The sequence below is a fragment of the Choloepus didactylus genome, chromosome 6 (assembly GCF_015220235.1).
Source record: "Choloepus didactylus isolate mChoDid1 chromosome 6, mChoDid1.pri, whole genome shotgun sequence".
Taxonomy (NCBI): Eukaryota; Metazoa; Chordata; class Mammalia; order Pilosa; family Megalonychidae; genus Choloepus; species Choloepus didactylus.
In genome coordinates this window covers 102180139-102252227 of record NC_051312.1, presented here as the reverse complement: position 1 = coordinate 102252227, position 72089 = coordinate 102180139, and the positions used below count along the sequence as shown (strand labels likewise).

The 72089-nt window shown below is 41.2% G+C and overlaps 1 protein-coding gene across 2 annotated transcripts; it reads right to left on the bottom strand.

Annotated features, from left to right (window-relative positions):
- Positions 1-26898: 26898 nt before the first annotated feature.
- Positions 26899-44327, bottom strand: PRSS23 (serine protease 23). Of its 2 annotated transcripts, XM_037840995.1 has the most exons (3): positions 42448-42462; positions 40545-40665; positions 26899-36539 (listed from the first exon to the last, which is right to left on the bottom strand). In XM_037840995.1, the coding sequence occupies exon 3, from the start codon at positions 36524-36526 to the stop codon at positions 35372-35374; it is 1155 nt and encodes a 384-aa protein (XP_037696923.1). In that variant the 5' UTR covers positions 36527-36539; positions 40545-40665; positions 42448-42462; the 3' UTR covers positions 26899-35371. The 2 variants fall into 2 exon arrangements, with proteins under 2 accessions (XP_037696923.1, XP_037696924.1); XM_037840996.1 differs by lacking the exons at positions 40545-40665; positions 42448-42462 and adding an exon at positions 44169-44327.
- Between the last annotated feature and the right edge of the window lie 27762 nt (positions 44328-72089).

The window sequence follows — 72089 nt, the reverse complement described above, 5'->3', positions numbered from 1 at the left end:
CCAAGATGAATAGAGTTTCTCACAGAGAAGGTGTGGGGAAGGGCATTCCTGACGGTAAGAATGAAGTAATCAAAGGCACAGGAACTGGTTAGTGCACATGAAAACATTTCTGTTCTGGAAGGAGGGCAGAATTAAATACCCTGACTCTGTATCTGCCAAACCTCTGGTGTGATTCTCTAGGGCACCAAAAACCACGGGTGTCTTGCTCACCCCTAAATGAGCAGAACCCAGTGCAATGCCTGGCATATAGCAGGTGCTCAATAAACATTGAGTTGAAGGGTACATTAATGAATGCATAGATGGATGGATTTTAAATACATTAATTTATTTAAACATTAATAAATTTAAACATTATTAAATTTTAACTATTAATAAATTTAATTGTTACAAAATAAAAAATTAAGGCATCGCTTAACTGGGCAGGGAGTCCTTTCTGCAGTTACAAGAGACTGATTTCTCCTAATCTCATCCCATCCCTATATTCACTCATTTTAGCTCCAGGAGGCCATGTAAGAGGTGAGAAAGAAGACTTCTCTCCTGTTCTAACAATATAGAACATGACTCCCAGACTTTCCCATCTATAAAATGGGAAGAAGTGATGATTGGTGACTAATTCCCTAGGCACCACTATAGTTATTCAATACCATGGGAAAAGTACTTGAATTTCTGTGGGAAGCATTTGTGACTTCAATTCAGAGAACTGTGTGTAAGCGGTTGGCTTTTCTCATTTGTTCCAGTGCATGGAAAATGAATTTGCAATCAGCCATCCTCTTGGCCTGACCCTATTGTTTGCACTGCTCATGAGGACACCTTGGCAGCATCAGGTGGGTAGGAGGAGGCATCAGAGCTGGCAGGACTGTCCATTGGAGCTCTCAGTGGGACCAGAGCCTGGAATTGGCCTGAGTAGAAACTGCCAGTATGTGTTTAGACCTGCTAACAGATGACCAGAGACAGTCTGACTGTGGCCTGAGCTTTGCAAAACGGTTCACCTCCTCCCTCCTGCTGTCCACCCACCTGTCCTCTGGCAAGACAGGCTGTAGCTGGCATTCCCACGGAGGCCCAAGCAGGCAGGGTCTCAAAGCATTTGGAATTAGCATTTCCATTACTACACTCACCAAATTTGCTTAAGGAACATCAAAATGACAATGATGATAGCTCCTCATTTGTTATGTGCCAGGCATTTTGTGTTTATCTCCAGGCCACAGAATAACCCTAAAGTAATAAAGTAATTCCCATAAGAGAGCACTGAAACTCAGGGAAGTTAAGTAGTTAAGTAACTTGCACAAGACCACAGATAATGGTGGGGCTCGGAATTGACTCTCACATCTGTCTGGCTCCAAAGCCTGTGGCCTCTCCAGGCTCCATTTGATGCCTCCTTAGAGCAGCAGGGTCAGCTCTAGGATAAATCACTCACTGAGCTCCTACTATGTACCCTCTGTAGTGGACAGAATAACGTTCCCCCAAAGATATCCATGTCCTAATTCCTGGAACTTGTAAATATGTTACCTACACGGCAAAGGGGATTTTGCAGATGTGGTTAAGTTAAGGATCTTGAGATGGGGAGATTATCCCAGATTATGTGGTTGGGTCCAATGTAATCACTAGGGTCATTACAAGAGGGAGGTTAGCAGGTCACAGCAAGAGAAGGTGATGTGACAGTGGGACCAGAGTAGTAAGAGAGGTTGGAAGATGCTACACTTCTGAATTTGAAGTTGGAAGACAGGGTTATGAGCCAAGGAATGTGGCAAGCCTTCAGAAGCTGGGAGAGGCAAGAAAATAGATTCTCTTCTAGAGCTCCAGAAGGAATGCAGCTCTGGCAACACCTTGATTTTTATCCTGTAACACCCAATTTTGGACTTCTGACCTCCAGAATGGTAAGATAATAAATTAACATTGTTTTAAGCCACTAAGTTTGTGGCAATTGTTATAGCAGCTGTTCTGGTTTGCTAATACTGCGTTATGCAAAATACCAGAAATGGATTGGCTTTTATAAACGGGGGTTATTTGGTTGTAATTTACAGTCTTAAGGCCATAAAAGTGTCCAAACTAAGGCATCAAAAAGAAGATACCTTCACTGAAGAGTGGCCAGTGGTGTCTGGAACACCTCTGTCAGCTGGAAGGCACATGGCTGGCATCTGCTGTTCCTCGGTTGCATTTCAAAATGGCCTTCTTCAAAATGTCTTTGGGCTTGTCTCTCTTAGCCTCTTCAGCTCCTGTGCATCTAACTGTCTGGAGGTTCTCTCTTAGTTTCTCTGGAGCAAACTCTGGGTTAGCATTTCAAAATGTCTTTCTGTCCTCATCTCCAAGCATCAGCTTTCAACAGCCTTCTCCAGAATGCCTCTCTTAGCTATTCTTGGGGTGTTTTGTCCTCGCTTAGCTTCTCTGGAGCAAACTCCGGGTCAGCATCTCAAAGAGTCAGCAAGCATCTCAGTCCACTCCTTTTAAAGGAATCCAGGGGAGGCGGGGCAAGATGGCAGACTGGTGAGCTGTAAGTTTTAGTTACTCCTCCAGGAAAGTAGGTAAAAAGCCAGGAACTGCGTGGACTGGACACCACAGAGCAATCTGTCTTTGGGCATACTTCATACAACACTCATGAAAATGTCGAACTGCTGAGATCAGCGAAATCTAAGCCCAATACAGAAAGCTTCAAAGAATTGCAATTTGGGCACGTCAAGTCAAGAGCAGAACTAAGAGAGCTCTGAGACAAAAGGCAATAATCCAGTGGCTGAGAAAATTCACGAAACACCACAACTTCCCAAGAAAAGGGGGGTGTCTGCTCACAGCCATCATCCTGGCGGACAGGAAACACTCCTGCCCATCACCAGCCCCATAGCCCAGAGCTGCCCCAGACAACCCAGTGTGACGGAAGTGCTTCAAATAACAGGCACACACCACAAAACTGGGCATGGACATTAGCCTTCCCTGCAACCTCAGCTGATTGTCCCAGAGCAGGGAAGGTGGAGCAGTGTGAATTAACAAAGCCCCATTCAGCCATCATTTGAGCAGACTGGGAGCCTCCCTACACAGCCCAGCAGCCCAGAACTGCCCTGGGGGGACGGCACTCACCTGTGACATAGCACAGTCATCCCTCAACAGAGGACCCGGGGTGCACAGCCTGGAAGAGGGGCCCACTTGCAAGTCTCAGGAGCCATACGCCAATACCAAAGACTTGTGGGTCAGTGGCAGAGACAAACTGTGGCAGGACTGAACTGAAGGATTAGACTATTGCAGCAGCTTTAAAACTCTAGGATCATCAGGGAGATTTGATTGTTAGGGCCACTCCCCCTCCCCGACTGCCCAGAAACACGCCCCACATACAGGGCAGGCAACACCAACTACACACGCAAGCTTGGTACACCAATTGGGCCCCACAAGACTCACTCCCCCACTCACCAAAAAGGCTAAGCAGGGGAGAACTGGCTTGTGGAGAACAGGTGGCTCGTGGACGCCACCTGCTGGTTAGTTAGAGAAAGTGTACTCCACGAAGCTGTAGATCTGATAAATTAGAGATAAGGACTTCAATAGGTCTGCAAACCCTAAAAGAACCCTATCAAGTTCAGCAAATGCCACGAGGCCAAAAACAACAGAAAATTATAAAGCATATGAAAAAACCAGACGATATGGGTAACCCAAGCCCAAGCACCCAAATCAAAATACCAGAAGAGACACAGCACCTAGAGCAGCTACTCAAAGAACTAAAGATGAACAATGAGACCATAGTACGGGATATGAAGGAAATCAAGAAGACTCTAGAAGAGCATAAAGAAGACACTGCAAGACTAAATAAAAAAATGGATGATCTTATGGAAATTAAAGAAACTGTTGACCAAATTAAAAAGATTCTGGACACTCATAGTACAAGACTAGAGGAAGTTGAACAACGAATCAGTGACCTGGAAGATGACAGAATGGAAAATGAAAGCATAAAAAAAAGAATGGGGAAAAAAATTGAAAAAATCGAAATGGACCTCAGGGATATGATAGATAATATGAAACGTCCAAATATAAGACTCATTGGTGTCCCAGAAGGGGAAGAAAAGGGTAAAGGTCTAGGAAGAGTATTCAAAGAAATTGTTGGGGAAAACTTCCCAAATCTTCAAAACAACATAAATACACAAATCATAAATGCTCAGCGAACCCCAAATAGAATAAATCCAAATAAACCCACTCCGAGACATATTCTGATCACACTGTCAAACACGGAAGAGAAGGAGCAAGTTCTGAAAGCAGCAAGAGAAAAGCAATTCACCACATACAAAGGAAACAGCATAAGACGAAGTAGTGACTACTCAGCAGCCACCATGGAGGCAAGAAGGCAGTGGCACGATATATTTAAAATTCTGAGTGAGAAAAATTTCCAGCCAAGAATACTTTATCCAGCAAAGCTCTCCTTCAAATTTGAGGGAGAGCTTAAATTTTTCACAGACAAACAAATGCTGAGAGAATTTGCTAACAAGAGACCTGCCCTACTGGAGATACTAAAGGGAGCCCTACAGACAGAGAAACAAAGACAGGACAGAGAGACTTGGAGAAAGGTTCAGTACTAAAGAGATTCGGTATGGGTACAATAAAGGATATTAATAGAGAGAGGGGAAAAATATGACAAACATAAACCAAAGGATAAGATGGCTGATTCAAGAAATGCCTTCACGGTTATAATGTTGAATGTAAATGGATTAAACTCCCCAATTAAAAGATATAGATTCGCAGAATGGATCAAAAAAATGAACCATCAATATGTTGCATACAAGAGACTCATCTTAGACACAGGGACACAAAGAAACTGAAAGTGAAAGGATGGAAAAAAATATTTCATGCAAGCTACAGCCAAAAGAAAGCAGGTGTAGCAATATTAATCTCAGATAAAATAGACTTCAAATGCAGGGATGTTTTGAGAGACAAAGAAGGCCACTACATACTAATAAAAGGGGCAATTCAGCAAGAAGAAATAACAATCGTAAATGTCTATGCACCCAATCAAGGTGCCACAAAATACATGAGAGAAACACTGGCAAAACTAAAGGAAGCAATTGATGTTTCCACAATAATTGTGGGAGACTTCAACACATCACTCTCTCCTATAGATAGATCAACCAGACAGAAGACCAATAAGGAAATTGAAAACCTAAATAATCTGATAAATGAATTAGATTTAACAGACATCTACAGGACATTACATCCCAAATCACCAGGATACACATACTTTTCTAGTGCTCATGGAACTTTCTCCAGAATAGATCATATGCTGGGACATAAAACAAGCCTCAATAAATTTAAAAAGATTGAAATTATTCAAAGCACATTCTCTGACCACAATGGAATACAATTAGAAGTCAATAACCATCAGAGACTTAGAAAATTCACAAATACCTGGAGGTTAAACAACACACTCCTAAACAATCAGTGGGTTAAAGAAGAAATAGCAAGGGAAATTGCTAAATATATAGAGACGAATGAAAATGAGAACACAACATACCAAAACCTATGGAATGCAGCAAAAGCAGTGCTAAGGGGGAGATTTATAGCACTAAACGCATATATTAAAAAGGAAGAAAGAGCCAAAATCAAAGAACTAATGGATCAACTGAAGAAGCTAGAAAATGAACAGCAAACCAATCCTAAACCAAGTAGAAGAAAAGAAATAACAAGGATTAAAGCAGAAATAAATGACATAGAGAACAAAAAAACAATAGAGAGGATAAATATCACCCAAAGTTGGTTCTTTGAGAAGATCAACAAGATTGACAAGCCCCTAGCTAGACTGACAAAATAAAAAAGAGAGAAGACCCATATAAACAAAATAATGAATGAAAAAGGTGACATAACTGCAGAACCTGAAGAAATTAAAAAAATTATAAGAGGATATTATGAACAACTGTATGGCAACAAACTGGATAATGTAGAAGAAATGGACAATTTCCTGGAAACATATGAACAACCTAGACTGACCAGAGAAGAAATAGAAGACCTCAACCAACCCATCACAAGCAAAGAGATCCAATCAGTCATCAAAAATCTTCCCACAAATGCATGCCCAGGGCCAGATGGCTTCACAGGGGAATTCTACCAAACTTTCCAGAAAGAACTGACACCAATCTTACTCAAACTCTTTCAAAACATTGAAAAAAATGGAACACTACCTAACTCATTTTATGAAGCTAACATCAATCTAATACCAAAACCAGGCAAAGATGCTACAAAAAAGGAAAACTACCGGCCAGTCTCCCTAATGAATATAGATGCAAAAATCCTCAACAAAATACTTGCAAATCGAATCCAAAGACACATTAAAAAAATCATACACCATGACCAAGTGGGGTTCATTCCAGGCATGCAGGGATGGTTCTACATAAGAAAAACAATCAATGTATTACAACACATTAACAAGTCAAAAGGGAAAAATCAATTGATCATCTCAATAGATGCTGAAAAAGTATTTGACAAAATCCAACATCCCTTTTTGATAAAAACACTTCAAAAGGTAGGAGTTGAAGGAAACTTCCTCAACATGATAAAGAGCATATATGAAAAACCCACAGCCAGCATAGTACTCAATGGTGAGAGACTGAAAGCCTTCCCTCTAAGATCAGGAACAAGACAAGGATGCCCGCTGTCACCACTGTTATTCAACATTGTGCTGGAAGTGCTAGCCAGGGCAATCTGGCAAGACAAAGAAATAAAAGGCATCCAAATTGGAAAAGAAGAAGTAAAACTGTCATTGTTTGCAGATGATATGATCTTATATCTGGAAAACCCTGAGAAATCGATGATACAGCTACTAGAGCTAATAAACAAATTTAGCAAAGTAGCGGGATACAAGATTAATGCACATAAGTCAGTAATGTTTCTATATGCTAGAAATGAACAAACTGAAGAGACACTCAAGAAAAAGATACCATTTTCAATAGCAACTAAAAAAATCAAGTACCTAGGAATCAACTTAACCAAAGATGTAAAAGACCTATACAAAGAAAACTACATAACTCTACTAAAAGAAATAGAAGGGGACCTTAAAAGATGGAAAAATATTCCATGTTCATGGATAGGAAGGCTAAATGTCATTAAGATGTCAATTCTACCCAAACTCATCTACAGATTCAATGCAATCCCAATCAAAATTCCAACAACCTACTTTGCAGACTTGGAAAAGCTAGTTATCAAATTTATTTGGAAAGGGAAGATGCCTCGAATTGCTAAAGACACTCTAAAAAAGAAAAACCAAGTGGGAGGACTTACACTCCCTGACTTTGAAGCTTATTATAAAGCCACAGTTGCCAAAACAGCATGGTACTGGCACAAAGATAGACATATAGATCAATGGAATCGAATTGAGAATTCAGAGATAGACCCTCAGATCTATGGCCGACTGATCTTTGATAAGGCCCCCAAAGTCACTGAACTGAGCCATAATGGTCTTTTCAACAAATGGGGCTGGGAGAGTTGGATATCCATATCCAAAAGAATGAAAGAGGACCCCTACCTCACCCCCTACACAAAAATTAACTCAAAATGGACCAAAGATCTCAATATAAAAGAAAGTACCATAAAACTCCTAGAAGATAATGTAGGAAAACATCTTCAAGACCTTGTATTAGGCGGCCACTTCCTAGACTTTACACCCAAAGCACAAGCAACAAAAGAGAAAATAGATAAATGGGAACTCCTCAAGCTTAGAAGTTTCTGCACCTCAAAGGAATTTCTCAAAAAGGTAAAGAGGCAGCCAACTCAATGGGAAAAAATTTTTGGAAACCATGTATCTGACAAAAGACTGATATCTTGCATATACAAAGAAATCCTACAACTCAATAACAATAGTACAGTCGGCCCAATTATAAAATGGGCAAAAGATATGAAAAGACAGTTCTCTGAAGAGGAAATACAAATGGCCAAGAAACACATGAAAAAATGTTCAGCTTCACTAGCTATTAGAGAGATGCAAATTAAGACCACAATGAGATACCATCTAACACCGGTTAGAATGGCTGCCATTAAACAAACAGGAAACTACAAATGCTGGAGGGGATGTGGAGAAATTGGAACTCTTATTCACTGTTGGTGGGACTGTATAATGGTTCAGCCACTCTGGAAGTCAGTCTGGCAGTTCCTTAGAAAACTAGATATAGAGCTACCATTCGATCCAGCGATTGCACTTCTCGGTATATACCTGGAAGATCGGAAAGCAGTGACACGAACAGATATCTGCACGCCAATGTTCATAGCAGCATTATTCACAATTGCCAAGAGATGGAAACAACCCAAATGTCCTTCAACAGATGAGTTGATAAATAAAATGTGGTATATACACACGATGGAATACTACGTGGCAGTAAGAAGGAACGATCTGGTGAAACATATGACAACATGGATGAACCTTGAAGACATAATGCTGAGCGAAATAAGCCAGGCACAAAAAGAGAAATATTATATGCTACCACTAATGTGAACTTTGAAAAATGTAAAACAAATGGTTTATAATGTAGAACGTAGGGGAACTAGCAGTAGAGAGCAATTAAGGAAGGGGGAACAATAATCCAAGAAGAACAGATAAGCTATTTAACGTTCTGGGGATGCCCAGAAATGACTATGGTCTGTTAATTTCTGATGGATATAGTAGGAACAAGTTCACAGAAATGTTGCTATATTATGTAACTTTCTTGGGGTAAAGTAGGAACAAAGGATAAAAAAAAAAAAAAAAAAGGATTCCAGGAAACTAATGAAGACCCACATTGAATGGGTAGGGTCAAATCTCCATGGAAACCTTCAATCAAAAAGTCACATCCTAATCAGAAAGATTAATAACTCTGCCCCCACAAGATTGCATTACAGAGTATGGCTTTTTGGGGGAAATAATATATCCAAACCAGCACAGCAGGAATAGGAAACTAATACATCTAGAAAATATTACTAATTTCCAGGTGGCAAGAGGTGTCTCTAAGAGCATTACTGGGCAGAAGTCACCATGGGAGCTCCAGAGAGACTGATGTCATTGGCTGGAGTTGGTGGCTCCATCTGTCATGCTTCCCAGGCCTGGCTGCATGGCACTTCTCTGCATTATGGCTTCGGCCCCTCCACTACTTAGCTTTCAGTAACCTCCAAGTGATACAGTTGGCTCCCTCCCATGACTTTGGTTCTCCTATCAGGGAGTGAACCTATTGCAACTGCTGATTTCCAGCACTGGTCCTGCTACTCCCTCCTTTTTCATCTTTGCTAGGTTCCATGACAGGCCAGGAACACCGGTCTTTGGAGAAAATAATCAAGTTAAAATATTCACCCCCACAGGCCATCAGAATATGTAATGGCTATGACCGCAGACATAATGCTGGGTTCATGTCAGCCTTGGTGACCCCAACTATGCAATGAGCATATGAACACAGACCTCATGTGCAGAGAAACATTAGATGATTTCTGCAAAATGCACTACACAGTGTGAGGCATAAAGCAAATTTCCAAAAAATGGCAGCTATTAATGTGGCAATTACACATTTTAGACATGAGTCATGTGCATGAACTCCCAAGTGATCTCAGTTTAATAGCCATCCAGGTATCTGGAAGGCAGACAGTTCCTTTTTGTCAGGCATTATACTGCAACACAGAATTTCAGTGCATTAAACTCTACAATGCAGAGTGTAATTTGGATTTGAATCATTTTACTCAAGGCTTGTGACATTATCTTTCTTCTAAATGTTAAGCATTAGGAAGTCAATTTAAAAAAAAATATTTTGGAGGACTGCTAAAGCACTTGAAGTTGATGAAGGGACTTTGTTGGAAACAAAACAGTTCTAGGAAAATCTGGTAAGGGAAGAATAAAGAGAGAATGGATGTAGCATTGCAGGGCATTTGAGCTGCAGTGAGAGTCTAAATTCTGAAAGTGAAGATTCTGGGTAACGTGAAATGTCTCTGGGACATCGAATAGTCAAAGCTCCCCAGGGCTTCCCTTTCTGAGGCAGTGTGTGCAGTGAGCTGTCTCGACTCCCTGGCCCCTCACCCTGACTCCAGGCTAAATGATCAGGGAAGCCACCTCTGGGCACTCGAGTGCCTGGGCACCTCTTGTAATTCTGCTGGGTGCTGTCAGAGAGGTGTATGTTTGAAGCTGAGGTTCTCTCCTCAAGCAGCTCCTAATCTAGGGAGAAGGTAGGAGAATTAAATTGCAGCAAAAGAGATGTCACAAGGTAGAAATTGTTCTCTTAGCCATATTTACTGGAGCCTACTCTGGGGACTGACATATATTAAACATTCACTATGTGCCAGGCATTTTTTTTTAATTCAGTTTTATTGAAATATATTCACATACCATACGATCATCCATGGTGTACAATCAACTGTTCACAGTAGGATCATATAGTTATACATTCATCACCTCAATCTATTTCTGAACATTTTCCTTTCATCAGAAAGAATGAGAATAAGAGTAAAAAATAAAAGTAAAAAAAAGAACACCCAAACCATCCCCACATCCCACCCTGTTTGTCATTTAGTTTTTGTCCCCACTTTTCTACCCATCCATCCACACACTAGACAAAAGGAGTGTGATCCATAAGGCCTTCACAATCACACTGTCACCCTTTGTAATCTACATTATCATACAATCATCTTCAGGAGTCCAGACTACTGGGTTGGAGTTTGGTAGTTTCAGGTATTTACTTCTAGCTATTCCAATACGTTAACACCTAAGAGGTGTTATCTATATAGTGCAAAAGAATGTCCACCAGAGTGACCTCTCAACTCCACTTGAAATCTCTCAGCCACTGAAAATATTTCATCTCATTTCACATCCCCCTTTTGGTCAAGAAGATATTCTCAATCCCACGATGCTGGGTCAAGATTCATCCCTGGGAGTCATATCCTGCATTGCCAGGGAGATTTACACCCCTGGGAGTCGGGTCCCACGTAGGGGGGAGGGCAGTGAGTTCACCTGCCGAGGTGGCTCAGTTAGAGAGAGAGAGAGAGGGCCACATCTGAGCAACAAAGAGGTACTCAGGAGGAGACTCTTGGGCACAATTATATGCAAGTTTAGCCTCTCCTTTGCAGTAATGAGCCCCACAAGGGCAAGTCCCATGTTAGAGGGCTCGTGTGCCAGGCATTTTACCTGCATGATCTGTTTAGCTCATATATTCGCCCCCTGCCCATATCCCAGAACCAGGAAGTGATAGAGCCAGGATCCAGAACCAGGTTGTTTCATTTCAGTGTCTATGCTCGTATCATATGCCACCCTCTATTTGGTGCTGAATAAATGCAGCAAGATATGCAAGATAAATACAACTTCCTCTGGAAGTTCAGAGGAGGTAGAGGTAGCTGTGGACTAGGGAGAGCAGTGAAGGCTTCATGGAGGACATAGCTTTTAGCTGAGCCTGGAAAGTTTGCTAGAATTTGGAATGATGGAGAGGAGGGAGATTAGAAAAGAATTCTAGGTGGGGTGAATAGCAGGAACAACAAATATTCAACAAACCTTAACTGAGCACTGGTATATTCTTGGCACTGTTTTAGGTGCTTGAACAGATCAATGAAAAAAAACAGATATATGTAGAACTTACATTCTAGACAGACAAGAAATGAAAACCATAAGTAAGTTAAATGGCATAATGTCATAAGTGCATTAGGGGAAAAAAGAGAGAGAGAGAGAGAGAGAGAGAGAGAGAGAGAGAGAAAGAGAAAGAGAGAGAGAGAGAGAGAGAGAGAGAGAGAGAGAGAGAAAGAGAGAGAGAGAGAGAGAGGCATATATTAGTTACCTAGGGCTGTGGTAACAAATTACCGTAAACTTGGTAGCTTAAAACAACACACATGGATGTCAGAAGTCCAACATCAGTTTCACTGGGCTGAAGCCATTGTGTTGGCAGGGCCAGTTCCTTCTGGAGACTCTGAGGCTAGAATTTGTTTTGTTGCCTTTTTCAGCTTCCAGTGGCTGCCTATATTTGTTGGCTTGACACCCTTTCCCCTTTCCTCCACCTGCAAAATGCACCACTTCAGTCTCTGCTTCCATTTTCACACACACACACACACCCTCCCGCCTTCTGATTTCCCGCCTCCCTTTTATAAGGACCCTTGGGATTACGTTGGGCCCACATGGATAATCCAGGATATGCTCATCTCAAAACCCTTAACTCAATTGCATCTGCACAGTTCCTTTTGCCATAAAAGGTAACATTCATCGATTCTGGGGATTGTGATGGAGCCATGTTGGGGGCCATTTTTCAGCTTTCCGTAAGGAGGAAGGAAAATTAAGAAGGAAAGAGGGACGGGGTTGGTCAGAATAGGTGTTTTAGGTCAGAATCCCTAGAAACAGCTGAGACAAGAATTCAGGCGCAGCCCATGTTGTATTTCAGGAGAATTCTGTAAAGGAGAGAGTACAGAAGGACAGGAAGAGGAAAGCCAAACAAGGATGTGGTTGCAGGATACAGTCTTGGCTTGATCTGCAGAGGGTTCTCTGGAGCATAAACTGCACAGGTTTGTTCCTTTCTTGAGACAAGAGGGCCTGCCTTTTTTATTTTTAACTTTTTGTTTGGGAATAATTTCAAGCCAACAGAAAAGTTGCAAGAGTAGTACAGAGAACCCCACATATTCTTTAATCAAATTCACCAATTTAAAATCTGTGACATTTTTTAACATTCTCTCTCCTGTTTCTATACACACACACTTTATTTTTTTCAGAACCGCTGAAAGAAGTTGTTATATCATGTTCTGCTCAATATTTAACTTTGTACTTTCTGAGAACAATTATATTCTCTTACATAACCACAGTACAGTTATCCTATTCAGGAAGTTTAACATTTATATAATACTTTCTGAAGTTAATATTCCACTTATATAATATAATCTACAGATGATATTCCAGTTTTGTCAATTGCCCCAATAGTATCATGTATAACATTTGCCCACCTCTAGTCCAGCATCCAGTATTACATTTCACTGTCATGTCTCTTTGGTATCCTTTACTTGTTCCTAAGCCTCTCTTTGCTTCTTATGATAGTGAAATTTTTAAAGAATTCCGTCCAGGTTTTTGTTTTAGAATGTTTCAAACGTAGAGTTTGTCTAAAGTTTTCTCAAGGTTAGATTCAGGTTGCAAGGTTAGATTCTCAGGCAATGTTGTGTCCCTCTCAGGGCATCATATCTGAAGGCACATATTCTGTCTACCCCTCACTGGTGATGTCAATTTTGATGACATGTTCAAGATGTTCAGTTTTTCCACTGTATGGTTATTATTTTTCCCCTAGCAACTAATAAGCAATCTGTGGCCGCTGTCTAATCATGCAAATATTCTGTTCTTCATGAACCTTTTCAAATAGATTTAACATCCATTGATGATTCTTGCCTGAATTAAACTTTACTATAATGTAATATAATTTACTATAATGTATATATATATCATTGTAAAATGGTGATTTTTTTTTCCAACTCCACCACTCCTTCTATATTTATCAGTTGCCACTTGGCTTATACTGTAAGCCTATTATTAATTAGCTGATTTGTTTGTTTGTTATCTATTTTTATCAGCATGAACGCATGGATTTCTATTTTATTCAATAGGCTATAATCCTTTCCTGTCCTTATTTATTATGATCCTTAAACTGTTACGGATTTGGCCCACAGGAGCTCCTTCAAGCTGATTTCTGTGCCTTTTAAATCCATCTCCATTATTAATTTTTTGAGTGCATCATTTCTTTCTGGCCCAATAAAATGTTCCAGGCTCATCTTGTAACTTCCCTATCCCAGCTCTGAAATCAGATATTTCTCCACGGACTCCAGGTTGCTTTTATTGGAGGAAAGCCCAAGATATGGGCACTAGGTGTGTTCATTGTTTTGGGGATATTATTGCTTCCAGGTCCTTTTAGCAGACCATCCCAGATAAGCCTTCATGGGAAACACAACCAGGAAGAAACTTTGCATATGAACAGAATGACTTCAACCAGGCAGAGTCTCATCTTTCAGATGTGATCTTTGTGAACATATCCAGAATTCTGGCGGAGGGGAGGGGATGAAAAGAATACACATGTTCTCAGACAACTTTAATACAATTTATCTCCTTAAACCAGTCTTGGTGCAGATCTCCTATCCCTACTTGCCCTGCCCTTCCTGATTTGAAGTTGGCCTGCCCAGCATTCGTGGCCCATATCCCTGTTTCCTGATCCTGATCTGTTCTACAGGTCCCTGTTTCTCCTCTAGTTCTGTTCCCTGCCTTGCCTGACCTTTGAGGTCTCCTCTTCAAATGATGGGTTCTCTATTCAGGGCAAACACATATAAAGCACTTTTAAGATCCTTATATTTACCAACTCATTTCAACTTTATAAGAAGCTTATGGGGCAAATATTGCTATTCTCATTTTACAGATGAGGAAATGGAGGCACAGGAAGGTTAAGTAATTTGCCTAAATCACACAACCAGAAAATGGCAGAACTGGTATTCAAACCCAGGTAGTTTGGCTTCAGAATTTATGCCCTTAACCAAACTACACTGTCTCTCAGTCCCCAGAACATAATGCTAGACCCTGGGCTTCAGAGTGTGAAAGAGATGTGCTTTTACATCGTAGCTTTCTTGTTTAGTGGTTTCGTACACTTGGACAAATAATTGTCTCCCTCACCAAGCCTCAAGTTCCTCATTTATAAATTAGAGTGAGGATAATATCTTACTTAGTGTTGTAAACAGGTTTAAATGAGATAATTGTATAGAGAGAGCTCAACAAAATGCTTGGCATATAGTGCACTCCTAATAAAGAGTAGCTGTTACTTTCACTGCATCCCAGATGAACTCTTAGTCTGACTTAGTGCCTTTTTGTAATCATCCCCTCTATGCCTCCTCACCCTGTACAGGCCCCAGTTTAGGTCTTGCTACGCTCTATCTATCTCATCGCTTGGCACATAGTGGGCACTTTGTAAATGTTTGGTGAATATGTTAGTGAACAGGTGGGTGGGTGAGTTAGGTGCCATAAGTCTGGACATGTTGTAGGACTGCAGAGAGCTTTCTCATGGCTGACATCCTTGGCCCTCTGAGGTCTCTGGGGGTGGGCAGGTAGGAGAGTGAGGGATCCCGCCTTTGTGATGTACTCATTGTCTTTTACAGCAAAAGGAGTCTTCCAGCTCTTGTTTACCCTGTTGGCTTGGGCGTCCTCCAAGCAGTGACCACACAGGAGTCTCAGTCAGTGTTTGGGGTTTGTTTTCTCCCATGGGACACAATCAGTGCAGACTCAGTTTTCTGGCTTCAGTCTTCAAAATTGCAAAGGGAACCCAAGCTCTGTTTTCCTTCCAAGGATTTTCTGATTCCCTGGTATGATATTTGAAGGCCACTTCTCAAATACACATCTGGCGACTTCTTGCTTTTCACTATGCATAAAATAGTTAGAGGTATGAGTTGGACCCAGGAGTCAGACAGCTTAATTAGAACACTATACTCCCTCCACTGGCTGTGTGACCCTGGGTGAGTTACTTAATCACTCTGAGCCTCTTCTCATCTCTAAAATGGGGCTGTGAAGATTTAATGATATTATGCATGTAAAGTACTTAGCACAATGCCTTGCCATAGTGGGGACTTTTAAAATGTTGGTTGCCTTATGTCCCACTCTTTAAGCAGAGTGAGATAACAGGGATTTTTTTACCTAAGTGCTGAGAACTCTGAGTCTTCATATAGAAGGTTCTGCCTCAGTAGTCCTGTCCCACCTCCCTACTCCCAGGAAAGTCCCTGCTGCTGACAAATCATGTCTTGTTAGGGCCAATGACCTACTTTTGCTGCTGTGAATGTCTGGGTTTTTGGTCACCACTCCTCAAATTCTGGAACATTCCCACCCAATCTCCTCATTCGCAAGTCATACCAAGACAGGATTTAGGACTTGATAGGCCTTACTGTCTTATTCCTAGGAATAAGGATATTCTTTTATACAATCACTGTATAATTATCAAAATAAGGAATTTAACGTTAATACAATCATATAATCTATAGTCCTTATTCAAATTTCACCAGGTGCCCTAATAATGTTCATTATGACTTTTGTTTCCCCCAGTATTATGAACAACATTTAGATGTCACCTCTTTAGTCTCCTTTTATTTGGGAGTTCCACAGCATTCAAGCCCTTCATGACCTGACTCCAGTCAACCTTCCCAGCCTTATATAGTCCACACACTTCCCTACACCTGCATGTGAGCACTCCAAACACTCACACTTTCTGGAAAACCCTCTAAACTTTACTCATTCCATGCCCTTGCTCATGCTGTGCCCTCTGCCCGAAGGCACCATCCTCCTGCCCCCATTTCCACTTGTCACTATGCTGTGCAAGCCGGTAACACCCAGCTTGATGCCACTGGCTTCTGTGTTTTGTACCTCTATTGTGACACTTCTGCTACTTGGTCTGTTTTATAATTGGTTGTGTTCAAGTCTCTCTCTACTTCTGAACCATAAGCTCCTTGAGGGCAGGGGCTGGCCTTTTTTTGGTAGTAGGACCTTAGGTGAGCTACTTAATTTTTCTAAACCTCAGTCTCTTTATCTGTTAAATGGGATTAAAAGCATTTCATAGCATTTTAAGACTATTAAGTGAGTTGACATATGTAAAGGTCTAGCATAATGCCTAGTCCCTAGTAGACACTGAGTAAAAGTGGAGGGTAGGGTTTAAAAGAGAAGTAATTATTTTTGTGCTTATAAAGAGAAATGATGCTGGGAATGCCCATCCATTCTGTTGTCCTGTAGGGGAGAGTTCAGAAGTGTCCCCATCACTGGGCTTCTTCACTCTATCCAGGAGCACATGGTGTCACCTGCCCTTGGAGCCTCTGTGGTCCTCTTGGTCACTGTGATCCTGTCCAGTGGTGCCTGCCTGTTTCCTCAGGTATATCTGTGCTAGCTGCTGCAGCTCCGCCAAGGTGATGCTGGTCAGCAGGCTTGACACAGCCACACCTGAATAACAAGTGTAACTTCCTGGCCTCTGGGCACCAGGATGACAAAGCAAGCCCGTCCTGACAGATATGTGAAAAGCTGGGTATGGGGCAAGAAGACCACCTGTACCTCTCTACCACAGATTTTGAGGAGACACAACACAACCGTTCCCTGACTTCCATAGGTCTTCATTCTCCTGGTTTTCATCCTATCTCTGTGGCTGCTTTATCTCAGGCCCCTTTGCTGGCATTTCTTCTTCCACCCCCTGGATTCCAACTCCATTTATATCCCGCTGCCTCCCAGAGCTACATCTTCAACTCAATCCTGTATCCTCAGTTTAGTCAACTGACCATCTTTGGCTATATCCATCTGGTTTGCAAGAGGCACCTCAACTCAAGTCAACTGATCATCTTCCCTGCCCTCCAACTTGCTCTTCCTCCTGTTTTTTCTCTGTTTCAGTAAATGGGGCCATGATCTGCTTAGTTACTTAAGACTGAACTGTAGGAATAAGCTCTAATTTGCCCTCTCTTCACCCTTTCCATCCAAATCAAACACCAAGGTCTGTCATCTTTCTACTCTTACTCCCACTCCCTTGTCTAGGCCACCTTATTATTTTGCCTGGACCCTTATTGAGAACTTATTATATTCCAAAAGCTAAACTTTATTGAGAACTTAATATGTACCAGAAATTATACAAAATACTTTTGTGGATTCTTTCACTTAATGCTCAGAATAACTTTATGCTGTAAGTACATCTTTCATACCACTCAACAGAGGCAGGAAAGTGAGGTTTGGATACTTGTCTGAGGTCCCACCTGTTCTAGTTTGCTAATGTTGCCAGAATGCAAAACACCAGAGATGGATTGGCTTTTATAAAAGGGGATTATTTGGTTACACAGTTACAGTCTTAAGGCCATAAAGTGTCCAAGGTAACACATCAGCAATCTGGTACCTTCACTGGAAGATGGCCTATGGTGTCCGGAAAACCTCTGTTAGCTGGGAAGGCACGTGGCTGGTGTCTCCTCCAAAGTTCTGGTTTCAAAATGGCTTTCTCCCAGCACATTCCTCTCTAGGCTGCAGTTCCTCAAAATGTCACTCTTAGTTGCTCTTGGGTTGTTTGTCCTCTCTTAGCTTCTCCAGAGCAAGAGTCTGCTTTCAACGGCCGTTTTCAAACTGCCTCTCATCTGCAGCTCCTGTGCTTTCTTCAAAATGTCCCTCTTGGCTGTAACAGCTTGCTCCTTCTGTCTGATCTTATATAGTGCACCAGTAATTTAATTCAGACCCACCCAATGGGCGGGCCAACACCTCCATGGAAATTATCCAGTCAGAGTCATCACCCACAGCTGGGTGGGGCGCATCTTCATGGAAACACTCAAAGAATTACAATCTAATTAACACTGATAGGTCTGCCCACACAAGATTACATCAAAGATAATGGCGTCTGGGGGGACACAATACATTCAAACTGGCACACCACTCTTGGTAAGGGGGACTCTTGGGATACAAGCCCTGATCTGCTCATTCCAAAGCCCCCGCTTTAGAAAAGGTGACCTGTTATTTGGTCCAGTGGTTTCTCAGCCCCTAGTCTTGCCTCACTCTGATCTGTCCAAATCATAAACAGGATCAAGTCAGTTCCCTGCCAAGTGTCTTCAGTATAGTCCTGGTTCCTTACCGGGGGCTGCAGACCCTGCTGACCTGGCTCCTGCCTGCCTCCCCAGCCCCACCTCACATCACAACCCCCCCACCCCCTATACTCTAGTTACACTGAAACTCTCTAAGTTCCTTAAACACAACCCTCCCCCCCCACACACATACACACCTCTCAAGCTTCACATTTGCTATTTATACTATTCTCTTTGCTTAGAACACCCCCTATCTGGCTCATACCTCCTTCCTCTGGACAACTCCTACTCAGCTTTTTGGTCTCAGAGTAAACAGTATTTCCTCAGGGAGGACTACGCCAACCCCTAGACTAGACTAGGTTCCACTGCTCTAGGCCCTAGGGCAAGCACATCTTTTAACATTATTACACTCATTAGATGTTACTGAGACTGCTTGTGTGAAGTCTGTCTTTCCCACTTAACTGAGTGACATGGAGCTGTGTGCCTGCCTGTCTTGCCCACTACTGTATTTCCAGAGCCCAGAAAAGGGCCAGCCTCATATCCGTCCGTCCATCCATCCATCCATCCATCCCTTCCTCCCTCCACTCATCCATCCAATAAAATATTTATTGAGCACCTACTACCTAGTGCGGAATAACAACTAGTTATGCTAAGCCATCTTGGAGATTGGGGAGGGGAGAGGCACTTTGCAACCTAAAAAGTTTGGCACCCAAATATGTGACTTTCTTTTAATATACACTTTTTGCCTTATAAATCACAGCATTTGTTTATTATAATTCTAAAAAGTGTGAAAAAAAACTCTGAGTCTCAAGTAATATCTGTCATAGGCCAAATGTGGGGCCTTGTTGGTGTGGGTAGTGGCTAAAAAACAGAGGTTAGCATTAGGAGTGTTGGGTTCGATTCCAGGCTTAACTGCTGAGCTTAGCAACCTGGAGCAGGTGATTTAACTTCTTCAGCCTGCAGTTTTCCCACCGAAAAATGTATATAATAACCATTGCTTTATTGGCCTCACTGGGCTTTTGGAGGATTCATGAGATCATGAATATGTGTTTTATGAATCATGAAGAGCAACACATAATCATAAGGGACTATAATTATGAAGGTGAGTTCCAAGGCCTTTCCAGGAGGGAAGCAGAAGAGATGTCAGATTGTAAAGTCTTCTATAAAATCAAGACACCATATTTTAAAAAGTATGGAATAGAAAGCACAACTCTGATTATACTGAGGGCCACTGATTGTACATGTTGGATGGATCATATGGTGTGTGAATAAAACAGCTTTAAAAATTAAAATTCAAATTAAAAAAATACAAATTGTGTAACTTGTAAAGGGATTCAAATGAAGTCACCATTACTCAATAAAGTCTTAGTGTGAGTTAAAGAAAAAAAAAGTAATGAATAGACACAAGGAAAGCAAAGGCTGGAAGTAATAGTTTAAGGAATAAAGAATGATAGAGGAATAAACACCCTCCTCTATTTCAACAAACACCCTATACTTGGGAGTACAAAATCAAGACATCTTCTATGATTTTGCAGTCTTCCTAGAATTGCCTAAGCAAATATTTTGATTCCATATTCAACAATGCTATGGAACTGCTACTCCCTAGAAGAACATGGGCCACAGTCCATGGATACTGGAGAGAGGCTTGTACTTTCTCCTGTTTTGGAGACTTGTAAGTTAAGCCAATCTGTTTGTAGAGATGTCCAGTTGATGTAGCTATTTAAACCAATCGAGTCCTCCTTTATATGGCTTTCCATTCTCCTACTCTGCAAAGGCTCAGGGAGATGGATTTATTGGGTTAGTGATACTTTGTATCACAGATGGGTCAGGGAGTCATATGTAATCAAATCAGTAGCCTGGCAGGACTCGAACCCAAGTCTCTGGTTCAGTCTAGTGTTCCTACTGATCCCCCACTGTGGGCTAGGATTCAGTGTAGGAGTGGGGAGGAGAGACATGGCAAAAAAAGGTGAGATTTAAATCACAATGAAATAGATAACCCAGGCCTCTAAAAGAGAGTCAGGCAGACTAATGTGGCTCTGCCATTGCTCAGTGGGTTTTGTGGACTTAAACTCCAGAGATAGTTGTGGGTTCCACCACAATTTCAGAACTTGAAGTCTTGCCCCACTGCTCTCAAATCTCCCTCTCTTTTCGTGGGCAGGGCCCTCTTCTAGCTTTGACCTCTCTTCCCCAAAGCCCCCTACTCATAACCCTTGTGAGCTTGCTTTGCTTCATCAAAATGAATTGTGTTTGGAAGCATGAAGATATTTAAGCACCACCAAGCAGACCGTTTTGCAATTTCATGAACCTACCTCCTTTATTTTTCTGTAAACCCCATGAGGGCAGGCCACTGTCTTCTCTATCCTATTATGTCTGCCTCCTAGCCCTGTCCCAGAACCTCATAAGAATCCTGGAGGTGGCTTTTGGATTGGATTAGAAATTGTTCAGTCCACCTCTTTCATTTCACAGGCGACTGAGTTCCAGAGCAGGAGCAGAACCCAAGTGTCCCATCTCAATCCAGTGCTCACTCTACTCACTAGGGAGACATCATGGAGTCAAGAAAGAACCGAGACAGCAGGTTCAAGTCCTGGCTTCACTACTAAGTATCTGCATCGCCTTAGTAAGTTAGTTAACTTCTCAGAACTTCAGTTCCTTAACTGTAAAATGGGATTAACCATACATATTTGTCAGGGTGTTTTGCAGATTACAAATAAAAAGTAAGAGAAATAGCCACTGGATAAATTACAGGTATAATCATTATTGCCTTTTGCCTCCATGTTGGTGTCTAGTTGTCAGATATGGCCTCTGGACACTTTCTGGGACAGTAACCTGCTCCATCCCCTGATGGAGTCTCCACCACCCCCAGGATGGCCAGGTCTAGACCTGAGGTTTGTTGGTTTGGTTTTTTTTTTTTTAAATGCAATTTTATTGAAATATATTCACATACCATATAATCCATCCAAAGTATACAATCGGTAGCTCACAGTATCATCATATAGTTGTGCATTCATCACCACAATTAATTTTAGAACATTTTTCATTACTCCAAAATAAAGAAAAAAACAAAAATAAAAAAGAACACCCAAAACATCCCATACCCTTTATCCCCCCTATTATTTATATATTTTTTGTCTTTATTTTATTATTCATCTGCCCATACACTGGATAAAGGGAGTGTCAGTCACAAGATTTTCACAATTACATGGTCCCATGATAAAAGCTATATGGTTATACAATCATCATCAAGAATCAAGTCTACTGGATTACAGTTCAACTGATTCAGGTATTACCTTCTAACTATTCTAATACACTAGAACTAAAAAGGAATGTCTATATAATGCATTAGAATAACCTCCAGAATGACTTCTCAATGCTATTTGCAGAGCTGAGGTTTTTGATTCCTGAAGGCAGAAGATGACAGGAATCCATGGCTCCAGATCACCTATGGCTGGCATGGACCCTGCATTTAAACTCCCCTACCCACTTTTCTGGTCTCAGCCCTGGTTCTGGCTAATGCATCCCTATCCCAGCATCTTGGAATCAAGAGGTAGAAAGAAACATGGATATCACGTATTCCCACCTTGCCCACACTGCAGAGATCTCAGATACAAGGTCCTAAAGTCCCTACAGAGGACTTCCATTGATAGAACAATTCCCCAGCCCACCCTTCTCTTGTTTCCACAGGAAGCTCCTTCCTATTCCTGGTCAGTGCTGATTATAACCAGGGTCTTTCCTTCATTGAATAACAGATGCCTTTGAATATCCATCCATTGGTTATAGTTCTGCTTTCTATAGCCACAGAGAACCTGACAGCCCCTCTCCCATGTGACACCACAAGTCCCTAAAATAAACTGGTTATTTCTCTCCTAAATTATCTCTCTGGGATGCAGAAGGGGAAATCGTGTAAACTTCACAAGGGCTGACATCTTTTCTTTTTTGCCTGGATAGGTGCCTTGCACATAACAGGAGCTTAATAAATACTTGCTGAATGAACAAACAAATGAATGAACACTTACAATGTACTGGCAAGTAATTAGTCATTTTATGTTCACTATCTCTGATTCTCCCAGTAACCCTACTGGGAAGAAATTACCAGCCCCATTTTATAGAGATTATTTAGCATGTAAAGAAGGATCCATTTATGTCCTCTCTTCTTCACTCATCTTCAGTTCATCTGTGATATCAATCCTTCTTTTCATATTTGGATAAAAATGAGTGTTTTCTTAAAAATCTTTAAGTAAAACCATTTAACTTTCAAAAAATTTATTGCTCCTCTTGCTTATTGAATTGAGCCAATTATTGGCTTTTTGCTTATTGAAGATGGTTGTTCAGGTTAATAATTGCGTTGCACTGAGTTTCCTGGTTCTGGTCTAATTGGTGCAAGGGGCTGGGATCCTTGTTCTGCAGAAGGTCAAGTCCATGACACTGGCTTTCTGCAGAACCTTGAAGATTTCTCTGCTGTTTGGATGATGCTCAGCGAGTCACAGCCTTGGCTACTGAGAAGGAGCCACGAAGTCCGGCACTGGCTAAGACCTGTAGGTGGACAGACTCGATCATACCTGTGAGCACATGGGCCTCCTGCCCACAGTGCTCAGCATGTCTAATGGGCTTCTTCAAGGCACAGCATTGCTTGTAAGTCATCACGTTCTCAGATCGGCTGACACCACTCAAGTAGGATCTTGACAAGGGGAAGAAAATGAGAGGTCGACAAGTAAAAAACATAGTACAAAGAGAATAAGCAGGAACACAAACTTGAATGTAGGATTCCACCACCATCATTGTCAAAAAGCATGAATTGAGCACCACCAAGTGGCCATTTTGCATGCTGTTCACTTGTTCCTTTAAAGACACTGTATTTGGAGGTCCTTCTGTGCAACTGGGAGAAGGTGTGGAAAGGAAGAAACTAAAAACACAAAATCTGTTTGCATCTGAGAAATGGTTATAAGTTCAATAAACCACTAGGGCACTAGGGGGCGATCCAGGAATGAGCAAAAGTCAGACCTGTTGGCAAAGTTCACTTGGGGAAAGATTTTTTAAACCATATTTTCCAAGGCATAAATAAATCTGAGATCTTTTAGTCTGAATTTGCAGACCAAAGTGATATTTCAGACTGTCAATTTATTTCTTGAGTTTATTTCTTCACTTAGAGAGGGAAGGTCTTCCTAAATGGTCAGAAACATTCATTAAATTAGTTGATCAGAATCATGTTATGACAAACAACAGAATTAGAACAATGGTGTATCTTAAAATTTAGATCCCTCTCCAAGAGACTTAAAAACATCTGAATGTTGGCTATTCTAAGTACATTTTAATTTAAGATAAATCTGATGCCACAAGAAAGTAATGGAAGTCTGATGGTATTCATTAGCATATATAAATGAACAGATGCATGCATGGATTTATGCTATTTGTACTGATGATACAAAGTTTTCAGGTATGTAATGCTTAGGTATGTAATGCAGCTTTGCAGATGTGTGCACATATTTTTTTTTTTCTGGTGCATTTTCTTTCCAGATAACTTAGTATATGCTAACCAGCTGCTAACATGGATTAGTCAAAGCTTCATCAAGCATTAAATATCACCTGCTCTCTGCTACCTTCCCTGATGCACCTCTCCCCCAACCAGGAGTCACGGTCATTTGCTCCATTCTCAGTAGTCCCATGGCACCTTGTGTGAATGACAGCATGGACTCGCGCCAGAGCTAGGACATGAATTCCAACCCAGCACAGTGTCTTTTGGCAGGTCACTTAACTTCTATATACCTCAATTTCCCCATCACTAAAATGAAGATAAAATCAATACCTATTTCATAGGTTTGTTGGGAGAAGTAAAAGAATTAATATATATATAAAGCACTCACAACACTTCCGGCTCATAGCAGGTATTAATAGATGCTTGGTGAATGCATGAATGAATGAACTCATACTTGCCTCTGTCCCAGTGTAAATTTATTGCAAGAACAAATTCATAAAGAAACTGCAGGATCCTTGGATGGGTTTTCACTGGTCAGTAGCAAAAAGGAGGGTTGAGTAGTGATAACTTTTGCAAAAAGAAATTTTAGCTGGTGTTCAGGTCTACAAGACAAGCCTCTTTGTTTCACCTTTAGAACATGGTGACAGTGAACCAGGAATATAGGATATTTCAATAAAAGTATAGAGTTTTGTCTCAAAAGCACCAGTCAGCCACTTAGGAAAGTTCTATCTGCATTCACAGAATTTCTTGTTCTGTTTTTCATCTTCTCAATTGTAACCATCTAAAGAGTTTAAAAATAACTAAATCATTAACTTGACTCTGCAGACAAATTGATAACGTTTCAAAAGAAAAGGTTTTTAAAATGCCATCTAAAACAAATGCTATATAAAGGGACTACAGAGCTCCAGAGTTAAGGAAAACATGATCCAAGACACTTTAGAAATGAAAATTGAAAACATCTAGGGAAACAAAAGCTAACAAATAGAAAGTAATTTTAAAAAAATCAAACCAAAGACTCTTTCTCATCCCAAAGAACTATATTTTAAAGCAAAAATGGTCCATTGAAAAAATGGCCTGGAAAAAAAACTGCTCTCAAATGTTAACGTCCAGATTTATGGACTAAAGTGTGGCCATTAAATATTTTATCCTTTCATACAGGTGGGTCTTATAAATAATTGAATTTTCAAATAAAATTCTTTTTTAAAAGATGACTCTCCATAGCATTTTACCATTTTTGAGGCCATAGATGAATGGAATGAAGAGAACACGGGACATTAAACAGTTTGAAGAACCTAATGAGGCATAAAGCAGCTGCTCAATTAAAAAGCAATGAAGCCATGAACGAATTCTTCCTGGGATTTTGTTTTAGTCCGTCAACAAACACGTCTTTCCTATTAGAATGGAAACAATAAAATGGTGGATTTCTGTGGAATCTTCTAACTCTGTGTCTAGATAGTGTAGCAAACATCCTGGAGTGATAAAATGGGTCACTTTTAAAGGCCATGTCCTTATGCCCTTACAATGGCTTATCCATGGAGGATATTAGTCATGCTTGAGTTATGCTGGTTTACCAAAAAAGGCATTCTCCATCAGGGAACTGGATGTAGAGCAAGTATTAATAAATTCAAGAGAAGAAATGCACTCACCAGGCAGGATAATCTAACTCAATGATTTATAAAAGTGTGAGAGGAACCTTCACCCAGTTCAGTTGACTATATGGCAATTCCATTTCACTGAGGCCAAAATATCCCCATGTTGACGATGTTTACTCACCCTTACCTCTCTGGTACGTGGAGCAAGAGTCACGATTACAGCGACCTCAGAAGGAGAAGACGAGCATCTTGAGCACAGAGAAGTGTCTCATTCATCTCTGCAGCCCCAGCGCTAGCACAGTGATTGGTGCCGAGAGGCTAACCGGATGAACAGAACAGAGGTGGGGGAAGGGCACCAGGCAGAGAGGAGGAGAGCAGGGCAGTGACAGAGCCTTGTAAACACAGATGCTTTCCATACAACTTGTTTGGGGCCCAGGCCATATGACTGGGGAGAAAAGGAGGATAAAACCAGATCACTATACTAGATGGGCTGTGGATCTGAGGCTAAGAAAACTAAACTTTATCCTCTAGTGAGCAGAGTCGAGTCAATAGGAACCTAGGAGACTGGCACGATGAGTTCTCAACAGCTGTGGGGAAGGCTGGGAGGCTCAGAATCCAGTTAGGAGTCCGCTGCAGTAGTTTATTTATTTATTTATTTTAAAATACTTTATTAAATAAAAAAATATTTCCAAACAAAACAAAGCGAAGCAATGGGAAAAACAAAAATATCCTGAAATAACTTCATTCCTTCCAATATACTCCTACCATACCAAAAGGAAATTAACAAACCATAGTCACACCTGAGCATTCCCATATCATTAAAATCACCCTCAATATCTTGTCTGTTCTTATTAGATTATCGTCCCCCCTTCACTAGCTACTGTCTATCTCTAGGTCCCCTATATTCTATAATATAAGACACTTACTTACATTTACATGGATGAATCTTGAAGACATAAAGCTGAGTAAAATAAGCCAGACACAAAAGGAGAGATATTGTATGCTTACACTAATCTGAACTCTTGTAAAAAATGTAAAACGTTGCAGTAGTTTAAAGAATAGAGGATAAAGGCCAGAATCAGAGGCCGAGGAGCTGGAGAGTTGATGGGAAATACAGACTTCGAAGGGACTCATATATGAGATGTGGGAGAGGAAGGAGTCCCTGGGGCATAGGTTAAGTCATACCAGACATCCATTCATTTTCTCACCAGATATTCCCTGTGCTGTGTCAGACTGTGGGGCCAAGCAGCGGACAACAGAGAGAAAGATAGGAGTCAGTCCCTGCTTTTACAAAGCTCGGAGTCCAGTAGGGGAGACAGACACACAAATAATCACCACAATGTAATATGCGCTAGAACACATGAGTATATAAGACATTACAAAAATTTTATTTAGGAAAATGTTTGGACTCAAGAAATACCCAAGCCCAAGTATCTCAAGTCATGGTGTTACAGGTTATATACACCTACTGGGATCATTCATTTGAAAAGTATTTATTGGGAACCTGTATGCCAGTCAGTGTTCTAGGTGCTGGGGTGTAGAACAGTGAACATAACAGACAAACCTCCTTGCCCTCACGAAGTTACCTTCTAGTGGTGGAGAAGGACAAAAAACAATAAGATAAAAACAATATAGAGTATGTGAGATAGTGCTAACTGCCAAGCAGAAAAAAACAAAGGAGGGAACGGAATTAGAACCGTCTGCAGCAGGGACTGGGGAGAGTTGAACTTTTAGAGAAGATGGCCAGGGGAGGCCTTCCTGGGACAGCTAATTTGATGGCAAGGCTGGCCTCTGTTCCCACGGCTGCTGCTCCGTTTCCAGCCACTTGCTCTTTTTATTTGATTTCCTGACACTCTTCTTTCTCTCCCATGCAAACGCTTCAGTCTTGCTTCATAGGATTGGAACTCGATGCTTCTCAAAGCTGTCCTTGCTCTTTATGGAAGAGAGAGCCTTAGTCCTTTTAATAGTCTGGAGACAAGGGGCAGTGATAAATCAAGACTAAGAGAGTGCTCGGTATTTTTACACACTTGAGATACACACATAGAAATACCACACTCAAGAGTCATCCTGCACTTCATGCCCCTCAGAAAGCATCAGGAGAGACAGAAGGGGACCGCAGTGAGCCTCCCTGACCCCACATTTTCACAGCCTGTTGAAGCTTCTGCTTCTCCAGGGAGGGGCCTGGTACTTCCTGTGGTGCAGCCCACCAAGGCTCCACATGGAGGTTTCACGTAGCTGATTGTTAGGCACAGGCATTGATTGAACATACCCGGTGAAAAGGCCCCGTGCTGTGGTGGAAGGCAGCACAGAGAGGCAAAAGGTGATCTGCATGTCCTGGATAAAGCTGGGGCTTTGGAGGACTCCTCCCAAGTCTCCTGCCTTCACCCCACCCTGCCCACAGTAGCCAGAGGGACATTTCTAAATACAACCTAACCCAACCTGATCTTGTTTCAAACACCCCACTCCCACACCCCCACCCTCGCCCCATTCAAGCCTCTTTTCTGGGAGGCCACATTTTCCTGATTTCCCTCTGACATCACTGGCTGCTGCTTCTGCCTCCTTCTCTTCCTCCACCAAACCAATCCTCCAAGTGACAGTGGGCCAGAACTCTGTCCTCAGCCCTCTTCTCTTCTCGCACCTCATTCTCTCTCTAGGTGATATTATCTTAATCTGTGGCCTTAAATAACATCTTCCTGGTGATTCCAGATCGTTCTACACAGAGCTTCACAATCAGAGATCCTGCTGCTTACTTGACATCTCTACTTGAGTGTCTGTTAGACATAGCAAACCTAGCGTGACCAACATGAGAAGTCTTGATTTTCATTTCCCCCATCCAAACCTAACCCTCCTCCTCAGTCTGTCCCATCTCAGCAAATGGCACCTGGAATCTAGCTGGAGTCATTCTTGATTCCTCTTTTTCATCATAACCTATTCAGCTTGGCTTGGCTTTCAAATGTATACTGTCTTCCCAGTAAGCCTAATTCAGCTTCCTCTATTTCCTTCGTCGAAGTCACCATCATTCTCACCTAGATGACTGGTTTTGCTACTTCCGTCTTCTAAAATCCATTCTCCATTTAGCATCCAAGGAGAAGTTTTAACATATACATCAGCCTCAAGACAACATTATATTTTGTGGACCCTTCTTCCATAAAAAAAAAAAAAATTGTTTTATGACTGCATTGGTATAAAGATGAATATATTGACATTACATATTCAAACATTTTCTTAGACCTAAGATTTTGGGGGTTTTGTCTGATTTTAAAAGAAATTAAAACAATTTTTGTGTCCTATGGCAAGCCCCTCAAAAGATGTTCAAGTCCTAATCCCTGCAACCTGTTAAAGTTACCTTATATAGAAAAGACTTTGCAGATGTGATTCTGTTAAGGATCTTGAGATGGGGAGATTATACTGGATCATCCTGGTGGGACAGAGGGAGACTATAGACAGACAAGAAGAATCCAATGTGCTGGAAGCAGAGTAAGAGAGAGGAGATCCTGCACTGCTGGCTCTGAAGATGGAGGAGGGGGCCGTGAGTCAAGGACTTCAGCTCTGGGCACTGGAAAAGGCAAGGAAACAGATTCTCTCCCAGAAGTCTCCGGAGGGAGCATGGTGCTGCAAATCCCCTGGATTTTAGCCCCATAAGACTCATTTCAGCCTTCTGTCCTCCAGACTTTTAAGGGAATAAATTTATGTTGTTTTAAACCATGAAGTTCGTTAGTAATTTGTGACAGCAGCCATAGGTAACAAATGCAGGCCCCTAAAGGTGTGTGGGCCTTAGGCACTGTGCCTCCTGTACCTGATGGATATGTTGGCCCTGATCAGACCCCATCACTCCCCTAATTTGAATCCTTCAACTATGGCAAGTAGAATGAATGCCAAAGCCCTTGCCGGAATCCAGAATCCCAGTTTAAACCAGCCAGAGCCTACCTCTCCAACTCCCTCTTCTGTCCCTGTCTGTCTTGTTCACTATGCTCTGTCCACACAGGCCTCTGTCTCTTGAATAGACCAAATATGATCCTACTGGGGGGCCTAGATCTTCAATGGGCGGCTCAGTCAGGAGTTTCCCAGAGGACCTGCAGGCACAGAAGAGGAGAGCTGGGCTTGAGGCGTTTTGCTGGTTCTCACTTGAGAGGGCTGTCTGCTCCATAAGGGCACCCCAAGAGCAGCTCTTCCTCTGCTCCATCCTAACCCACTGGAGGAGCTGGAGCCCAGAAGGGGTTAAATTTTAAACTAAATTGCACCAAGTTTGCTTTTTCTTGTTTTTGTTTTTGTTTTAATGTTTCCTGTCTGGTTTGTTGCAGGCATACATTTATTATGCTTAACCCAATCTATAGTGTACATGCTATGAAGACCTGGATTTGGATTTTCAGGTCCAGGCATATGGACTTTCTTATAAGTAGTGGGCAACAACAATTTTATTTAACTAGGTGAGTGCCATGAACAAAGACGTAATTTAGGAATATTACTCTGGGTCAGAAAAATTATTTCACAAAAAATTACTTATGGAACACAGTTCTGTGTTTGGAATTCAAAAGAGTAATGAGAAGTGATTTTTGCTCTCAAGGAATCCAATATCTAGTAACAGACAAGACAAAGTGTAATAAATTATAAATATTAAAATGGAGTCCTGTACAAATAGGTCATATAGATTTATCTGCCCAAGAACCCAAAAATGTTTAATGACATTGCAATAGTTCATAAAAATTAGAAAATCTGTGCCATTAATTAGGAGCTGTTGGTTGGAAGCACAAAGTCAGATTCTGGCTAACTTAAGCAAAAAAGAATTTAGTTGGCAAGATACCAAGCTGAGGTTATGTGCCAAGAGCTGGTGTTGGAAAGCCTGTGATCAATTAGTCCACCAGCATCCCTTAAAGAAGGAAGGCTGGGCAGACCTCACACCCTCCCCCCTCCAAAACAAAGTCCTAACTTATCTGTTATAATACTGCTTCAATAGCTATCGATAAGAAACTGGTAAAAATTATGGTACATCTATACAATGTCTTACTAGGCAACTGTTGATAAGAATGATAGCACTGAATTGTTCACTATAAAATAATGTGACTTTTACCCCAACTAAAAGAATAATGGAGTTGTGACACAAAAATACACAAATGTTTAAAATGAAAAAGAATTAAATTGTAGTTGCAGTACAGTGAATGGTACTGTATTAGGTACCAAAAACAGTATTAGGGATTTCCTTGCCTGATATTATAAAACTAAGTGGAAAAATATTTTTTAAATCCCTTTATTCCTGCTCCATCCTTTTGTCTGGATCTTATTTATACAATGTCTGCCCTCTTTTGTGAAAGACATTATTGTCCAGTCACCCAAGACAAACCCTCTTCTCCCTTACCAGCATTCCCTGACCTCTAGTCAGAAAGTACTAACAAGATACCTTCTTAAATTTCTCTAGACCTGATCTCTTCTCCATTAGAATCCCCTTTTGCCAAGACCATTTCTTCAGAAGTCTGGTATATGAGATTTTAATCGTTCTGCCGCACTTTTCTCTTCTTCAGTCAGTGGTGACAGCTCCGGTAGTTCTTGTATCGTGGTCATAGTCTTATTCAAAGTAGCACAAATGTGGCTCTTAGTCTCTTTCTGCTCAACAGCAACTGGTTTAAAGCGTGCATGCAAAGTCTGCTATTGAAACTTTATCGCTGATAATTCTTTTAAAAGAGTAATTGGACTTTTCTCGCCTATTGAATCAGAATGATTTGTCTTGATTTCATAGTCCAGCCTGTACTGAATGTAATCCAGATCAGAGTCAGCTTTCTGGGAATCCTTCTGATGAGAAGGATCTCCTCTAAGGATCCACGGCCATCAGTTCCAGCTTATCGACCTCCACCTCCATGTTGAATAGTTGACCTGCACTGAGTTTTAATTGCCCAAAGGAAACAGTCAAATATGGAATCAGTCTGCCTGACTCCAAGGCCATCATTTTCCCACTCCAGCCTGCTGCCACAGCTCTCAGGCTTGTTTATTTTTGCCCTGGAAGTTGGTTTATTTCCTCCTCTGGGGAAATAGCAGACTAAAAACAGATGTGTCATTCATCTGCTAGAAATGGCTTACTACCTAGGGACTCTCAGCCCCACCCCCATCAAAAGGATATTTAGACGCGTTTCCTCTTTCAGAGGCCCTCAGAATGCTGATCCAGGCAACAGATACCTCCAGCAGGGACCACAAACAATGCAAACCCACAGACAGACAGACAGGGACCTGCAGCCCGCCCTTGTTCCTAGGATAACCAGGATAGCTGTTGGTTGGCATTCCATACAGTGCTTTGAATGGTTTGACAATAAGGTGAACAAACGTGCTGGTTTGCCTGGGACATACCTGGTTTATGCCTGCAGTCCCAGCCTAATTATCAATAGTCTCCTCTTTCAGTCCAAAAAGAATTACATTCTGAATGAAAAATGAAATGGTCACCCTATCAAACATCCATAGAAATCAATCAACAGAGGCAACTTCAAGGCATCCTTGAGCTGATTCATGACAAGGACAGAGAGGGCAGACACACAGCAGCAGAACCCAGATGAAGCAAGAAGGAAATCCAGACCCATGCGGGAATGTCCACTGCTCTCAGTGAGAGAGAGCAGAGGGCCACCAGAATTCCTCTGGACACCCTGCATTAGACATTACTATTATACTTTTGACAGACATTACTATTATACTTTTGACTAGACAGTAGACTAAAGAGTTGTCATTCCAGTGTGGGCTTAATTGTTCTCACCAAGTTCTAAATTGAAGACCTCTTCTAAGGGTTGTTAGAGAGATGGATTACTACCTTAAATAAGTGACCCAGGTGTCACTGGGATTCTCCCCACTCACTGAGACAGGTAGACTGAGCTACACAAAAGACGGGGAAATTAAGAGAAATGATCTTCGTGTTCCAACTTGCTTTCCACTTTTTTTTGTTTTTTTGAATTCCCTTTCTGGTGCAAAAAAAGTAAAGAAAGAATAGGAATGCAACTCTGTCACTAATGACCCTGATTTCTTTACTTCTTTAGCCCTGTTTTTCACTGTTTTGGACTAACTCCCTTCTGAAATGCAAAATTCTGAATAAAGTCTATTTAAAATGAGTGTCCCACATTCTGCCACAGCCTTCTGATTGTCAGTGATAAAGAATTTTTAAGTTTTTCCTTTCCCATTTTTTGCTGTGAACATTTCCAAGTCCTGGTTACAGTATTCTGGTTAAACCAAAGGCACCTCCACCTGCACTACTTGGGGCTCATCATACTTTGTGCATCATCACCTCGACCAAAAGGCTGTTACAGTGATTCCCAAAATGTATTCATTAGAACATGAGATTGCTCATAAGCATGATATGAGAAAGAAAAGGCTCTGTGATCAAAATGTTTATTGAAATACTGAATTAAAAATGCTAATGTTTCTTTAGCATAGGATTTAGAGCTTCTAATGTGCTAACAAGCATATGAATCCCTAATGAAGAGAGGGAGTCTGCAGAGGCATCTCCCACCTACCTGATAATGGTACTCCCCACCCCCCCTTTTTTGGTAGAAAATCTGGAGGGACCAGTGTTTAAGGAGCACATTTTGGGAAATGTTCTATTAGCTTTACTAGCAATCTATCTTTATAAGGCATTTAACTCATACATGTAAAGTACTAATTATATTAATAATATCTTGAGTTCTTTTTTTAATGTCAATTAATATGATAGTTTTATACCTGTTTTCTTTTATTGGAAACAAGTCCAATTATTTTACAGTTTTCTTTTATAGTTCTATAAGCTATGCTATATACATAGCTTGAGGGCACTATTCTTTAGTAAATTACATCCACTTGTGAAGTAAACATAGATATTGTTTTGATTTGTGCCGTAACCTATCCTTGCTGAGGGAAGTTTCAGCTTTGCGGAAAAATCAAAATCGAGAAACCAAGGTGCTTCATATGAGGAGCATCTATTTTTTTAAAAAAGCAACACAACAGTTCTGGCCCAGTGAACTTTTTGCACAAAGTAAAAGCAAAAAAACACAAACAAACAAACAAAAAAACAACCAACCAACCAAACAGAACAAAAAACAAACAAAAAAACCCAACAACAAAAAAAACCACCCAAACCCAAACCAAATACCAGACAGAGATGGAAACCTCTCTTCTTCCTCAGGCTAGATTCCTGCTAGATTCCAAAGCAAAATGAGCTAGAACGCAGAAGATTCCTGGAGGGCCTGCAGCTCTTTGCTATGCATAATATTTCTTATATGATTTGAAGAAAGCACTGTGACTGTACATTTCTTGAGTGCCTTATCAGGAATATCTTTCAGAAAAGCTCAAGAAACACAAGAAAAAAAGCCACCCAGAGAATTTTTATGCACCAGTGCTGTATTTGAATGTCCTCACAAACAAACAGCCATAACTCAGGTTGAAATCACACAGGGTGCAAGCACAGCAAACATCTGCCTTGGAGTCCATGTGCTTTTTCTCTCCACTTAAAACATTTAGAAAGAAATGCTTAGGTTGAGAGCCCTGAAATGAAAACATAAAATAATTGTCTTTTCTTTATATGCTGTTTTTATCATATTGATAAAACATTAGTAAGGTGTTTATTGGGGTGCATGAGTCTCACCCATTCTGCATTTTTCCCATTTTCATTTTTACTATTTGTACATGGTTACATGTGCCTGTAGCCTAGAGCATTCCACCAAAATAGCCCCCTTTAAAACAGTGAAAAAAAAGTCATACTGGTTTTTTTAAAGCACCCTTCACTTATTTTCACTATAAAATAAGTAAAGTGAGAGGGAAAAGTTTCCAAATTGAACAAGTACACAGCTCCCCTAAAGTACACAGAAAACTATGCAGAATAATTTTTGATTAGGCTGATGACTGTGCCAGGCTCCAAACAAGTGGGTTATTCTGTTGTGACATCTGCCAAGCAATGCATCCATTGTTCTCTGGAATTTAATTCATTTTAAATTACTCCATCCAAATGATAAAACATGAGATGTGCTACACTCTAGAGGTAAAAAGCTATGATTGTTTTTAGTGTGACCACAACTCTCAGCTGGGAAGCAATAGAGTCGGTTCTAATTAGGTCCTGATTATTGTCTCCAGAGAAACAGCTAGTCCTAGAAATGAGTGAAATCCTGTAAAATGAGAGGATAAAGATAAACGATCTTGCTTACTCTGGTGTGACGGCAGAGCTGGCAAAGTCTTCCCCCAAAGTAGAGCAAAATTCTTCAGAAGAGAAACTATGTCCAAACTAAAAGCAGCTTTGGCTACTGGTTTACTGTAAGATATAGTTTAATATGTGTACAAATATAGCCAACAATTTATTGTTCAAGGACTACTGAGCAAATGACCTCAAATCCAGAATATTACAATTGTCTGTCTCTCTAAGAACTGTCGTGAAAGTTTCCTAAGAGTTGTGTGCTGTGGGCAACTTTACCATCTGCAAGCAAAGAAAGAAAGATGAATCTCCGGAAAGAACACACACATATGAATTTACATCTCCTATATGCCACAAATTCAATATAAACCTTTGAAACAAATTCAGATGAAATAAAAATCAAAGTTCTCAAAAAAATGAAAGATTAACTTAATTGCCAAATATTCCCCATTGCCCCATACATCCGTATGTTTTTATTTCTACGCAAAAGTATGCCTTCAAACTGCTTAAATGATTATACTATGACAGGTTTTTGAATAATAAAGCCAGTCATCTTGCAATTTTAAGAAACCTGGTAAAAGATATGACACGTCACACACAAACACACGCTCACACATGCATGCACACATACACACACACGCCAATGACAAAACTTGGTCTCTCCTAAAATAACTACATGAATACCATTAAGTGCTGCCAAGAAGTAACACTGTGTCACCCCTCCCTACAATCCAGGTAGTTTCCTTTAATCCAGTAGCAAATCTGGGCATATTTGAGAGGAGTGATTCTAACGGCCACATTGAAATCCTGCGGAGACCCATTCATGTCCACCCACTGGTGCCCTGAAAAGATGCCAATAATTTTTCGCTCCCACTTCTGCTGCTGTCTCTTCCACATCCTCACGTAGACCCCCGACCCGCTAGCCCCAGGCTGGGCGTCACACTGCTGGTAGAGCAGGTCGTAGGTCTCGTCTTTGACGTCACAGAAGCGGTACACCAAATTGCCTGGGCGGTCATTGTCATAACCAGAGAAGTGGATTCTGCCCCCTGGCAGCTGCTTAGCGGGAGGGCTCACCCCAATCTTCATGAACTTTCTCTTGTGGGGTTTTTTGAGTTCCAAGAGGGCATAGTCATAATCCATGCCAATGTCATTGGCATTGCCCTTGATCCAACCCTTGGGCACATGAGTGCGTTTCACCCGGATCCACTGGAATTTCATCTTCTCGGGGATGGCTGAGCTCGAGTCGTTGGCCCCTCGACCACCGTCTTTAAACTTCGGCTTCAGGAAGCCCACTCTAAGCTTCTGGGTTCCTTTCACATAGGTTTTCCCATCATGTATGCAGTGAGCAGCTGTGAGGACGTGTTTTTCCGCCACTAGCGTGCCAGTGCAGCCTGTCGATAACTTCACTGACGTTGAGAAAGGGTAATTGAGCAAGAAGTCCTTCCCAAAAATGCTGAACCTGCTGTCGTAGCCATAAATCTGCCGCTTCCTCCGAGACTTTCCTGAAGACCCTGAGTCTCGACGTTGGGTCCCTCGTCCACCATTGCTGAGGACATAAATGCCCACCTGGGTCTCTGTGCGACTGCCATTGGCATAGAGTGTTTCATAAGACAGGTATTGCTTGGCCTCTTCATAGGTGGGCAGTGGAGTTCCCTTATGGCACTGGGGTCCACATGGGGAGGTCACTTCCAATCTGGCTTTGGCCCCAAAGTCTGGCTTGGATAAGTTGAGGGTGGACTCAGGCAAGACAATAGGGAGGCGGTAAGCAGGCCATGTGGGTTTCCAGTGGACACCATAGGGGCTCACCTGCCCAACAGCACAGAGAAGGAGGAAGAGGAGAAGGAAGAGGAGCCCTGGAATTCCCGCCATGCTGAGCACCGCTCTGTAGAAACAAAGACAAGCAGGTCAGGAGGGCAAGTGACTGAACACTCATTTACTGCAGAAGCAGCTCAGCGACATGCCTGGCCTTGTTTCTAAGTTTGTGACCCCTCCTCAGGAATCAGGGTGTGGAAAGGAATCTTCAGACAATGGTCTCACTTACAATGCAAGGGCTTGACCTTGGAAACGTTCCTGGGGCTGGGTGTTCCGGCTTGAATTGGGTGTTCATTCCCTTCCATGTTTAAGATGCCCCTAAAACGACTACCACTGCAGGGCAGTGTGCATCCAGCCATTAACCTCTGGCTGAACTGCTTGAGCAGCCCCAATTTCTATGCAATTTTGGGCTTACTTTGTGCGTGGTTCTAAACCTTTGTCCTCTCCCACATCCCTGGTCCCCTGCCTTTCTTTTCTCCTTCCCTTTCATCCTCAATATAGTGTATATTTGAAAATTTTTCAGAGCAACTTGCTGATTTAGAGGGTAAATTTAAGTTACATAGCTTACATAGCCAAGGTGTCAAGGAGGGACCATTCCACATTGAACAGGTACTACGATTCTTGTAGCTTGTAAATGGTGGACACAGTGACAAGAGAGTATGAGAACTTTTTGTTTGTCCTTTGAATTTAGAACAATCTTTACTACTATAAATTTAATTGTAGAATAGCCAGGCCTCTAATAAACATAAACGATTCCTTCTCTTTTGGATTATATTGTATACTATCAGGATCTTTGCAAAGATCTAAAGCTCTAATACTGTCTTAGCTTTCACACTGTGACTACCTGTTGGTTATTTTTTTTTCAGGTGTTTGTTCCCATGCCTTGATTCTGGGCCTGTGTTGGCACTCAACAAAGATCTATTGAATGAATGCCTGTATTAATGGATGGAAGAGTGAGTGAATGAATGAATGAATGGGGTTCAAAAAAATAGCCATGGAATGACACATGCTGAGTGCTAATGTCAGAGATGTACAAGATGATGAGATAGCTCAGAGAAGGGGCATGAAATCCAGTTGGTGTGGAGTCGGAACAGGGAGGTGTACTAAGAGAGTGATGCTTGAGTTAGGTGTTGAAGGTGAACAGAAGTTAGAAACATAGGACAACAGATTGTAGGGGCCATTTCAGAGAGAACTGTCTGTGCAAGGGCACAGAGACATGTAACAGTGTGAGTCATTTCAGGAATTATACTTAGCTCAGCAAGGGTGGTGATGGAGGAGCAGGCAAGGGCCAGACTATGAAGGGTTGTGTGTACTAAGCTAAAGAGTTTGGATGTTACACTGAAAGGTATGTTTAAAAACCTGGATAATCATCCCACAAGAAAAATAGCAGCAATGAAAAAGAAAACTGAAAGTATATTCATAAATGTTTAAGCATCAGTTTACTCTGGCTCTGAATCTTCTGGTTCAAGAGAAGCTGACTCAGCAGGTAGGGAATTCATTGAACTTGGGGCACTCAAAATCAAGCATCCCAAAACAAAGACAAGTTGGAGTTGGATCTCAAGAGGCTGGTGGGACAATTAGGAATCAGGAAGAAACAGTTGCTTTCTTCTTACCCTCTTCCCCTTTGAGGGTTCAGACCTGCTGGCAATGTTTGGGAAGTCTTTTGCTATTCTTTAAACAAATCTGGAAAAACCCATCGATCTGATCTAGTCCAGTGAGCATGCCAATTCATATTCCCAATATCTACATACTATATCTCTAAACTATGTGCTTGTCCCACCCATCTCTGGCATCTTTTCCCTTGGCTCTTTCTCTTTGACTCTACTACTATCAGAGAGAACAGGGATGGGAAGAGAAGAAAATGAGCTCTGGAAAAGCCAGTTCCTTGAGAATTCCTGCTTCCTTGAAATTCTGCTTCTCTCCATCTCTCATACCATAGGAAGGGTCCCCTGGGCCCTTATTTCTTTGAATCCTTGGAATCATGGTGTACATGTGTATGTGCATGCACACGTGTTTCTATGTGCTTTTGAGGGTATCACTGAGACAAAGATTCTAAGTGAACTAGGATGGGGATGCTAATGCTAGCAGAGCTCTCCTCCCCTGTGGAGAACTTGGTGGGTGGAATGGGTGTGGTGATGATAACCACTTAGGAGATCTGCTGGGAATGGATGTGTCTGATTAGTCCTATCTTCTGGCTGTGGACCTAGCCCTTGGGCTTTTCTAGGATTTGGACGGTTTTATCTCTGTGTAAGGAGCTGTCTAGGTGACTAAACGCCCCATTCACTCCAGAATTCCTGCCAAGTATGACAAATACTAGGAGGAATCATGCATTTCCCATATCTTGGACCCCCACACACCATCCCCACCTCCTTTGGCTAACTAGAAGAGAAATGGAGAGAATGCTGCCTGCTGACATCATGCAGCAGATATAAATCAAGCTTTACTTCATCTTATCTTAAGAAACAAAACACTCAATCCAGAGGTCCAAGTTGCCAAGTGTTCCTATTTTAAAAATATGGTTCCTATGGGAGAGAGTGTGTGTAGATGAGATGGTTGTACACAATGTATTTTCGATAAGTTGTAGATAATATTTTTAATGTGCCTGAAGAACATGACAGTTAAGATATGCTCATATTATCATCTAGGACATAGATCTTCAAATCCCAAATCAGATATCTGCATGCTAGTTGGATCCTCAGAGTACAGATTTTGAATTATCTTCTGCACTGTAAGTACTCCAGTGACATCGTTTTTAGCTTTATCCACTTATCCAAAAATTAAAATAGTCCATTGGCAAAGGTATCAGAGAATAGAATGGCAGGTTAAAGTCCGAAACTAGCTGAAATACACTTAAAAAGTCTATCCAGAAATCTTGTCTTAATGAATTAAACCCCTTCTTAGACAAAGTTAACTCTCTTTTTGCTTTTCCAAGTGTTTTACCTATATGGGAAATCCCTGTATCTTAAAAAAATACTTTCAAAGGCCTTGAAGCATGCCCCATTTCACAGGTGCTACCGTGGCATAACTTTCTTGTCAGACAGTCTTTCAAAAAAGAAAAATGTTCTCAGGAGTCAGTTCATGAGAGTTACCGTGGAAAAACGCAAACAAGTCTTTTCTTGGGGTGTGCCTGCAGGAAAAGTCTGCTAGGCTCTCTCACTGGCTCCGACCTCACCCCAGCCTCTCACACAGGAGATTTGCATTTGTTCTTCAGCAAAGTGACAGATGACCAGGTGTCAAGGTCTTTTGGGATTGCTTGCCAATCACAGAACCCTGGTGAGAGCACATGTTAGTGTATTACGATTCAGAGTCCTAACAACTTAAATTCTGGTCCTTTAACCAGCAGTAAAGGAGAACTCAACCATCTACCAGAAAAGGACTGTCAAACCAGCAGGGCAAGGGTGAAGCGTTAACCCTTTAGGAATAAACTTTTCAGATACATCAAAAGCACTAATTTCTCTCAGCTTGAAATACTGCTACAAGTTCATTATATCAGTACTTAAATTCTGTTCATTATTCTGCATAACAAGGCCTTGTTCTGACATTTTGTATCTTTAAGTTTCTAAGTTACTCTAGAAGCCATAAAATTGCATCAGAACAATTTAAATTCATAGTTAGAAACTAAGGTACACTTTTAGAAACTATTGCAGGTCAAATTATTCCAAATAGATTAGGTTTTTAAATACCTGATCAGAAACTGGGAGATAAAGTTATGTTTTCTCAGGCTCCCAAATGGGTCTAAAATGCCATATGTATTAAAGTTAGCAGCCTCACACATTGCCCACTCCTTTACCAAATGTTTATCGGGGCAGGGGAGTAAGAAATAGTTCTGATAGTTCTGAACAGGAACCTAAACCAGACGATCTCTTCAATTAGTCTTTTCAGTTCTGGTCTCTTCAGGTCTGTGATTCTCTAATTCATAATTTTACAGGGTTCAGAAGTCCAGGTCAGGGACTATGTTGTTTACAAACACTGTCTATACTGACATTTACTGCTCAGGAGCATTCACTCAGGGGATTATGCAGGATGGAGGCACAGGGGGAAAGGAAAAGGAAAATGTATCAAGTTAACCTTTTACCTATCTGCCCGACAAGACTTCCTTCATGAGCATGCAAAGGAAACAAAGGCATCCAGCAGAGGGCAGCTTTCAAGAACCAGTGTGGAGGGACGGCTGGGTGTGAATGCTCTCAGGACAGATCCTAAAAAAAAAAAAAGTGAGGGGAAACAGCCCTCCTGTCTACTAAGGGCCTTCCCTGAAGTATTTACATGCTGCCCTACCCTCTCCCCATTAATAACACACCAGTGATAATCGTGATGCTCTAAAATTAGGTCGGTACAATAAGCCAGGCACACAAGGACAAGTATTGTATAATCTCACTGATATGAAATAATTAGAAAAAGCAAACTCACAGAGTCAGAAACTAGAATACAGGGTACCAGGAGCTAGGGTGGGGGTAGGGAATGGGGAGTGAGTGCTAAAATTGTACAGAATTTCTATTTGGGGTGATGGAAAAGTTTTGGCAATGGATGGAGGTGATGGTAGCTCAACATTGTGAACATAATTAACAGCACTGAATTATATACTGGCATGTGGTTGAAAGGGGGAAATTTTAGGTTGTATATGTTACTAGGAAAAAAATTAACAACAACAACAAAGCCATTGGACTGTACAACACAAACAGGGAACCCTAATGTAAGCCATGGACTATAGTTAACTGTACTATTAACTATGAACTAGTACAGTTATAATATTCTTTCATCATTTGTAACAAATGTACCAAATTAATGCAAGGTGTTAATAACGGGGGAGCATATATGGGAACTGTTTAATTTCTGCATGATTTTGCTATGAACCTACAACTTCTCCAATTAAAAAATATTTTAAAAAATCGGGTCTGTAGCTTCACAATAATTCCTCAACTCACCTAAGGACGGACTACATCCCCAGGGACAAGTAGCTATTGTTTCCATTTTTATAAACTCTAAGTAGGTATATTATACTCATTTAAGTTTATTTAAACATAAAGACAATAGGATATAAACGTATAATAAAAACATTCAGAATCCCACCACTGGGATGGTAACTAATGGGTTATATACCTTTAAATTCTCTCTCATCTTTACAAATGAATCATGTTATCCTTATAGAGTTGTCTGGAAAACTCACACCTTAAAAAAGGAATGAAAATTTCCTAATCTTATTCTTATAATATCTAAATCGGGGTGAAGAAAATTCAGGTATATAAGGATTCATTTCTAGGAATAAGGCTTTGCCAGATAAACATTCCTCATCTGTATAATTATCTTTTAAAGTCTCCAACTAAATATTTTCATGCATCACTTCATCTAAATGGCAAAGCAGAATGGAAAATTAAGATAAGCAAATATTTTTTACACCATTCCTAGTTATTACAGAAACTGTATTTTTCTACCACTGTATATCTTGACTCATGAGAAGGTTACACATTCCATGCTCCATCACTCAATATAAGCCACTGTCTTGCTATCCATGTCTAAAAATATTTATACTTCTTGAGGATGCTGCCGCTTTTATAGTCTCACTAATGAACTTATGGTGGAAGGACTGAGCTTATTATCAGATGGGAAAACATTACCTGTGTGGAGCACTGAGACTGCTGTTAGTTGTGCACCTTAGTTTTCAAAACTGCAACACAGGTCTCCTCTCTACTGGCAACTGTTTAGGAGAATGAATTAACTCCTATAGCAGACAAATGTCGGGAGGGAAAACCTAATCCTTAGGACATACATTCTCTATTGTACAACCTAGGAATTTCTGTGACCACTAGAAACAGAAATGACTGAAAAAAATGGCATGAAAGTTTGTGAAGATAAAAGTTTTAAACACTTGTTAGAAGGATGAAAAAGGGTTTTCCATGGAATCTGTGGCCAGGGATACTGAACATTGAAACCATGCTAATTCCCAAAGCAAATATCTAAAATGAACAAAGCTCTGTGCATACTCTGCAGCGAGGCTCGCTCTCATTTTCCTGAGCCACAGAACCTGTTAAAGCAAAACAGACATAATCACATAATGGTTTAAGAATTACAGTCTTGTCCAGGAAAATGCAGAGCACTTACACGTCCAGCAACTCTAAACATGATCTTGTGGTCGAAAGAAGTTTACGTTCTTCTCTGTCAGATTTTAGGCAAAATGAATTATCCCAGTGAGCCTGGGACGTAGCAAAACAAGAATCAAGTGTGTAAATCCATCAATGGTGAGACCATGAGAAACAAATTCTCAGGAGTCAGTGGGAGTTATGCATGAATAGTGCCTGGTGAACTAAACCCTAAGGGATCTGCCAGAAGAGATGTGCACACCAGGCTGGCAATGTTCTCAGATACGCTAACGGGCAATTTGGCACTTTATGCTACAGACAGAAAGACGTACCCACATTCACCATCTACCTGAATAAGCTTGTCAGTGTTATAAAAATGTGATCCATATTAGTTACCTTGGAAAAATGCTTTCTTCCCAGTTCATGCACAGGGAAGCAAGTTACCTCTTGACTTTATTTAAGTGGGAAAAATACAACCAAAATAATTTATTCAAGTGCAGATGGTGTGCATATGATCACAAAAGCTTTCACGAGCAAATGGAGTGGCGTCTGTCGCATTTTCTAAGTCCCTTCTCCCCATTTTGCCTCCAACCTGCTCCTTACTAACAGACTTCTTACTAACAGACTAAGAGACAAAATGTAAGTCATCTTTTAAATGCTCTCCTGCATAAGTAGGATCCTGAAAACACTATGCAATAAATACCCTGATTTTAATTTAAATTCAACTCCTTCCCACACCTCTTGGATGTTACTCTGGCATTGGCCTATGTCCCTCTAAGAAGTGCTCAGGGACCCCCTGAGTTCCATTTGAGTTCCAGAAGCCTAGAGGAAAAGCAAGTCCCACACCAACACTGATCCTTAACAACCAGGAACTTCCCACCAGCGGTGGGCTGTTTCTGAAGTCTCAGGGGTGTAGCCCAAAGGGCAATATAACAAGGAGGATTTTCTGGAGGAGGTGGGTTCCCTCATCTAAATAATTCTTCTTCCCCTTACTTCCCGAGATTTTATTTCAAAATTAACAACCACTGACTGAAGAAGAAATATTTGCTTCCAACAACTGTTGATGGCTCACAGAGTAGTTTCTAGATCCAGCTCTCCGCAGGAAGCACACTGTCATGAATTAAGTTTCCAGAGAAAAAGGCCTATTTCCCAACCTGAGTTTGCTGCACTTTTCTTGTTTGCTAAGGTGTATTCACAATCATGTGCCCAGGACTTAGAATATTAATGTTCAGAACTTGATGGAACTATATATACGCAAAAGTCAAGGAAATAAGTGATGGGGGTGGAAGAGACCTTGGGGGTTGCCATCGCCCCAGCCTGAGAGCTTGCTGAGAGCCGACTCCTTGTCTACTCCCACCCAGCAGCTAGCATCGAAGACAGTCTTCAAAACCTACTTTCTCCATCAAGCTTCATGGGTGACACTGAGTGAATCCAAATGCCCTGCAGCCCCTGCGTTTATCCGGAACTCTTTAAGGAGCCGCATCCTAGCTCCCGAGTCCCTAAGGCCACCCAAGAGAAGTCTCGGTGCCCCTAGCCCCCCGCACGCACCGGGCCCTTTGTCCCGCTCCTCCCGGTGCCCAGACCCGCGCGCCCGGCCCACGCTCCCGGCCCGCGCCCGCACTCACCCGCGCGGAGCAGCGCGCCCCGGCCGCGGCTCGCGGCGCCGCTCAAACAGGTGTGGGCGCCGGGAGAGCGCGCGCGGCTCCCATGCCTGTCCCGCCGCGCGATCGACTGGGAGCGAGTCAGCAAGCGAGCAGGAGGGCTTCGCCGGCTGAGGGCGGATCCACCCCCCGCGCCTCCCAAGGCCCGTCCGCCCCGCCTCCGGTCTCGGCAAAGCTGCGAGGCCGCCGTCGGCCCTCCTCTCTCTCCACCCCCGCCGCCTGCCTCCGGCCAGAGCAAGAGCGGGTAGCACAGAGGGCGCAGGTGGGCCCTGGCGCCTCGGCAGCACCCGCGGGCCTGGGCCTCTCCGCGCCAGCCAGCGCCGGCTCTCTAGGAGGACCCGCCCTGCCAGGGTCCGCGCGCCCCCGGGGCTTGGGCGCAGCCTCCTGAGCCAAGGACCTTCTTTGCCTGCAGTCTGCTGCCTGCCCTGGAGACGAGACGCTCCCCAAGCGCTCCACCTCCCAGCCTAGAACTGGCAACGCGGGCCATTCCTGGGGCTTGAGGAACCCCTCCGCAAATTTGAGCAATTGGCTCCAAGCCCGTGCATCTCTCACCCGCATAGACATTTTGAGCGTTTTCGGGCCCTTCTCTCTCTCTCTTTTTTTTCTTTTTCTTTTTTTTTTTTTAATTAAATTCAGTTTTATTGAGATATATTCACATACCATACAGTCACCCATGGTGTACAATCAACTGTTCACAGCACCATCATGTAGTCATGCATTCATCACCCCAATCTATTTTTGAACATTTTCCTTACATCAGAAAGAATCAGAATAAGAATAAAAAATAAAAGTAGAAAAGAACACCCAAATCGTCTCCCCATACCACCCTATTTTTCATTTAGTCTTTGTCTCCATTTTTCTACTCATCCATCCATAAACTAGATAAAGGGAGTGTGACCCACAAGATTTTCACAATCACACTGTCACCCCTTGTCAGCTACATTGTTATACAATCGTCTTCAGGAGTCCAGACTACTGGGTTGGAGTTTGATGGTTTCAGGTATTTACTTCTACCTATTGCAATACATTAACACCTAAGAGGTGTTATCTATATAGTGTGTAAGAATGTCCACCAGAGTGACTTCTCGACTCTATTTGAAATCTCTCAGCCACTGAAACTTTCTTTTGTTTCATTTTGCATTCCCTTTTTGGTCAAGAAGATAGTCTCAATCCCATGATGCCAGGTCCAGATTCATCCCTGGGAGTCATATCCTGCGTTGCCAGGGAGATTTACACCCCTGGGAGTCAGGTCCCACGTAGGGGGGAGGGCAGTGAGATCACCTGCCGTGTTGGCTTAGTTAGAGAGGGAGAGAGAGGCCCCTTCTCTCTTGACCCAGTCTCTGAGGTGCCAACAAGGAACAATAACCCCTATAACACTTGCTGCGGTGCTGGGGGCCCAGAGCCCAGCAGACAGCTGCTTGGCAGCTACAGAATGGAGGGCGGTCTGGTGAGCCCTCCAGCCTCAGTTCTCTATCTGGGCACCAGCTGGTGGAGCCACCTCCTCGCCAGTGAGTCTGCTTCCCTGAGTCATCCCCAGGGCCCACAGCTCAAGGTCTTCCCCTACCCAGGCTGGTCACCACCTATTTAGACCCTAGTGCTAGAGCCTTCCTGCTCTGATACTTCAGTATAGATGACCATTCATTGAGCCACTTCTGTGAACAAATTTCACATATAGGCTGTTGTGGTGAAGAGATTACCACCTTTTTTTCAGATAAGGTTTAGGAAGGCTTAAAGACTTGCCCAAAGTCATGCAGATACAGATACAGAGTTGTAGGGCCAGATCTGGTGCCTGAGACCACATTCTTAGCCTTCCTCCTACCATCAAACCCTGGTCTAAGAGAGGACCCAGTATACTATTTCACACCAAAGTGTTAATAACCTACCTAATGAGTTTATGCTTGTGATTGAATTTAAGTAGGAAAGCTCTGAGCAGGTATTATTGTGTGGTGTTTCTCAAATGTAAGTGAAGCCTATTTTTGCCACCATTTATTTTTTCTCCATTTTAAAGGCAAATTTTCTTAGACTCCTCAATATGGTTCAAATTATTTTCTTTTAAGATGGTGCATTAGGATATATAAGCATAAACCACATATAAGCTTTTGTTACAGTTTTGAACAACTGTTAAACCAAAAGGAATATATAAATTTAATACAAAAGTCCTCTACCAAAACTATAAAATTTAATTTACTAATATTTTATTTAAAGTGACCAACTGGTGGTAAGACACAATGCTACTGGAATCACCAGTGCGGTTCTGACTGCCGAAGTGTAGATAACTCTGCATCCTGCATGACTCTACCACTCAGGGTGTGTGTGGTACCCTGTGTTGATTCAATTCTCTCACCTCTTTCCTCTGTTCCACCTACCACACCTCCTTTGCTCACACTCTGCCTTGTGTTAGTGTTCAGATTTCACTTGACTAACACATCAAGTCATTACCTTTGCTATCTTCCCCCTCTTCTTTTTTTCTATTTTTAGCAGAACAAGTTGTGCACACATAGGTGCTGAAATCATGTGGCAGTACTTGGATCCTGGTGATCCAGAATGTTTATATTAATTTTTTATCAGAAAAATGGGAAAATGTAAATTATGGATCTCCAAGGGTCTGTAGCTGTGAGTTGGAGAAGCACCACTAAAAGTCTAGTATCACACTTCATAGAGGGCTGGGGATGGAGGAAGGAGGAGAAGGAAGAGATTTCTCAATTTTATTTATTCTCACTTGAAACACTCAAATTTATATGAGTTTTATGGCAATTCAACAAATATATGCTGAGCACCTGTGCCAGTTTGAATATATTGTGTCCCCCAAATGCCATTATCTTTGATGTAATCTTGTGTGGGCAGACATTATCAGTGTTGATTAGATTGTAATTCTTTGAGTATTTCTGTGGAGATGCGCGCCACCCAGCTGTGGGTGATGACTCTGATTAGGTAATTCCCATGGAGGCATGGCCCCACCCATTCAGGGTGGGCCTTGATCAATGGAGCAGTATAAATGAGCTGACAAACAGAAGGAACTCAGTGCAGTTGTGAGTGACATTTTGAAGAGAAGCTACAGCCAAGAGGGACACTGAAGAAAGCACAGGAGCTGCAGATGAGAGACAGTTTGAAGACAGCCATTGAAAGCAGACTCTTGCTGCGGAGAAGCTAAGAGAAGACAAATACCCCAAGAGCAACTAAGAGTGACATTTTTGAGAAGCCTAGAGAGGAACGTCCTGGGAGAAAGCCATTTTGAAACCAGAATTTTGGAGCAGACACCACCCATGTGCTTTCCCAGCTAACAGAGGTTTTCTGGACACCACTGACCATCCTCCAGTGAAGGTACCCGATTGCTGATGTGTTACCTTGGACACTTGATGGCCTTAAGACTGTAACTGTGTAACCAAATAAAACCCCTTTTATAAAAGCCAATCCATTTCTGGTGTTTTGCATTCCGGCAGCATTAGCAAACTAGAACAGCACCTATTATGTGCAAACTGTGCTGGACAGAATTAAATGGCTGCAGGAAGACAGTACAGCAACGTGATTAAGAGAGTGGCTGTGGCATCCGACTATATGGGTACCATTTCAGGCTCTGCCACTTTCTAGCTATGTGGCTTTGGGCAATTACTTCGCCTTTCTGTGCCTCAGTTTCCTCCTCTGTAAAATGGGAGCTAATAGCATTGTTTTAAGAATTGAATGAGTTAATACACATGAAATGCTTAAAACAGTGCCTGGTAGAATCTGGGAGAGCAGGATGATTGTTCCCATCAATCAGAGAAAGAAACTGAGACGCAGAAGGGCCCAAGAGCATAGCGCCACCCCCACCCCAGCCAGCTGAGAGCTCTTGCCCCTACTCAAACAGTTAACAAGCAGGAGCGCTCACTCCTAACCCACAGGGGCTCAGTACTTGAATAAGCACCCTCAGCTTCAGTTGTAAGATGAGAGGATGCTATGGGGCTCTTAAATTGTCCTTGAGATTGCCATTAGGACAACAATGACAAATCTGTATAGTACTTTGGCCTCTGAGAGAAATGCCCTGTGTAAATAGCAGGTGTCCTCATTCTGAGCCTAGATGTTTACTTTTGTGTGTATGTTTGCCCCACCCCAGTCCCCATGGGGTGGGGGTGGTGAGGACCCTCACTGTTTCTTAAGAGCTCAGTTCAACTCCATTATTGCAATTCCCAAATACTTTTCAAGTGTATAGCAATTTAGTTGTTAAAAATGCATTCAGGGGCCAGGCCCATATACCTACCAAGTGCCCACTCTGTATAAGGGGCCAGGGGAGCAAGAAGCAAAAACCCCTCACTTCAAGGAGTTTGTGCTATGGACATAACCAAACCAAAATCAAGTACAAGACAAAGTAAGTTACAGGCTGAATCAGGGCATAGCTATGAGCTAGAGAGCATGAAAGAAGGAATCATTAATTCCCACCCTGGCCAGTGCTGAAGGCTTCCCTGAGGAGATAGAATTTGAGCTGAAATTCAAAGGATGAAGAAGTTTTGGGCAAGGCTTTACCATATCTCATTTCATTCGGTTCTTGAAACTACCTTATTACATAGGCAAGGAGAAAAATCTCCACTGTATAGATGAGGAAACCAATGTGTGAATCAAGAGACAAAACTATGAGTAGATTGTAATAATCACAGCTACATTTATTGAATGCCCACTATGTGCCGGATACTGTGGGATGTACTTCATTGAATGTAATTTCTGAGACAAATGGGGGGAAAAAAAGAACTATGATTATCTCCATTTTACAGATGAAGCACCAAGGTTCAAAGTAGTTAAATAATTTACCCCATGCCATGCTACTAAGAAGTATCATAACTGTGACTCCTGCCCAGTCTTTCCTATTCCTCAGCCAAGCGTCACTGCAATAGCCTACTTCCAGACCTGCCTTTTCTCATGCTACAGTACAGAAGTCCAGTTAGTTGCTTCTGTCTCTCCAGCTCCAAAAATCTTTTGGAATCTATGTTGCTTTTGTTCAGTTGTGCAGTAACTTAGTAGAATGACTTTTTAAATGATTCCAGAGCAGGAGATGAGTGACCTTGGGCAAGCTATGTGATTATTTGTGCCTTATTTTTCTCATCTGTACAATGGGGCTAGTTTAGGGTCATTGTAAGGACTCGGAGATAATCAGTGCAGAGCACAAAGCAAAGTGGCTAACACAAAATAAATTCTATATTCGCCTTTAAACTACTAAAAATTTTCATCCAGGCTTTCTAAGAGAAATGTATCTTAGGACTCCTGTTCAACCTCCAACTTTTCTTGTCATGGGTCTGTAAGCAACAGAGTTTATTAGTATTGAATCTAGGAAAAATTACAGTTTCAAATAGGATCCAGCATTGCATTTTTTTTATCTCCTCCTTCAGTCTCCTCTGTGGCACCATCAGCTTAATCATGAACCACTAACGTGTGCAGGTCTAAATATTTATCAGCGTTTTAACGGCAAAGCATAATTTTTCTTATGATGGTGGATTTGAAACCTTACATGGTAAAAAACAAAACCACAACAAACTTCTAAAATTTAAAACAAAACTAACAAAAAGAAACACTTAAAAATATTTACAACACTTACTAACATAAAAACAAATGTAGTATTTTTATTACACTTCAAACTTTAAAAACTTCCTACTTCTGTTAAGTGCAGACTGCTTATCTTAAGTGCATAGAAATATAAGCAGTCAGCACATTCTGATTATATATATGGGAGGGTGTAATATATAAAAATATATAAAGCACTTGTAGAGTTAAATTTTCACGTGGGTACACATGGTACCCTAAAAAAACAAAACAACCAAAAAAAAAAAAAAAAAAAAACTTCACAGCAAGGAAAACTTTCATTCTAATCCTGCTTCAAAGAATATAGCTATCAAAAATTAGGAAAAAAAAAAAACAGATTCTGCACACTAGCAATTTCCTGTATACTGTGGGCCTATGCTAAACTTTTAAAAATAACTGTGTTTCTTATTTTCTCTGGTCAAATTTGTAAAGCCCCCAGAGGCCAGCACCGAGTTTCTCTGGTGTTCTCTAATCCGCATACTGGATTTTATGATCAAGAACAAAGAGTAAAGATGTTTTTCTTCCTTTAACTTAAGGAGAATCAACAGAGCTGCTTGGCTTTTAATTGACTTGGTTTTGAATAACTCCTTGATATTCTCTATACATTTATGTTATTAAATGCCTTCCCAAAGCTTTATAATTTAAAAAAGCATTTTTGAGAAAATTCTTTTGGTTTGAATTTGTGTCCATATTTGTTCATAAATATTGGATTTCTCTTTTGTCTCTTATAAGGAGTAAACTTATGTGTGGTTAAATACAGAGTCTGGATATTCAATGTCAGTGTCTTCCACGAGGTTTCTCCTTTCCCCTCTGGCAAATTCAACTCATCCTTCAAGCTCAAATATCAACTCTTCCCTGAAGGCTTCCAAACTCTTCCATGATAAACGTGTAAGTTCTTTCTCTGGGTTCTCAGAGAAGTGTATTGAAATTATATATTGCAATGTAATTATATTTTTGTGCTTTCAACTTCAGGTAGTCCAGAGCTCTTTACAAACAGGAACCCTGTCTTGTTTTCTTTTATAGTCTGAGATCTAGCATGAGCCTGGCTCATAGTAAAGGTAAATTAAGTGTTGTTTAATAAATGATGTAATGAATTAATAAAAAGTTAAATTAGTTAAAATATCAGATCTGAAATAATTTGGGTTACCAGCCACTAGGAGCAGGGCACTCTGTACAAGAAGTTTCATCACTGGTGCACCAATATTTTCCAGGATATAAATCTGAACTTTGGTCTTTACTTTATTTGATGTCTAGTCATACATTCTTTCCTCATGGGTCATGTCAAGATGAAATATTTCTCCTTGGCCTGCTAATTACATTTCACTACTCATGCTACGGCTTACATGACAGCATGTTAGATGTCATTTGAACATTCTCATCACATTCCGACTGGCTTTCTGCAGAACCCTTTAGAGTATGGTCTAAACTCTGGCTGCAGCACTGCCTTCTGAATTGCTGAACTAGGGAGTCCCGCTAGATGACTGAATCTGACTTGACAACATGTACTTCCCAAGCTCTATTTCCTCCACACTTTCTGGAAGATGTTAAAAATCATACATGAACAAAAGATAGTCAAATATGTATATGAGCATGCTCCTAGAAGTCCTAAGTAACGAAACCTTGTTATGCTCATTTATCACAAAGTTACCCAATCTTATTTGATGATGGAATCTTTCATTCAAGATGTTAATAACACTTCATGTAACAGTAGAAGTCACACAATTTTATCCGTAAGTGAATCCAACTCTCAGGCTGAACAAGTTGCTCTTCCCAATATGTGTTCTGTGCTTTTCTGCCTCACTGTCTTTGCTCATATTTGAAGCTCTTTCCTTCGTATCCACTTGTCTAAATTCTACCCATTTTTAAAGGCCAAACACAATGTCACATCCTCTACAAAGTAATGCTGTTGGCCTTTGATTTCCCATAACGCTTCCTACAACTCCCCCATGACCCTTATAACTTTACTTCTTTTATTATTTGTATACATCTCCTCTCCCCTACTACTGAATACTATGAGTTTGAATCTCTCTTCTCCCTCTTTTTTTGGCTGGGTGTAACAGTCAGGTTCTTGGTAGGAACATAATTTATCCCAGATGGTTCAAATGAAGAATAGCATTAATGAAGGGGCCACTTAAGGAGGCGAGGACGGGGTTAAGGGAACAACAAAGTTGGAGAGGCACCCTGGGTCTAGCACCAGCGGGAAGCCATCACCACTCCTGGAGCAAGAGGTACCGGGAGGAGAGGATCTAAGATGGCGGCATAGAGAGGAGTGGAAACTAAGTAGTCCCCCTGGAACAACTAGAAAAACCCAGAAACAACTAGTAAATAATCTGGAATAACTGCAGGGGGACAAACGTGACCATCTACTCATCATACACCAACCTGAATTGGGAGGAATGACCGAGAACACAGCACAAAATCTGTAAGTAAAAACTGAGGATCCAAATCTGGAGACCCCCTCCCCCACAGCCCGAGCTACAAAGCCTCGTGGTGCCAAAGAGAAGCTCTCTCCCAGCAAGTGAATATAGCTCAGCTGAGCTTCAACTAGGGTTTTAATTAGCGAGTGTGAACTGCTCACTAAGAGGTACGAATCCCCAACAAGTAGACAGAGGCTTTGGGTGACGACTGACCTTGGAGAGCCAGAGGGTCTCCTCGGACTAGCTCTGTTCCTTTTTTGACTCAGTGGAGAAAGCCTCAGCCATTTTCAGTTCCCAGTTCTGTGACCCAGACAGGGGTGTGGCACAGGCAGAGACAGACCATTGAAATGCTAATGACCTCCCCCTAGGGCGTCTATCTTCTCTAAGAGGAAAGGGGCGGGGCCCAGCTCTACTACCTGCCTTTCATTCAGAATTTGGGGAAAAAGAGCCACACCTCCTTACACTAGTCAAAAATTATAGGCTAACAGGCGCCTCCTGCTGGGCAGAAAAGCACAGTGACCAGAGGCATCAGAGGGTGTACCAATTTTCTAAGCCACACCCTCAGGGAAACCAGATACTGAATATTTCTTCCTTCTGGGACCTTAGCCCATTCTGGTGTGGGGAGGCCTGACTGGGGTAACCAAGGAAACCATGCCTAGACAACAGAAAACTACAACCTACACCAAGAGAAATGAGGTCATGGCCCGGTCAGGGGAACAAACTTGCACTTCAACTGTGATGCAGGAATTGGAACAACTAATAATAAGTCAATTCAAAAGTTTAGGAAAGATATGGCAAAAGAGATGAACTGTATAATGAAAACACAGGAAATACATAAGGTAGAAATTGAAAGTTCAAAAAACCAACTGGCAGAATCTATGGAAATGAAGGGCACAACATGAGAGGAAAGACACACTGGAAACATACAACAGCAGATCTCAAGAGGCAGAAGAAAACACTCAAGAACTGGAGAACAAGGCACCTGACAGCCTACACACAAAAGAACAGATAGAGAAAAGAATGGAAAAATATGAGCAACGTTTCTGGGAACTTAAAGACAAATCAAAAAGCAAGAATTTACATGTCATTGGCGTCCCAGAAGGAGAAGAGAAGGGAAAAGGGACAGAAGCAATAATAGAGGAAATAATCAATGAAAATTTCCCATCTCTTATGAAAGACATAAAATTACAGATCCAAGAAACACAGCATACCCCAAACAGAATAGATCTGAATAGGCCTACGCCAAGACACTTAATAATCAGCTTCTCAAACATTGAAGATAAAGAGAGAATCCTGAAAGCAGCAAGACAGAAACGATCTATCACATACAAAGGACGCTTGATAAGACTATGTGTGGATTTCTCAACAGAAACCATGGAGGCAAGTAGGAAGTGGGGTGATATATTTAAGATACTGAAAGAGAAAAACCACCAACCAAGAATCCTATATCTGGCAAAACTATCCTTCAGATATGAGGCAAAGCTTAAAATATTCTCTGATAAACAGACAATGACCGAGTTTGTGAACAAGAAACCTGTTCTACAGGAAACACTAAAGGAAGCACTGCAAACAGAAAGGAAAAGACAGGAGTGAGAGGTTTGGAAAACAATTTTGGGATATAGTAGCACAGCAATGTAAGTACACTGAACAAAGATGACTGTGAAAATGGTTGAAAGAGGAAGGCTGGGACCATGTGGGACACCAGAACAAAAGACGAACGATAAAGACTGGGACTGTATAGCTCAGGGAAACCTAGGATGCTCAACAATTGTAATAAAAGGTACAAATATGTTTTTACATGAGGTAGAACAAATGAATGTCAACATTGCAAGGTGTTAAAAATAGGGTGGGATTGAGGGGGAAATACAATCAATGCAAACTAGGGGCTAGAATTAACAGAAACATTGTATTATGCTTCCTTTAATGTAACAAAAGCAATATACCAAAACTAAATGCATATGGGGAGGTGGGGAATAGGGGAAGGGTATGGGACTCCTGGCATTGGTGATGTTGTCTGACTCTTTATTCTACTTTAGGTTAATGCTATCTTTCCTTTGTCACCTTCTAGCTATCAAGTTTTTTGTTTGCTTGTTTGTTTGTTTTTCTCTCTTTCTCTTGCCTTTTTCTTTTGCCTCTCTGCCTTCTTTGACTCTTCCTCTATCTTTGTAGAAGAAATGTCCTTATATAGAGAGTGGCGATGGTGCTCAATACATAAATACATGACTATACGGGGAACCAACGATTGTTTACTTAGGACAGAATGTATAATGTTTGAACAAAACCATCTTAAAAGAAATGGATTGATGAAGAAATCTTGAGGGCACTATGTTGAGTGAAATAAGACAGACACATGAAGGCAAATATTGCAGGGTCTCACTGACATGAACTGATTATAATATGTAAACTCATAGACATGAAATACAAGTTACCAGGATATAGAATGAGGCTGAAGAATGGGGAGCGGTTGCTTATTATGAGTAGAATGTTCAACTAGGGTGAACTTAAATATTTGGAAATGGACAGGGGTGATGGTAGCATGTAATGAGAATAACTAACAGTGCTAAAAGGTGTGTGAAGGTCGTGGAAAGGGTAAGCTCAGAGTCACACATGTCACCAGAAGGAAAGTTGGAGGTTAAAAGATGGGAATGTATAAAACAGTGAATCTTGTGGTGGACAATGTCCGTGATTAACTATTCAAATATTAGAAATCTCTCTCACGAACTAGAACAAATGTATGTCACTAGAACTAGAGGTTAATAATAGAGAGGCATATAGGGAAAAAATATATACCTATTGCAAACTATATACTACAGTTAGTAGTATTTTAACCTTCTTTCATCAACAGTAACAAATGTACTATACCAAAACTATGAATTAATAATGGAGGGGGGGGGGGGAGTGAAGCATTTCCTGGGGAGCTTGTCGAAGTTGCCAGTTCGTTTCCTGAGGAGTTCGTCAAAGTTGTCGGTTCGTTTCCTGAGGAGTTCGTCAAAGTTGCCGGTTCGTTTCCTGAGGAGTTCGTCAAAGTTGTCGGTTCGTTTCCCGAGGAGTTCGTCGGACGTCTTCCTTGGAGTTGACAGCTTGTTGATGGCTCTGCAGAATTTGGACTCCTGCGCTCCCGCAGTTGCATAAAATATGTAATAAAGGAGGCGGGGCAAGATGGCGTAGTGGTGAGGAGCAGAATTTCGTCTCTCCCCTAGAGCAGCTGGCAATTACCCAAGAACTATATGAAACAGTGTTTTCGGGGTCTCCAGTAACCAGTCACACATTGGACACAAGTTTGGAATTGGAGGAAAAGCTGAGATCGCAGCGAACATTTAATATATGTGGTTATTTTCTATCGGAAAGCCCAGGTTGAGGGACTAGGCTGGGCTTGAGGGGAGACAGAGTACCTACAGTGTCTTTGAATTCCGTATTCACTACTGAAGGCCTCCACCCCCGTCTTTAATTGGCAACTCAGGCTGACCAAGGAATCTACCTGGAGAGGCCTCAAAGAGGAGAAGGGAGAAGGGAATAGTGCCCCTGAGAGACAACTGGAATTCTGAGGATTGGGAGAGTGGAGGGAGGCCCAGCTCAACTGGCAGTCCTCCTTCTGGGAATTCAGACCCCAGGGGCTGGAATTCAGATTCCAGCTTCAGTCAGCCACGCCCCCAACAGGATCAGAGTCACCAGGAGAACTAAAGGCTCCACACCTCCTTACACTGGTGGGGAAGCTGCGGGCTGGCCAGCGCCACCTGCTGGACAGGAGTGGAAAAGCACCAATTCTAAAGGCCTCATAGGAGGGTCTCATTCTCAGGAAAACTCCATACCCTCCCAATGAGACCTGGGCCTCACTAGACTGGGAAAATCTGACTAGGGTCGACCATATCTGAGGAGACCCACTCACAAAAAGGTTACATAGAGGCAGAGCAAGAAACAGAAAAAACAAGAGGGGAAAAATTCCGATCAACTAAATAGAACCTAAGTTAGAGGTCTAGAATAAGTTGAACTGAATAACAGAGGCCAGAAAACAAAGCCAACCAACAAGAAAACCACTAAGTAAAAGACAGAAAACAAGCTCCAAAATAAACTAATCAAGAGAATCAGATGCCTAGACTACTTAAGATAACAAGCCATACCAGGAAACACGAAAACATGGACCAGCCAAAGGAAAAAACTAATAGCTCAGCTGAGACACAGGAGTGGAGGCAACTAATGCTAAATAAATTTGATGAAATGAAGGAAGATATAGCAAAAGAGCTGAAGGATATAAAGAAGACACGGGCTGACCATAAAGAAGAATTCATAAACTTAAAAAAACAAATGGCAGAACTCATAGGAATGAAGGCCACAATGGAGGATATGAAAAACACAATGGAAGGACACAACAGTAGATTTGAAGAGGCAGAAGAAAGGATCAGTGAACTGGAAGACAGGTCATTCGAATTCATACACACAAAAGAACAGATGGTGAAAAAAATGGAAAAATATGAGCAGGATCTTAGGGAGCTGAGTGACAACATGAAACGCACAAATATACATGTTATGGGTATCCCAGAAGGAGCAGAGAGGGGAAAAGGGGCAGAAAGAGTAATAGAAGACATATTCACTGAAAATTTCCCAACTCTTATAAAAAGACAGAAAATTAGAGATTCAAGAAGTACAACGTACCCCAAATAGAATAGATCCCAGTAGACCTACTCCAAGACACTTACTGGTCAGATTGTCCAATGTCAAAGACAAAGAGAGGATTCTGAAAGCAGCAAGAGAAAAGCAATCCATCACGTACAAGGGAAAGTCAATAAGACTATGTACAGATTTCTCTGCAGAAACCATGGAGGCAAGAAGACAGTGGCATGATATATTTAAGATACTGAAAGAGAAAAACTGCCAACCAAGAATTCTATATCCAGCAAAACTTTCCTTCAAAAATGAGGGAGAGATTAAAACATTTTCAGACAAACAGACACTGAGAGAGTTTGTGAATAAGAGACCGGCACTACAAGAAATACTAAAGGGAGTGCTACAGGCTGATAGGAAAAGACAGGAGAGAGAGAGTTGGAGAAGAGTGCAGAAATGAAGATTATCAGGAAAGGTAAAAGGAGAGGAAAAAATAAGATATGACATATAAATTCCAAAAAACAAAATGGTAGTAGAAAGTACTGCCCTTACAGTAATAACACTAAATGTAAATGGATTAAACTCCCCAATAAAAAGACACAGACTGGCAGAATGGATTAAAAAACAGGACCCATCTATATGCTGTCTACAAGAAACTCACTTTAGACACAAGGACAAACATAGACTGAAAGTGAAAGGTTGGAAAAAGATATTTCATGCAAACAACAACCAGAAAAAAGCGGGAGTAGCTATATTAATATCAGACAAGTTAGACTTCAAAAGCAAAACAATTAAAAGAGACAAAGAAGGACACTATATATTAATAAAAGGGTCAATTCATCAAGAAAACATAACAGTCATAAATATTTATGCACCAAACCAGAATGCCCCAAAATTCATGAGGCAAACACTGCGATCACTGAAAGGAGAAATAGATACCTCTACAATAATAGTAGGAGACTTCAATACACCACTCTCATCAATGGATAGAACATCTAGACAGAGGATCACTAAAGAAACAGAGATGTTGAATTGTATGATAAATGAACTAGACTTGACAGACATTTATAGAACACTACATCCAACAACAGCAGGATGCACTTTTTTCTCAAGTGCTCATGGAACATTCTCTAGGATAGACCACATGTTGGGTCACAAAGCAAGTCTCGACAAATTTAAAAATATTGATATTATACAAAACACTTTCTCAGACCACAATGGAATGAAGTTGGAAATAAATAAAAGGCAGAAGGTCATAAAATTCGCAAACATATGGAGGCTAAACAACACCCTCTTAGAAAACCAGTGGGTAAAGGAAGAAATTACAAGAGAAATTAGTAAATACCTCGAGGCAAATGACAATGAAAACACAACTTATCAAAACTTATGGGATGCAGCAAAGGCGGTGCTGAGAGGGAAATTTATTGCCCTAAATGCCTATATTAAAAGAGAAGAGAGAGCAAAAGTTGAAGAGTTAACTGCTCACCTGGAGGAATTAGAGAAAGAACAGCAAACTAACCCCAAAGCAAGCAGAAGGGAAGAAATAACAAAGATTAGAGCAGAAATAAATGCAATTGAGAACAGGAAAACAATAGAGAGAATCAACAAAACCAGAAGTTGGTTCTTTGAGAAAATCAATAAAACCGATGGACCACTGGCTAGGCTAACAAAAAAAAAGAGAGAGCAGATGCAAATAAATGCAATCAGAAATGGGAAAGGAAATATAACTACCGACCCTGCAGAAATTAAGGAGATAATGAGAAGATACTATGAGCAACTATATGCTAATAAACTAGACAACTTAGATGAAATGGACAACTTCCTAGAAAAGCATAAACAACCAACATTAACTCAAGAAGAAATAGATGACCTCAACAAACCAATCACAAGTAAAGAGATTGAGTCAGTCATCAAAAAGCTCCCAAAAAGGAAAAGCCCAGGACCAGATGGTTTCACATGTGAATTCTACCAAGCATTCAAGAACAAATTAGTACCAATCCTGCTCAATCTCTTCAAAAAAATTGAAGAAGCGGGAAAGCTACCTAACTCTTTCTATGAAGCCATCATCACCCTAATACCAAAACCAGGCAAAGATACTAAAAAAAAGAAAATTATAGACCAATTTCTTTAATGAATATAGATGCAAAAATCCTCAACAAAATACTCGCAAATCGAATCCAGCAGCACATTAAAAGAATTATACACCACGACCAGGTGGGATTCATTCCAGGTATGCAAGGCTGGTTCAACACAAGAAAATCAATTAATGTAATACACCACATCAATAAATCAAAGCAGAAGAACCACATGATCATCTCGATTGATGCAGAAAAGGCATTTGACAAAATTCAACATACTTTCCTGATGAAAACACTTCAAAGGATAGGAATAGAAGGGAACTTTTTCAATATGATAAAGGCAATATATGAAAAACCCACAGCTAACATCACACTCAATGGGGAGAGACTGAAAGCTTTTCCTCTAAGATCAGGAACAAGACAGGGATGCCCACTATCACCATTGCTATTCAACATTGTGCTGGAAGTTCTAGCTAGAGCAATTAGGCAAGAAAAAGAAATAAAAGGCATCCAAATTGGAGAGGAAGAAGTAAAACTTTCACTATTTGCAGATGACATGATTCTACATGTAGGAAATCCAGAAAAATCTACAGCAAAGCTACTCGAACTAGTCAATGAATACAGCAAAGTAGCAGGCTACAAGATCAACACGCAAAAATCTGTAGTGTTCCTATACACAAGTAATGTGCAACAAGAGGAGGAAATCAAGAAAAAAATCCCATTTACAATAGCAACCAAAAGAATCAAGTATTTAGGAATAAACTTAACCAAGGACACAAAAGACCTTTACATAGAAAACTATAAGAAACTGCTAAAAGAAATTGAACAAGACCTGAAAAAATGGAAGAACATACCATGTTCATGGATTGGAAGACTAAATATAGTTAAGATGGCAATTTTACCTAAACTGATTTACAGATTCAATGCAATACCAATTCAAATCCCAACAACTTACTTTACAGAAATAGAAAAACCAATAACTAAATTTATTTGGAAGGGTAAGGTGCCCCGAATAGCCAAAAATGTCTTGAGAAAGAGGAGTGAAGTGGGAGGTCTCACACTACCTGACTTTGAAGCATATTACAAAGCTACAGTGCTCAAAACAGCATGGTACTGGCATAAGGACAGATATACTGATCAATGGAATCGAATTGAGTGTTCAGAAGTAGACCCTCACATCTATGGACAACTGATCTTTGATAAGGCAGTGAAGCCGAAGCAACTGGGAAAGAACAGCCTGTTAAATAAATGGTGTTTGGAGAACTGGATATCCATTTCCAAAAAAATGAAAGAGGATGTCCATCTCACACCTTATACTAAAATTAACTCTAAGTGAATCAAAGACCTAAACATTAGCACCAAGACCATAAAACTCTTAGAAGAAAATGTAGGGCAATATCTTAAAGATCTTGTGAAAGGAGGTGGTTTCTTAGAACTCACACCCAAGGCACGAGCAACCAAAGAACAAATAGACAAATGGGATCTCCTCAAAATTAAACACTTTTGTACATCAAAGGACTTTGTCAGAAAAGTAAAAAGGCAACCTACACAATGGGAGATGATATTTGGAAACCACATATCAGATAAGGGTTTAATATCCCGAATATATAAAGGAATCCTGCATCTCAATAACAGAAAGACAAACAATCCAGTTAAAAAATGGGCAAAAGACATGAACAGACATTCTTCTGAAGAGGAAATACAAATGGCTCAAAAGCATATGAAAAAATGCTCAACTTCACTGGCTATTGAGGAAATGCAAATCAAAACCACAATGAGATATCATCTCACACCTACCAGAATGGCCATTATCCAAAAAACAGAAAATGACAAGTGCTGGAGAGGATGTGGAGAAAGAGGCACACTTATTCATTGTTGCTGGGAATGTAGAATGGTGCAACCACTCTGGAAGCAGTATGGAGGTTCCTCAGGAAGCTAAATATAGATTTGCCATATGACCCAGCTATTCCATTGCTGGGTATATACTCAGAGGAACTGAAACTTAAGACACAAACAGACATTTGTAAACCAATGTTTATTGCAGCATTATTCACAATTGCCAAGAGATGGAAACAGCCCAAATGTCCATCAAAGGACGAGTGGATAAACAAACTGTGGTATATACACATGATGGACTATTATGCAGCTGTAAGACGGAACAAAGACATGGATCATGTAATAATGTGGATGAACTTTGAGGACATCATGTTGAGTGAAGTTAGCCAGAAACAAAAGGACAGATTCTGTATGGTCTCACTAATATGAACAGACATTAATGAACAAACTTTGGGAGTTAAAAGCTGACAACACAGGCGACCAGGAGATAGAAAGAGGGCAGAGATCAGCCATTTGATGCTGAAGGACTACAGAATGTTTAGGATTGATTGCATAGATCCAGAAATAGATAGCATAATACTGTGTGATGGTAGCACAGTATTGTAAGTACACTGAACAAAGATGTCTGTGAGTAAAGCTGAAAGAGGTGGGATAGGAGAATGTATGACACCAGAGGTAAAGATAGATGATAAAGACTGGGACTGTATAATGTGGCAAAAACTGGAGTGGCCAATGACTGTTACTAAATATACAAATATAAAAATGTTTTTGCATGTGGGAAAGCAAATGAATGTCAACCATGTAGAAATTTGAAAAAGGGATGGTATTCAGGAAAAAACATAATCAAAGCAAACTGGAGTCTATGGTCAACAGTAACATTGTAATATACCTCCATTAAATGTAACAAAGGCAATACACCAATGCTAAATGTATATGAGAAGGGGATATAGGGGAGTAATATGGGATTCTTGGTTGTGGTGTTATTTGCCGTCCTTAGTAGTATATTGTATTTTATGACATGTTATTTTTCTTTTTATCATTTTTTCTTATTGCTAAAAAAAAAAAAAACAATTTTTCTTGTAGTAATCAGTATGTTCAAATGCTGATTGTGGTGATAAATGTACAACTTTATGATGATACCATGAACAACTGATTGTACACTGTGGATAAATGTATGGTATGTGAATATAACGCTATAAAATTGTAGGAAAATATATATATAGGAGTAAAAGTGTTGGAGAAAACATGGTGAGAGGGATGATGCCTCACTAATATGGACTAACTACAATGTGTAAACTCAGAATTGAATCTTAGAACATAGCCTAACGTAGACACAATAATTGTAATAGTCCCTAGATTGTAAGCTCTTACAGCAGTTAACTCTATCCCTGAATTGTAAGGCCTATCTCTAAACTTTAAGATGCTGATCCCCTAGCATATGTTGTCACAAACATTGGGAATGGCAGTTTGATGTGCTGAGCCCTCAAGCATGGGACTTGCCCTTATGAAGCTCGTTACCACAAAGGAAAGTCTAAAGTTGTATGTAATGGTGCCTAAGAGTCTCCCCCTGAGTACCTCTTTGTTGCTCAGATGTGGCCCTCTCTCTCTCTAACTGAGCCATCTTGACAGGTGAACTCGCTGCCTTCCCCACTACGTGGGACCCAACTCCCAGGGTTGTAAATCTCCCTGGCAACGCAGAGTATGACTCCCGGGGATGAATGTGGACCCGGCATCGTGGGACTGAGAGTATCTTCTTGACCAAAAGGGGGATGCAAAATGAGACGAAACAGTTTCAGTGGCTGAGAGATTCCAAATGGAGTTGAGAGGTCACTCTGGTGGACATTCTTATGCACTATATAGATAACACCTCTTAGGCTTTAATGTATTGGAATAGCTAGAAGTAAATACCTGAAACTACCAAACTCCAACCCAGCAGTCTGGACTCCTGAAGACAATTATATAATAATGTAGATTACAAGGGGTGACAGTGTGATTGTGAAGACCTTGTGGATCACACCCCCTTTATCTAGTGTATGGATGAGTGGAGGAATGGGGATAAAAACTAAAGGACAAATGGGGTGGGATGGGGGGATGATTTGGGTGTTTTTTTCACTTTTATTTTTTATTCTTGTTCTGGTTCTTTCTGATGTAAGGAAAATGTTCAGAGATAGACTGTGGTGATGAACACGTAACTATGTTATCATACTGTGGACAGTGGATTGTATATCATGGATGATTGTATGGTGTGTGAATGTATTTCAATAAAACTGAATTTAATAAAAAAATAAAAAAATAAAAAAAATAAAAATAAAAAAATAATGGAGGAGGGGGCGTGGTTAGGGGTATGGGAGGATATGAGTTTCCTTTTTTTGTCTTTGTTTCTTTTCTGGAGTAGTGAAACTGTTCTAAAAATTGAAAAAAAAAATTGTGTTGATGGATGCACAGCTGTATGGTTGTGCCGTGGGCAATTGATTGTACACTTTGGATCTTTGGATAGTTGTATGGTATCTGAACAATCTCAATTAAAAATAAATAAATAAAAAAATAAATAAATCTGTAAATTCCAAAAAAAAAAAAAAGAGGTACCGGGAGGAAATGCTGCACCAGAGCCTACTGAGCGGGGGCACCATGGAGGGGAGCCTCCTGGCGGAAGGTGAGTAGTCCTCAGAGGGATGCAGCTACTGCAAGAGCTCTAGTGCCCAGGCTGGGAGGAAGCTGGAAAGAAATGTGCTGACCTCCCTCCCCTCCTACCTCTGATCTCCCCAGGCCTCCCAAAGCCCACTGGCAAGGCAGCCAGGTTGTGCTTTCTATAGGCATCAGCCTCCTGGGCACAGGGCAAGACAGTGAAGCCTGGGAAATTCATGGGAAGGGCAGCCAGAGAATCACCAGCACACTGGGAAAATGTTTCCTCATGTGCAAAATAGAGGTAATTAAAAAGATCCTCTTCATGGGTTGTGGGGACGATTAATTTATAAAATGCTCTTCAAATATTAACATGTTCAGTGTCTGGCTCTCAAATTATGTTAGCTACTCATTATTATTTTCACTATAACAACTCTGTGGATAGCAACTAGTATAGAAGATAATTGAGGAAGGTTGATAATTTTGTAGCCCTTACACATCTAGCATAAACCCTATACACCAGCCAGGCTTTGAATGGACATCATCTTGTAAGCCATGGGGAGGCATTTTGAACAGAGATAACAGGGAAGCTAGTTTGGTTGTTTTGACTGAAATCATCTGTCAGTTTGGCCTTGAAAACAGACAACAGAGCTATTAGAGACTTATTTTTAGTTTTCAGCAGATGGTATTTCCTAGGCATAGTCTGAGTTCTCTGGGTTTTCCTTTGCCTCTGTGGAGGTGAGATTATTGAAAAACAAGCCAGCACTGGAAGAGCACCCTACAGAGATCAGTAGGGATGGCAGAGACTTGCCTGTGTTGAAAGCAAGATAAAGGAAGGCCGACACAGGAGTAAAGCAAAAGGGTTTGTATCTATAGAAGCAATTTGCTTCTGCCATTTCAGACAGGTGACCAGTTGTATTTCACACACAGGATCACCTGGCTTCTGCTGCACTAATTACACAGATTAGGGAACCCACAAGAAAAAATCATCCTTGTTCTTCTCACTGCAAAGCCCTGCAGAACTCCCTGGAGGAGGGAGCCCCCTCTCAGGCTGCACTGATTCAAGAGAAAGCCCTTCCAAAGGCTCTGGGGACAGTGGGCCGGGACTTACCCACAGGAAGTCAAGCTGAAGTCGGACCAGGCCGCACAGTTGCCCTTAGCAGCAGCTCTGCACCTTATGAGGAGGAGGGGTAAATTTGGAGGGTGACAGCTCTGGGGAGCCTGTCAGCCTGTCAGAGGCAGTGGAGGTCACACTGGGAGGAGACTCCTGTACTGACACTGGCAGCTGCAGGTAGGGACTTCCTTCAAAGAGGAGTGACTTTTTATCTGGGTTTCCCACAGACTAAAATTAGTGAGAAGAATGCTTAGCCTCTATATCCTGTGGGATCTGTAAGTAATCTTCACATTGTCTTTCCTGTCTCTGGGAAATCAAGACATAAGCCAACGCTGTTACTCAGCGGCTCTGAAGTCACTGCAGGCATAAGCCCTATGCAGTCCTGGTGGGCCGGACCTTGGGTCCTCTGGCTTTCCCTGGAGCACACGTGCACTTTGTCTCTTCACTCATGACCGGCTGAGACCCTCTGTGGGCAACTGTGCACATCCAGAGCAAGGACACACTCTCCAGATAAGCAGTGGGTCCGCTCCATCAAGCAGACAGTAACATGGAGCAGTTCAGGGATTGTGCTGCCAATAGAAATGGGTTCTTCCTAGCAATGTGGCACCATTCCAAGATGATGCAACATTTTTGTTTGTTTGTTTGTTTTAACGTTGAAATGAAAAATGCACTTGGCTCCAATCCAGGAAGATCCAGGAAGGCCTAGCCTAAAGCTAAACTACTAGAATCTTCCAGGTGTATAAACAGCATATTGGTAAAGGGAGGTTATCTAAGCTATCTTCTCTTTAAGGACAAGAAATGGCAATGTCTTTTATTTTTCTTTTTTAACAGTACAATAAAATCGAACTATTAAATCCTTAAAAACTTTTCTGGGGGAAAATTGAAAACAAATAAATGACAAGCCTTTGATTTGTTAGACTTTTCTTTTGAAGGGTTGATTGTTGACTTCAAGGCAAATTCCAGTCTTGGTAGCAGCCCCTCATCCCTAGCTCCAATCAGTTATTTTACTATCGGCTCTTTCATCTCCTGCCCAATGATCTCAAAGTTTCAGGAAAGTGAAGTTCACTAAGAGGTTGGGTATTTTTGATCTAAGCCTGATAGGAATCAACCTTTGTATTTATTCTAATACCTGCCTGCCCAGATCAGGAGGGATAAATGAGCCAAGAAAATTTGCTTTGTGTAAAGTTATAGCTTAAAAAGATTTTTTAAAAGCATTTATGACATTGCATAATTGGAGTCATTTTAGCAATAACAGGCATTTATTATCTACCATGTGCCAGACACTTCTTATTACTTATTACATTTGACCAGATAACCCTAAGAAGTAGAAACTCATATCACTCTTTTTACTGATTGAGTAATTTTTACCATTAAGAAACCAAGGCTCCAAGTAGTTAAGTAACATCCCCTGTTTGAAGGGTTGGAAAGGGTATTCAAACCCAAGATTCTCTGATGCCATAGAATTTCCCATGTTATGGGATGTTTATATTAGGATGATTTCAAACCAAGTAATGGAAAACCCCAATTCAAGCTGGCTTGAACAATAAGGAACTCAAGGGTGGTGTGGCTCCCGGGTGAGGAACACTCAAGTCCCAGCTATGCTTCTCTTGAGTCCGCCCCCCACCCCCTTCTGTGTTGCCTCTGCCTTCAGGCTTGTGGCGAGGCAGGGGCGGGGGGAGCAGTGGGGATAATAAGCAAATACCATATGCAATTACATCAGGGAGAAATAAAAAGGGGGCTTCTCTTCCTACATCTCCCTCTTAGGAGCAAGCAAATTATGTCACTCCCCAGATCCCTCCTCATATCACAATGGCCAGCATTCTATGGATTATAAGTCCTTTGCTAAATCAGTCATGAGCAACGGAATGAAGTTACCTTAGTTAACCTAACTATGGTATTTAGCATGGAATAATTGGAGAAGCTCTGGACTAGGGTCAGAAATCTTGACTTTTAGTCCCAGTTCTACCATCTCCTCAGTTATGGGAACTTGCCAGTTGCTCATCCTTTCCTAGGCCTTACCTTTTCCTTATTTGTAAAACAAGGATGACTGTTCCTGCCCTGCTGATCTCACAGGGTTGTTGTGAAACACAAATGAAGTAATGTCTGTGGAAGCATTTTGTAAACTGTAACATGCTACTTAAATGCATGTTATTGCTTTTATTAACATGGTTCAAAGAGAACTGTTGGTCATAAGGCACTTTTTCAATTATACTCAAATGTGGTGCTTAATCACCATCAAGGATGATAATTCAGAATTGGCAGGAGCTTTTCCAAAGATTTACCTAATTTTACTTTTGTGCTGGCAGATTATCAGTGTATGAAATAAAATACTTAAAAAAAAAAAGCAGTCTTCAAGCATCCTCAGGAATTTCAGGAGCAAGCATCTGTTTATTTCTGGTTATTTATAGTAGATTATTTACAATTTTTAAAATGTTCATTAAAAAAAGTTTCCTAAGAATCTACTAAACAGCCTTTCACATTCATTTATACCAATTCAATAAACATATATGAAATATTACCATGGGGACAGGGGTGCACACAATAGTGAATCAGAAGCAGACCCTGTGTGAAGGAGAGGGGCTACCTAGTAAGGAATTCTAGAGACAAAGGACTATATAACATAGTGAGCCCTGTTGTGGATGATGATGTGGTTATTAGTGCAAATATAAGAATGTTCTTCCATGAACTAGAACAAATGCAGGTCACTTTTACAAGTTGTTAATAATAGGGTGGTATATGGGAAAAGAATACACTTAATGCAAACTATGGGCTATAGAATTTTAATATTCTTCCATCAGTTGTAAAAAAGATACCAGACCAATGCTAAGTGTCAATAATTGGAGGGTATAAGGGGTGTAGGTTTTTCTTTTTGGAGTAATGAAAATGTTCTCAAATTGATCGTGGGGATGAAAGCACAACTCTGTGATTATATGAGAGCCATTGTAAGCATTGGGTAGATTTTCCAGTGTGTGAGTAAAATTACTTTAATTTAAAAAGAAAAAGAAGTCCAGAGCACAGAGTAGGTAACACATATCCACAAGGAGCTATAATAAAATGTAGAAAGATAAGAGGAAATGACAGGGAAAGTTCTAAGGAATAAAGAGATAAAGGACTCAGAGGGTTCAAAAGATTTCCATGCATGGTTTCCAGCTGTGGGGTTAGGGAAGGCTTCACGGACAAGGTATCATTTGAGCTGGGAGTTGGAACATTTGGACATGGGAATAGTTCACCTTGGCTCTATGTCATACTTGCTCTGAGACCAGAATACATAATCTTTGATTACAAATTTTATGAGGGATATAGTAGAAATTAAATGTTGGAGAGGTAGAGATTTCAGCTAGATCGTAGAAGGACTGGAATGTTAGACTAAGTAATTTGAATTTTATTCAGTAGGCAATGAGGAGCCAATGAAAATTTTTGAGCAGGGCTGTGAGTACCTTTATCATATCTGTGCTTTATGAGGATTAATCTGGCAGCCTTTGGGAAGATAGGCAGGAGGGGAGGAAGTGGAGGCTGAGAGACATACTGAGAGTTTGCATGTCCAAGCAAGAGGTTATGAGCATTGTAAGAGATTAGGGACATTGGGATGGAGATTACAAATGGATAGAAGAGGTATTTTGGATGGAGAAACCATAGGACTTGGTAATTGATGTGAAGACCATTTGGGAAAGGAAGAATTAGGAGTTTTTCATTTTCAAGTCACAAAACATCAATCCAAACTTGCCTAAATAAAGAAGTGAATTTACTTATTCACTTACCTGAAAAGTCCTGAAAATAGGCTTAGTTTCAAGAACTGCTGGATCCAGGGAATCGAATATTGTCATCAAGACAGGCTTTCCTACCACTCCGTTTTTCTTCTGTGTTGATTTCACTTTAAGGTAACCCCTAGAACCTGCTGGCTTGTATTTTCTGAGAATTCAATCCAAGGAAAGAGAGAGGTTATATTCCCCAGAAGTTGCAGCAATTACTCTGGGCTTGATTCCCATTGGCAGAAAGGGTCTCCTGCTGATTGGCTTAGACCTGAGTCTGGTCTTTTTTTTCTATTGTTGTTTTAATAATTTGTCCATGAAGACAGCCTAATATAATGGGAACAGGGCCACTACAAAATACTGCCCTGTGACCAAAATCAGATCTCATTCTGATGAATTCATACTTATCAAAAGACTGATCCAGAACAGTGATGGCTTCTCATTCCATTTCATCAACTGCAATCACTGTTTCAACACAGTTTCTTGAGGACCTGGCATGTAGCTGAATCCAGATCATGAGTAAACCAAGATCATTTCGAGGGCAGTATTCATATTGGGCAGTACAAATGCTACATATGTGCCAGAAAGATTTCAAGTCTGGGAAAAGGGTGGGGGGTCTCTGAGAAGGCTGGACAAAGAATAACTATTGACCTAAGTATTGAAGCAATATAGGCTTTGCTTCGTATCGATCTATGCAGGGCACCAAATACCAGTCAGATGTTAACAAATCATTGGATTCTATTTGAAATGGGGGAATGGCTCTAAAAATAACCGGGGCCATCTGCCTGATCTGAGCAGTCTTCTCTTAATACAGTACATGTGATATCTAAACAGTGTATTTAAATTAAAATTTTACAAAATGTTGAAGTATACTAGCCAAGATTTCTCCTTTTAAAGATTCCTATGGAAAATTCTTTGGTAAAGTAAAGAACCATTTTGTAAAGTAACCAGTCATTCCATGAGGTGAATCTGTCGCCCCTGATTTGATGGGTGTACAACCATTTTCACATACTGGATCTGCTTTAAAGCCAAGTACACACACCTGAACTTCATTAAGGAAAAATGTTGAATCTCGTTATGAGACTTTAAAACTTGGCACCTGTTATATGAAGGGGAAAATGTCACCTTTGAAAAGTGTTAAAGGTGCAAACGCAGCGTGAATCAGGTTGTTACCAAAACCACACTGACTGTGTGTGCATTTTTAAACATATGGCAGAACCAGTCTTTCAACTTTCCAGAAAACTGTCATCCAGCTGATGCAAACTGCTGTAACACATAATTCAGGAAGAGATCAGAAGCTTGAAAATTAGAAAAGACAATCTGGGTGGAACACTTGATTTTCGATTCTTCAACTCAGACTGATAGTCCTGCTACAATCACCAGGTCCTGCAAAGCTTTGCAAAGCCCTGGGAACCCTCAGCTCTCTTTAGGGTCAGAGGAGTCACCCTGAAACCAGCACAGATTTTAACAGTGACATTGCTAGAAGACACAGGTCAGGAGGGAATCACATCTTCCTCAATTGTGCAGCTTTCTGACTGGGGACTGGGAAGGCTGGGGATAGGTGGAGGGGAAAGAAGATGATTTGAGAGATCTGTATTCCTTTCTTTTATTTGCATGTTCCTACCAAGAGATAAAAGGGAGGAGCAAGGGAAGGGAGTTTGGGTTTGGGGATCTGCACCTGGCATCGAGCCTGGCATATAGTATACACATAATAATTGTTTGTTGAATAAATGAATGATGATTGCTTGTTAGTAGAATATAAAAAATCCCTTGGTGTGACTTTTCTGGGGGTGGCTCACCACAAGACCACTGGATGGAGACTTCTTATTTTGGTTACTGATTAACTGGGAGATGAGGAGTTCTGCTGAAAGCATTTTACTCATTTTAGATCATTACAGGCCCCAGCCAGTTACTTTCCAAATTTATTTTGAAATTCTTCAAACTCTTTTTCCCACAGAAAGCAAATTCTGGGGCAAGAATTCAGGAGCCAAACCCGATAAACAAAAAAATTTCCAACATTCTGCTGGCTATCCAACACTTCAAAAAAGTTTTGAATTGGAGGGATTGTTAGTGATTTAATAATAGAAAAGTAGAGAAACATTTAAAGTCTAATGCCAGAATGATTCCCCTTCTTTCCCCCTCTCTATATCTGTACTTGTTAAAAGGGGGACTTTTAATGCAAGAGGGGAAAGTTAGACTTTCTGCTTGGAACACTCAGGTGGTCAAGAGATAATCATGGTAACTCCTTCTCTTCTTTTCCCACCATCCAATATGTTAAGTTTTGTGGAGGATCAGGCTTATGACTTCTAGTTTGTCATAAAGTCTAAACATCAGGAATCAAAAAGTTTTGATGAAAGAAATGGGGGGGGGGAGGTATTTCAAGACTCAAAGCAAGTCTGACCTATAGTAAAGACAATTGGAGCATGGTAAAGAATATTCCAAGACAATTCTCGGGTGGTTGTGTGGGTGTGGATGTGTGTGTGTGTATGGAGAGAGAGAGAGAGAGGGCGGGAAGGGGTGGAGCAGCTCCCTGAAGGTCTTCCTCCAGTCTGGTTCAGATGGAATCTGTAGGAGAAACAATTATCCTTTTGGAAATGGATGACTCAGTGAGTAAGGTCCATAAAGCCCCTCTGGTTTGACTCTGAAAGTGTGTTTGCTGTAGCGGTTTAATAACCCGAAGGCCTGTACCTGGCATCCATGGACTTTTCTCCCATTGAAACTTCAGGGCCCCTCTTTGGGTGCTGGGAGTTTTTGAGCTCTGCTTCTCTTGTATCCAGGCTGCCAGCTGATGACTCAGATGGTCCTTTCCATTCCCTATGTCAGGGATAATGCCACCCACCTTCCTGGGGGATCTTGGTGGCCAAGGAACTATACTCTTCCTCAAAGTTGCACATGTGAGCTATTTCCATTTTAAGAGCTTTACTACTAATCTCTCCTGCAGTGTTTCTCAATAGGCAGTCAGGGGATCAATATCAGAGTTATCAGGACTATTTGTTAAAGAAACTCAAAACACTGCTGATAATATTCTGTTTCTTGATCTAGATGCTGGCTTCATAGGTATATTCTATGAAAATTTAGCAAACTGTGCACTTACGACATGCACTTTCCTGGTTATCTATTATATTCCAGTAAAGGATTTTAAAAAACGAAACCAACCAACTGAATCATAATCTCAGAAGCCTGGGGCCTGTGAATCTGTATTCTTAATAAACTCCTTAGGTGATTCAAGTTTGAGGGCCATCACAGTAAGGGGAAACAAACAAAAGGTAAAGAAATTACAAATATTAAAAAAAAAAAAACATTATGCAAGTGCTACATGTGGTGTTTCCTGTCCTATTTCATTTACTCATTCATGAATGCCTGTTTCATAACTGGCATTGTTTTAGGGCCGAGGATCACAATAGTACCTGCTGAGGGCCACTGGGCTGACCCAGACACAGTCTCTACCCTGGAGGGACCAATCCCAGCCCAGGAAGGGATAACTAAGTTAGCAATTACAATGCAGGCTAGTTAGTGCTATGAGACAGGGAAAGTGCAGGTGGAAAGCCCAGGGGAGAGGAACCAACTCCAGTCTCTTAGCAGTGACTGGAGATCCCACAGACCCCCAACCATAGAGCCCTGTGCTTCCTTTCTCTGTCTCCCAAGATGGTCCCACCCCCCAGCACTTAACACTACAGGGCAGGCAGGAGGAACAAATGTTAGGAAAGGCCTTGGGTTGTTGTGGTTCAGAGCACAGGCTCTAACGCTGAAGTCCATGGTTCAAATCCCTGCTCTGCCTCTTACTAGTTTTGGGAGCAATCACTATAGTACCTCCTTAGGTGTATCATCAACTTGTAGGTAGAGTAATTGGGAGGATTAAATGAATTTATAACTATGCAGTGCTTAGAAAGTTGCCTGATACAGAGTTAGTGAGATGTCTTAGCTAT

What these genes read in the sequence shown, in the direction of transcription:
- PRSS23 (XM_037840996.1), bottom strand. Translation starts at nt 36,526, where the DNA reads ATGGCGGGAATTCCAGGGCTCCTCTTCCTTCTCCTCTTCCTCCTTCTC.